The sequence below is a fragment of the Rhinolophus hipposideros genome, assembly GCF_964194185.1.
Source record: "Rhinolophus hipposideros genome assembly, chromosome: 6".
Taxonomy (NCBI): Eukaryota; Metazoa; Chordata; class Mammalia; order Chiroptera; family Rhinolophidae; genus Rhinolophus; species Rhinolophus hipposideros.
The window spans coordinates 2,572,507-2,644,595 of NC_138052.1; the positions used below are offsets into that span (position 1 = coordinate 2,572,507).

Consider the following 72,089-nt stretch of genomic DNA (forward strand, 5'->3'; position numbering starts at 1 on the left):
ACTTTTTTCCAAATCAAGTTGTTGTCCTTTCAATCTTAGTTGTGGAGGGCGCAGCTCAGTTCCAGGTCCAGTTGCCTTTGCTAGTTGCAGGGGGCACAGCCCACCATCCCTGTGGGAATCAAACCGGCAACTTTGTGGTTGAGAGGACGTGCTCCAACCGAGCCATCCGGGAGCTCAGCGGCAGCTGAACTCAAGGTGCCATGCCCAATCCCAGTTGCAGGGGGCAGAGGCCACCATCCCTTGTGGGACTTAAGGAATTGAACTGGCAACCTTGTGTTTGAGAGCCCACTGGCCCATGTGGGAATCGAACCGGCAGCCTTTGGAGTTAGGAACATGGAGCTCTAACTGCCTGAGCCACCGAGCTGGCCCAATGGTCCAGATTTTAAAAAGGAGAATTTTAGTTACTTCTTTCTCTGTGCTGACCAAACCATATAACCCGAAATGATGACGGACTGACAAAATATTTCCTTGGTTAAGACTATACTACATTGTTTTCCCAAAATTGAGTGTTTTTCAATACCAACGTGGTACTTCTGACATGAAAGTAGCTCTGATTTTATTCCAATTCTAAACCTCGCTATCCAAGAACGGTAGAAATTAACTGGTTTGCAATGTCGCAGTGTGAGCAAGCATCACGGGCTTGCAAAAATCCTAGACAGGATGCTCAGACTACATGCAAACAAGGGGGCTAAGACGACTTGCTTTTTTATTTATTTATTTAATTAATTTCAGGTACACAAAACAATGTAATAGACATTTACACCCCTCACAAAGTGATAAAGTCTGTCTCCCAAAGACTTCCTATTTAATTAGCACAAAATGAACCACTAGCAGGCGTAAAATGAAAATGAAAAGCCAAAAAGCATGTAAGAATCACCATCCACTACACACACACACACACACACACACACACACACACACACACAAAGAATCCTTTAGAAATCTCATAGATCGATAAAGTCCTAGAAACACGGGGCCAGACTGATATTCAGACATAGCAGGCAGGCGAAAGTCTAACAGCATCAAGCTGAGGGAAGCCAACAGAAGCAGCACACAGACTATCACTCAAAAAAGGAAAGTGAATAGGTCCAGAGTAGGTTTGGTTACTGCCTCCTACTAGAAGCAGTAATGAAATCTGTTACATCCTCATACAGATGTATCACATAGCTCAGAGACTAGTCACAAACATTTATTGGTGTTGTCCACAGAGTTCATGTTATTCTTCCATCTTTAAAACTTCACATTCCACAGTGTTTGCACATAGGTCAATATTTTCTTCTGTATTTACTATAAAACATAGTATTACATATAAATCACAAGTTTTGGTACATCAGTTCTAGGTGAAGAATTTATCTTTAATTCTGAAATTGATACATTTCCTCAAAAAATTATCTGATGCAAACTCAGTATATGTTCAAAAATTACATTTATCAAAATACAAGGTTTTAGGATAATCTTAATTATTTCATGTTTAGTGAAGTTTACTTGGTGGTAAAGGCTTTTGTTTTTCCTTCAGATTTCTCTGATTTTTAACGAAGTCTTCTAATTATTCAGAACATTGACAGTTTTCTTTCTCATGTGAAGTCTCTGAAGTACAATGATAAGCTGAATCCTGATAGGTCTTCTGACATTTACTATATTTATAGCATTTCATACCCCTTTAACATAGTTGCCTAAACTACATGCATTTAAACAATGGACACAAATCTTTAAGAGCTCAACAGAGTAGAAACTTAAATCTTGCCTAACAAACAAACAAACAAACAAACAAACAAACAAAATAAACTGGTGAAGATCTGTCAGTGGGGGATTCTGTTTCACCCAATTATTCAGACTCTAGCTTTTTAAACCTGCTGTTCTATGTTCAGTACACAGCACCAAAGTCTGCCATGGAAATTTCTACATTCCAGTATAATACAGATAGGAACAATATAAGGGACATTTTAAGGTCCGATTTAGCTTAAATGTAATAACATCATATTCCATGACCAGCCCCACCTGGACTGGGAAATTTAGACAGGCTATGTGCCTAGCACAAAAACAAATATTTAAACAATTTGCCAGTCCATATGCCACGAGCTTCTCCACTGTGTTGTATGAGTTCCTTTAGGATATCCCAGATTTATTATTTTTTCTCTTTGGTGTGGATTCTGTTGTGATGTACTCTAAGAGCTGTCTTACGGACAAACGTTTTCCCGCATTCATTACATTCATAGGGTTTCTCCCCTGTATGAATTCTCTGGTGTACTCTGAGAGTTGAATTTTGGGCAAAAGCTTTCCCACATTCATTACATCGATAGGGTTTCTCCCCTGTGTGAATTCTCTGATGTGCACACAGGTGTGTCCTTTGGGAGAAAGTTTTCCCACATTCAGTGCATTCATAGGGTTTTGTTCCTGTGTGAATTCTCTGATGTACTCTAAGGTTTGAATTACGGGCAAAAAGTTTGCCACATATACTACATTCATAGGGTTTCTCCCCTGTGCGAGTCCTCAGATGTGCTCTAAGGTGTGATGTCTTGTAGAAAGTTTTCCCATATTCACTACATCCATAAGGTTTCTCCCCTCGGTGAATTCTCTGATGTGCACATAGGTGTGACTTTTGGGAGAAAGTTTTACCACATTCATTACATTGATAGGATTTTACACCTGTGTGAATTCTCTGGTGTACTCTCAGAGTTGAATTATGGGCAAAAGCTTTCCCACACATACTACATTCATAGGGTTTTTCCCCGGTATGAATTCTCTGATGTGCACTGACATACGACTTCTGGGAGAAAGATTTCCCACATTCATTACATCCATAGGGTTTCTCTCCTGTGTGAGTTCTTTGATGGACTATGAGGGCTGCTTTATAGACAAACGTTTTCCCACATTCATGACATTCATAAGGTTTTTCCCCTTTGTGAATTCTCTCATGTCCACTAAGGTATGATTTCTGGGAGAACGTTTTCCCACATTCACTACATGCATAGGGTATTTCACCTGTATGAATTCTCTGGTGTGTACTGAGGTGTGTCTTCTGGGAAAAAGTTTTCCCACATTCATTACATCCATAGGGCTTCTCCCCTGTGTGAATTCTCTGATGTGTACACAGGTGTGTCCTTTGGGAGAAAGTTTTCCCACATTGAGTACATTCATAGGGTTTCTCCCCTGTATGAATTCTCTGATGTGCACTGAGGTGTGTCTTGTGAGAAAAAGTTTTCCCACATTCATTACATGGATAGGGTTTCTCCGCTCTATGAATTCTCCGATGTGCTCCTAGATGTGATGTCTTGGAGAAAGTTTTCCCACATTCAGTACATTCATAGAGTTTCTCTCCTGTGTGAATTCTCGGAGGTTCTTTGAGCTGTGCCATCTTGGAGAATGATTTCCTATATTTATTACTTTGATAGGGTTTCATCTCTGTGTGTATTCTCTCGTGTACTAAGAGGGCAGATTTCTTGTAAGATTTCCCACATTCATTGTTATCATAAGGTTTCTTCTTTGTGTGAACAGTCAGATGTTCACTGAGGTTTGACGTCTGACAGACAGTTTTCCTACATTCATTACATTCACAGAGATTGACCCCTATATGAGCAGCAGGATAATGAATAGTGTATGAATTTGAACAAAAGGATTTCATGCTTGCCTCACATTCAGACGTTTTCTCCTCTGAGTGGGTCCTCTCATGCTGAATGAGGTGTGCTTTCTCATAAAAGGATTTGCTGCATTCATTACTTTCAAATGACTTCTCTCCTATGTCACTTTCCTGATGTACACTGAGAAGTGAGTTTTGATACGAGTATTCCCCATATTTACCATATTCCCCATATTTACCACACTTGTAGAATTTCTCTTCTGTTTGAGTTCTCTGATGCACTGTAAAGTCTAATTCCTGGCAGAAGACATCTGTACATTCATTAAAAACATAGAACTTACCTCCAGTTTGTATCTTCTGATGTACTGAGCAGACTGAGCTCTGGCTCAAGTTTTCTTCACATACACTGCTTTCAAAAGCACTCTGTCTTGTGACAGTTCGCTGAGGTTGAGTGCAGGGTGAATTCCTGTTCAAGTTATTTTCACTTTCATTACATTCATAGTTTGTCATAGCCCTGTGAACTTCACTGTATTCCACAATGGTGGTTTTGTCACAGGATCTTTCATAGTCATTAATATCAAAGCGTTTCTCTCTTGTGCCAGCTCCCATTTGGTTAAATACAATTGCTTTATCACATTTTTCCCTAAATTCATCATCCTGACAGGGTTCCTCCCCTGTTAGACAACTCTGAGGTGTAACACATAGAACAGTGTCATCATGTAAAAATTTTCCAAGTTCATTGCATTCAAAAGACTGCTCCAGTGTTTGAAATTTCTGATGATTATTCGTACGACTGAGAGCTTTCCCATTTTTATTATATTTGCAAGACAGATCTCCAGTATGAATTTTCTCTTGTTTAATATCAAGCTGCAACTTTTCATATAAATTCATGTAATCAGCCTTCTCTCTTGAACAGTTTCTATCACTAACAATTAATTCAGAAACAAGTGACAAATTCATTCTACAAGAGTTACATTTACAGGGTATTTTTCCTGAAAAATGTGGAGTTAAATCCAAATTAATTGGTTTTCCTAAAACTTTCTGCCCTTTCTTACTCAGTGTGTTGTTATCACTGAGTATTACTTGCCACAGAGGTTTCTTTTGATTTTCCTGGTTCCCCTCAATGTGGACATCAACTTGGTAATATCCTAAAATGACAAAAATGGAAAACATCATGTGAATCTTACATTTCTTATTGAGAGGAGCTTATAGCCACATATTTTGTCATGTATTGTAAAGTTTCAGTTAATGTTTCCAAAATTAAGAATTCATGCACACAGACAGAAAGACAGACACAGTGTCTCTCTGTTTATCTCTCTCTACCCCATCCATGTTGTTATTTATTTATTTATGTTTTAAAAGAGGAAACAGGAGTTATTTCCAGTGCTGTCCAAGATGGAGCAGCCCCATTCTTCTCAAGTCTTCCCTCTTACAACTGGAAATTCATGGGGGAACAAAAAATTTATGAAACAAATGAAGATGCTACACAGTGGAAAGAAGGTGGACTCCTGGACTTAAGAAATGACATGGAAGAGAATTCCAGTTTTCTTTCTGCTTCCCATATATCTTATATGGGGTGCTCAAGTGCTAGAGAAACTTGCAATCGAAAGCCAACAAGAGGCAGAGACAAAAGACCTCCAAGAAAAGCCTATTTCTTCCAGCTAAAGATCTGAGAAAAAGGTGCTCTAATAGAACAGAAAATCCTTTTGACAATATTCATCATACTCAAGCCAACCCCCTCACCAAAAAAAAAAAAAGAAAAAGAAAAACAAAATCTTTTCTCTATGGTTGCAATACAGATATAAAAGGATTTGCACACACTTTCAAAACTATCCTTGAGCCAAACCAAGACTTCATCGGAAAGATCATGAAGAATCCTGAGAAATTTCCATTCAGAAGACATTCTAGAAGATGTCACCGCCAAAATTCCACCTGGAAACATATTCCTATCTACTCTATGAAATCTGCATGGGCAGGAGCAACACATCTGTTCATTTAGGGCACTCCTGGCCAACTCATAACATGTAGGAAAATAAAAACAAAAAAGCACAGTTAAAAAAAAAAGAGATAGGAAGATACAGTAGGCCAAATATGCAGCTAGAAGAGATGAAGCAGCACTTGTAAAAGCCATGCATTCAAAACCTAAAGGCACAATACATTAAAAAGAAGCTGAATCCACATTATTCTCAAATGCACATGAAGTGTTCAAGACAGACCATATTTTGGGCAGTAAAACAAATCTTTACAATTATAAAGAAGAGCAATCACATAAAATATGATCTCAAGCCATAGAGAAATTATACTAGAAACCAGTAACACTAAGTTACCTGGAAAAATACAAAATAATTGTAAGTTAATACAGTTCCATTAAACCCCGGGTCAAAGACGATGGATGTCTCACAGAACATTAAGATTTTGATGTAAATGAAAACAAAAACCGTTCAAAATACAGAAATTTGTCACATGCAGCTAAGATAGTACTCAGAGATAAATTTATAGCTTAAATTTATCACATTAGAAAAAAAAAAAAACCACCTCTCACTAGTTAGCTAAACTTCCACTTTAAGAAACTATACCAAGAGAGGGCAAACCTAATGAATAGAAAAGGAATTAAACAATAAATATTAGAGAATAAAATGAAACTGAAAATGAAAAAAATCAATGAAGTCAAAGCTTACTTCTATGGAAAGATTAAAAAAAACCTGACAATGATAAAAACCAACACAGAAAAAAATGGGAAAACACACGATCAATATCAGAAATAAAAGCAAGAGAGGATATAAGTACTGAAACAACAGATATTACAGAGATAATAAAAAATATTAAGAGAAACACTATGCTATAAATTTGAAAATTTACACAAAATGGACAAATTTCCTAAACAACAAAAAAGTACCAAAGTCACTCATGTAGATCTATTTAAGAAATTGAACATGCGGTTAAAAATATGTAGTTGAAAAAGCAGGTCCCAGACTACATGGTATTAACTAGTGAATTCTACCAAACATTTATAGAGGAAATAATATCAATTTTACATAATCTGTTCGAGAACATTCAAGATGTGGGCATATTTCTTAAATTATTTTATAAGGCCTGTATTATCCTCACAGCAAAACAAAAGAAAGACAATTAAAAAAAAAACCCCAGAAACCTATAGACCAATACAATATTCCCCATGACATAAAAGCAAAAATACTAAAAAACAGAAGCTAAAAGAACTCAGCAATGGGGGGGGTGATGTCATAGGAATGGTGGCAATGAGGTGGTTTTCTTGAGTTCTCTGGAACTTACCACAAATTGAACATCTATAACCCATCAAAGGACTCTGCTCATCACACAGAACAGCTATTAAGAGACTCAAACGAGGATTACTTGAAGGTGGGCAAATTGGGCAAGCAGGGGAAGAGGGAAGGGAGCGGAGTGGTGACTGTGGTCCGCATCTATAGCTGTGGAGACACAGGGGGACCCAGTACAGAAGAGACCACAACAGACAGGAGGTGGGCTCTTTCCCTATGCCCCACAGCTGATCTCTCCTGCCAAGAGAGCAGCATATCCAGCACTTGAGGCAGTAACTTCAGCTGAGACCTCCAGCTGGGTGCTAGGTCTGATAAAGGATGTAAACACCATACCTGGACCCCTCCCCCCACTCTCCTAATCCTACCCCAGCCCTTCCAGAGACTCAAGCTGGTCCATGAACTGAGTAGTGTCAGATTACAGAGGAGCTGTAGCACTCAGGATATAGGAAGACCCAGCTTGCAGCTCTGACCCAGGGAAGAGGCTGGGGAGAGTGTAACACTGATGGGCTGGGAGAAAGAAGACTCCTCCATCCCCAGCCCCCACCTTTTCTGGCCTGTGGAAAGAGTGTCACACTGCTGAGCTGGGAGAGAGGTCTCCTCCATCCCCAGCCCCCACTTTTTCTGGCCTGCCTAAGGCAGGGAAATTACAACTGCGGAGATACTCCAAGGGGTCAGCAGTAGATGGCAGACACAGCTCTGGGCTTTCAGCAGCTCAGAAATCTCCTGCTCTACACACACACACACACACACACACACACACACACACACACACAGAAGAAGTGCCCTAAGACTCAGGAGACCTGGGCACAGGGCTGGCTGTGTTACTCACAGTGTGCGTATGTGCAGGCAAGGGCAGACACTGCACTGACTTTGTAAAAATTACCATCAAGATCCCATAGCCCCACTCATCTAAAACTACAGTCCCAGGGACACTCTGGGCACCAGGTGGCCGGCTCTGCCTGCACAAGACGCAGAGGACTCTTTGGTACCGCAGAGGACAACCTGGAGAGTACTTGGTGGGCTTAAGTGAAGACTGGCACTGCTTTTTTTGTTTTGTTTTGTTTTTGTATATTTGATATTTTTGCCTGTGTTGAGTGTCGGTTATCGGTTGTTTTTACATGTGAGTGTATTTTTTTTTCTTTGTTGTTGTTGTTCTTGTTGTTGCTGTGCTTGATGATTTGCTTTGTTCTGAAATTGCCCTACTCCAGGGCCCAGCTCAAGAGGCACAAGATTCAACACACCCAGAGGCCAACTCCAGACTAAACCAGAGTATTACTGGGTTTGACCTACAAGTGACACATCCAGAGGGAATTTGCTAGAGGGACAAGAGCCCATAGGGGCCAAGCCTCATTAAGTGGTCTACCTTCGCGCAGCAGAACATCCACTGTGGGTAAAGCCAAGTCTCAGAAATAGTCAGCCTAGGAGTCAATCCAAAAGCAATTAAAGATCAACTGACAAGGCAAAAGCAATTAAAGACAACATAAGAGTCACCTTTGGAGCACACACACAGGAGAAGAAGGAAGTGGTGCAAGTCAAATACAAAGAATACATACTACATAATAAACCCAGCAAAAACCAAGAACCCTATGGGATCTACGTAATCCATCGAAGCAAACACAGAGGGTCAGCCAGAATAGTGAAACAAAGAAACATGTCCCAAATAAAAGAACAGAAGAAACCTCCAGAATTGGAAACAAATGAAATAGAGGTAAACAACCTATCAGAGACACAGTTCAGAACACTGATAATAAGATCGTTTAAGGAGCTTAGTGATGACATAAACAAGGATAGAAAAATCATAATGAACAACCAGTGAGAACTAAAGAATACAATAACTGAAATAAAGAATACACTCGAAGGAATAACCAGCAGGTTAGATGAGGCAGAGGATATCGAATCAGCAACTTAGAAGACAAGATACAGAGATCACCCAAAAGGAACAAAAAGAAAAAAGAATTAAAAACAATGAAAATGGTTTAAGATACCAGAAGGTGAGGAGAGGGAGCAAGGGATCAAGAACATATTATAAGTAATAATGTCCGAAAACTTCCCAAACTTATGAAGGAAACTGACATACAAGCCCAGGAACTGCAGAGAGTTCCAATCAGGATAAACCCAAACAGCTCCACACCAAGACACATTATAGTTAAAGTGTCTTTAACACATAAAGATTAAAGACAAAGAGAGAATCCTAAAAGCGGCAAGAGAAAGACAACGGGTTACATACAGGGAACTCCTATAAGACTATCAAATGACATTTCTACAGAAACATTGGAGGCCAGAAGGCAGGAGGTACTCAAAGTGATGGAAAACAAGGGCCTACAACCTAGATCACTTTATCCAGCAAGGCTGTCATTTAAAATTGAAGGAGAGATAAAGAGCTTCCCAGAAAATAAGATAAAATAATTTATTACCACCACGCCAGCATTGCAGCAAATATTAAAAGAAATAATTAAATTTCTTCTGAAAACAGAAGATGAAAACAATCTAACTACAAAAAAAAAGGCAATAACTATGTACCTATCAATCACTTTAAATGTAAATGGATTAAATGCTCCAATCAAAAGACATAGGGTGGCTGAGTGGATAAGAAAGCAAGACCCTTGTATATGCTGTATACACCAGACTCACCTCAGATCAAAAGATACACACAGGTTGAAAGTGAAGTGTTGGAGTAAGATATTTCATGCAAATGGAAATGAGAAAAAAACTGGAGTTGCAATACTTATATATGACAAAACAGACTTTAGGAAGAATATATTAAAAGACAATGATGGGCACTAAAGGGATAACAATAAAGGGATTGATCTAACAACAGAACGTAACCCTAGTAAACATCTATGCACTGAACATAGGAGCACCTAAATATATAAAACAATACTAACATAAAGACAGAGATCAACAGTAACACTGTCATAGTAGGGGACTTCAACACATCTCTAACAACAAGGGACAGGTCTTCCAGACAGAAAATCAATATGGAAACGACGGCCTTAAATGATACATTGGACCACTTGGATTTAATCGATATTTTCAGAGCATTTCACCCCAAAACTGCAGAATACACATTCTTCTCAAGGCACCTGGAAAATTTTCCAAGATAGAGCACATGTTTTGTAGGCCACAAAAAAAGTCTTGATAAATTTAAGAAAACTGAAATCATACCAATTGTCTTCTCTGACCACAGTGCTATGAAATTAGAAATCAACTACAGGAAATAAAATGGAAGACACATTAATTCATGGAGGCTGAATAACATGTTACTGAATAACAAGTGGGTCAACCATGAGATCAAGGAAGAAATCAAAAGATATCTTGAGACAAACAAAAATGGAAACACAATGACCCAAAATCTATGGGATGCAGTGAAAGCAGTACTAAGAAGGAAATTCATAGCAAAGCAGACCTACCTAAAGAAAAAAGAAAAATCACTAATCAATAGTTTATCTTCACACTAAATGGATCTGGAAAAAGAACAGCAAAACATATCCAAAGGGAGTATAAGGAAGGAGATTTTCTAAAGATCAGAGTGGAAATAAATGAAATAGAAACAAGAAAAACAATACAAAAGATCAATGAACCCAAGAGTTTTTTTGTAGAGAAGATAAACAAAATCGATAAAGCTTAAGCCAGATTCATCAGAAAAGAGACATAGAGGACCCAAATTAATAAAATGAGAAATGAAAGAGGAGAAATGACAACAGACACCACTGAAATACAAATAATTTTAAGAAATTACTATTAGCAACTACATGCCAACAAATTTGACAATCTGGAAGAAATGGACTATTTTCTAGAAGGATACAACCTTCCAAGGCTAACTAAAGAAAACGTAAAATCTGAATAGAGTGATTACCACCAGGGAAATTGAATCAATAATCAACAGTCTCCCAACAAACAAAAGCCCTGGACCAGATGGCTTTACAGGTGAATTTTACAAAAGATTCAAAAAAGAATTATCACCTATTCTCCTCAACCTCTTCCAAAAAATCTAGAAGGCTCTCAAACACTTTTTATGAGGCCACTATCACCCTGATCCCAAAATCAGACAAAGACACTACAAAAAACGAAAACTGCAGGCCAATATCTCTAATAAACATAGATGCAAAAAATCCGCAACAAAATATTACCAAACAGAATTCAGCAATACATTAAAAGGATCAACACCATGATCAAATGGGATTCGTTCCTGGTATGCAAGGGTGGTTCAACATCTGCAAATATATTAATGTGATACACTACATTAACAAAATGAAAAATAAAAAATCATATCAACAGATGCAGAAAAAGCATTTGACAAAATCCAGCAGCCATTTATGATAAAAACACTTAAGAAAGTGGGAATAGAGGGACCATAAATCAACATAATGAAGGCCACATATGATAAACCCACAGCTAACACCATTCTCAATGGGGAAAAGCTAAAACCATTCCCCTTAAGATCAGGAACAAGACAAGGTTGTCCATTTTCTCCACTTCTATTCAACATAGCGCTGGAAGTTCTAGCCATAGCAATGAGACAAGAAAAAGAAATAAAAGGCATCCAAATTGGTAAGGAGGAAGTAAAACTGTCATTATATGCAGATGACATTATACTCTACAGAGAGAACCCTAAAGACTCCACCAAAAAACTATTAGAACTGATAAATGAATTTAGTAAAGTAGCAGGATACAAAATTAATAATCAGAAATCAGTTGTATTTGTATATACCAATAATAAAATATCAGGAGAAATTAAGAAAACAGTCCCATTTACAATTGCTTCAAAGACTATAAAATACCTGGGAATAAATTTAACCAAAGAAGTAAAGTTCTGTATTCAGAAAATTATAAGACACTGAAGAGAGAAATTAAAGAAGATACAAATAGATGGAAACACGTATCATGCTATAGATGGGAAGAATTAACATTGTTAAAATGTCCATACTGCCTAAGGCAATATTCAGGTTCAACACAATTCCTATCAAACTACCAAGGTCATTTTTCACAAAAATAGAACCTATAATCCTAAAATTTACATGGAACCATAAAAGACCCCAGATAGGCTCAGCAATCTTGAGAAATAAGAACAAAGTGGGAGGTATAACGATACCTGACATCAAATTATACTACAAGGCTACAGTAATCAAAAGAGCATAGTACTGGCATAAAAACAGACACATAGATCAATGGAACAGAATAGAGAGCCCAGAAATAAATCCATGCCTATATGGTTGTTTAATCTACGACAGTGGAAACAAGAATTTATGGTGGAGTAAAGACAGTCTATTCAATAAGTGTTATTGAGAAACCTGGACAGACACATGCAAAACAATGAAGCTGGACCATCTTCTTACACCATATACAAGAATAAATTCAAAATGGATTAAAGACTTAAATGTGAGATCTGAAACCATAAAATTCCTAGAAGAAAACATAGGAAGAAACTTTACGGATATTACCCGGAGTAAGATTTTAACTGATATATCCCGAGGCAAGGGAAGTAAGAGAAAAAATAAACGTGGGATTACATCAAACTAAAAAGTTTTTTCACAGCAAAGGAAAACATCAGCAAAACTAAAAGGGATGCTACTGAATGGGAGAAGATATTTGCCAAAGACATATTCGATAAAGGGTTAATATTCCAAATTCATAAAAAACTGGCTCAACTCAACTCCAAAAAAACAAACAACCCAATTAAAAAATGGGCAGAGGACATGAAGAGACATTTTTCTAAAAAGGACGTACAGATGGCAAACAGACATATGAAGAAATGCTCAATCTCACTAATCATTAGAGAAATGCAAATAAAAACCGAAGATACCACCTCACTCCAGTCAAAATGGCTGTCATCAATAAATCAACAAACAAGTGCTGGTGAAGAGGAGGAAAGGGAACCTTTGTGCACTGTTGGTGGGATTGCAGATTGGGCAGCCACTATGGAAAACAATATGGAGGTATTTCGAAAATCTGAAAATGGAACTACCTTATGACCCAGCAATTCCACTCCTAGGTATCTATCTGGAGAAATCCCAAACTCTAATTCAAAAAAATTTATGCACCCCTGTGTTTATTGCAGCATTGTACACAATAGCCAAGACATGAAAACAACCGAAATACACATCAGTAGACGATTGGATTAAGAAACTGTGGTACATTTATACAATGGAGTATTACGCAGCCATAAAGAAGAATGAAATCTTGCCATTTGCAACGACATGGATGAACCTAGAGAACATTATGTTAAGTGAAATAAGTCAGACAGAGAAAGAGAAATACCATATGATCTCACTTACATGTGGAATCAAAGAAAAGAATAAATGAATGAAATAATCAAAAACAGTCTCAGAGACATAGAGGAAAAACTGAGGGTTGCTAGATTGGAGGTGGGGTGGGGATAAGGGGGATGGTGAGGGGATTAGAAAGCAAAATCAGTAACTATAAGATTGTTACACGGGGATACAAAAGTCAATTTGGGGAATCTAATCAATAATGTTGTAAAGATCTGGCAGGGTATCAGATGGATACTTGTCTCATTAGTGAGACCACCTCAGGGATGATGTAGATGCCTGATCACTGCACTGTACACCTGAAGCTGAACGATAATTAATGTTAATTACAATTTCATATATATATATGGTTACAAGAAGCAGAGTACAGCATTAGGAATAGAGACAGTGGAAATGTAATGGCTGTATGCAATATCAGAGGAGTAGTGGATGGGGGTAAGGGAGGTTATCACTGTGTGAGGGATATAAATGATAAATGTCTAACTATTACAGTGTTTGTTTACCTGAAACTAAAAAAAAATTAAAATAAAAAAAATAGCACTGGCAGTAAATAAATTCTGTCACTTACTAAAAAAAAAAAAAAAGAACACAGCAATATATAAACAATAAATCAGGAATAAGTGGGATTCATCCCAAGAATGCAAACTGTTCCCATATTTAAAAGTTAATCGATGCAATCCATATAAACAGTCTAAAGAATTAAAACCACACAATCATATAAAGTAAAAAATTATTTTACTAAAGTCAAAATTCGTTCATTAACCTAATACAATGAATCTACAAAAAGCTGAGACTGAATGCTTTAACCCTAAGATTGAGAAAAAAGACAGAAATGTTTACTCTTAGCACTTCTCCTTAAGCGTGTAATGGAAGTTCCAACCAATGAAATATGACAAGAATAAAAATGAAAGATACAGGGGAAGTCTACACAGAAAAATCACAAAAAGATCTTTTAAAAAGCTCCTTCAGTAGTAAATGTTTTCAGCAAAGGCAAAATACAAAGCCAATATACAGAGGCCAATAATATAACAAATATGATCAACTGGAATTTGAAATCAGATAATCATAATTTACCATAGCGCACAACTGCCCATACACACACGCATGAGCACGACACACACACACACACACACCACTAGGTATATCTATGCTGAAACCTACTGTTGAAACAAATAGTAATGAAAGAAATCCTAAATAAATGGGGCGGTATATGTTATTTATGGACTGGAAGGCCAAACATTATTAAGATGTCAGTTATCATCAATTTGATCTATAGATTTCAATGCTTAAAAGCCAGCATGCTTTTTCGGACAAATGAAGAAGCTCATTCTAAAACTGATACAGATGGAAGTTGGTGGACTCACGCTACGTGATTTCAAGAATTAATGAATAAGCTAATGTTATATAGTTAATGTGCTATTGGCATAAGGATATGTAGGTGAATAAAAAAAGACTAGAGATGCCACAGAAATATATAATCTTAGACTTACAGAATTATGTAAAATACATACATATGTAGAAATATGCAAATATTCCCATCTGTTTTCTCAGGTTTTGGAAATGCTGTTCAATGGAAAAATGATGTTTCCAATATATGGTTGTAAATGACTGGACTCCCTCTTCAAAAATTTAAACTTGACACATATCTAACACTTTCTAAAAAATTAACACCAAATAGATCACAAAGTATAAGATGTGAAATTTAAAAAATTCCAGGATAAAACACAGGAATAATCTGCATTCCTTTGCATTCTGATGTTTCTAGACCAGACAACAAAACCATGGTCCTTAGAGAAAATTAAAGAATTGGGCTGTATCAAAGTTGATGTTCAGTTTTAGCCAGGCTCCTCTGAAACCACGCCAACAGAAGTGGGGTGCAGGCTCACTACTGCCAAGTGAGGAGAGAAGTCCAGGTTCCCCACTAAACGTCTGTTGACACCCGGGAGTTGGAGAAGATGCAATTTTAACACTGGGCAGGGGTGAGATCAGGCCCCCACAGGCCTCTTACTGGCACCCAACGTTTCATCAGGTGCCAATGTCCCTAACTCATCTTCACTTTTCTTTCCATCTTTCAGAATCTTACCATATATATATAAACACACACACACACCTATACGTATAGATGTACTACGTGTACAAGTACACATTTAACTGAACTTAGTGGGTGAAGTAGTAAGGAATATATTTACCCCATCTTTCCCCTGGTTAAACCTTTTTGTATCTTATTAATTCCTTCCCTAAGCCCAGTCATGAAAACGTTTTCCTTATCATCATATAGAATATCTCTAGTTTTGCCTTGAAAACCAGGTCATTAGGTACCTGAATCCAGTTCTTTGGTTTTGATCTATAAGGCTCCTCAGAATTTTTTCCCCACTGTTCTGAGGGGATAGTGCTATGTCTCAAAGACCAATTGTCTATAAAGCATGTTTTTCTTAAGCTTTCTCTTGTGTTTCACTAATTTATTAAACTATCCCACCCCCAGCTGCACACTACTTAACTACTCAGAGCTTTACATAAATCCTTGATATGTGGCAGAGTAAGTTCGTTGTATTTTATGAATTGGATTTAGTTTGCTAATGCATTAAATGTTTACAAATGTATCCCCACTTGAATTTTTTTTATATAAAAAGTGCTTTTCTTTTCTTTGTTAGCATCAGCTAAAGTTTTACCCATTTTATTGTTCATACTAAGAACATTCTACAATTTGTTTCCCAGTTTATTATTTTCACTATTAAATTCTTCTGCTTTCATTAGTATTCTTTTGTTATTGTTCTTACTTAATTTATTAATATAAATACAATGCTAAAATTTACCTTTATTCACTAATTTAGGTATATCCTAAGGTTTCTAATATGCACGTTTATTCTTATTTTATAAATGTCATGCAATTTTGGGATTTCCTTTGTTATACTTTGTTTAAAAGAGATAATTTTTTACACTTCCGTATTGAAAGTTTTTTGTTTACTCATTTTATCATTAATTACTACATTTATCAAACTATGCTGAGAGAATATTATTTGCAGTGATTCTAATTAGTTGCACTTACTGTATTCTTTTTAGACTAAAACTGTATTTTTACAATCATATTATTCCATGGGAATTTGAAAGGCTTGTCCTTTGATTTCAGCATACACATAAATAAATATATGTCTCACTTGAATACAAATATCATTTATATTCTCTATAGAAATACTTATTTAATATCCATAGTATTTCTTACTTCGTCAGAAGAGGTATAGCAGGTCCTCAAATAACTTCTTTTCATTAAATTTTGTTTTGTGGCAACGTTGATGAGAACAAAAAAAATCGATTCCTAGTGGCCAGGGCCACTTTCCATGATGAGTTGGCATGTTCTCTGCATGTCTGCGTGGGGTTTTTCCGGGTACTTTGGCTTCGTCTCACACCCCAAGATGTGCATGTTATGTGAAGTGGAGTATCTACATTGCTCCGTCTGACTGTGGTGTGTGTGATGCACCCTACGATGGAATAGTGTCCTGTCCACGGTGGGTTCCCACCTTTAGCCCTGAGCTGCCGGGATGGGCTCCGGCCACCTACCATACTGAACAGGCATAAGTGGATTGTAAAATAATGATTAGTCTTTCTCAAATGTATGAATAGCTCTCATTTAACATAAATGTTTAATGATAGAAGTGTTTCAGATCTTTATGCAGAAGTTTGGTGATGTTTTTGCTGTAGGAACTTAACTATTGTTTATATCCATTACCCTATGATACAGGTGGTTTCATTATAGGTCATTTTGCTGAAAGTCAGTTTTCAAGAACCTATCGACAACATTAATGGATGACTTACTGTCTAATAGGATTTCCTAATTCAAGTGAACTTTAAGTTCTTAGAAATCCATTACTCTATGTTTTATGATCGTTGAAATCATATAGTTTGGTGCAGTCTTTCGAATGCTTATGGTACACGTTAACCTGTACTATTGCGTTAGAGGGTCTTCTTTTAAGTTAATGTTATATATTGCCAAAATTCAAACGTGAACTATAAGAGAACAGTAAATCCTAAAGAATTTTATTTTTATTGATTAACTCTACCATTCCATTATTACAATCTTTCTAAGATACTTATTTGGGAATATCCTTTTTAGCCAGTAAGTATGAACCAATCATTTAGATTCAGTGACTGGGAAATACGCTTGAACTAAATTATGTCAATCTTTGTTACCCTGTTTAAATGGCTTCACAACAAAAAGTTTCAGTGAGAACACTTATTTGAGATGATTTTACATTTTGCTCGAGGAATTATATTGAAAATATAACTTTTGAAATTCCTTGAATTGTTTTATTTGTTTAGACAAAGGTCAGTAAGCACAAGAAAAGATGCTTCACATCATCAGTGATCAGGAAAATCATTATGGACTAAACTGTGTCTTCTGCAAACTCTTTATTTTGAAGCCCTAACCCTCAATGTATCTGTATTTGGAAATGAGACCTTTAGGGGGTAATGAAGGCTAAATGAGGTAATAAAGGTGGGGCCCTCATTCTATAGAATCGAAGTCCATACAAAAATAGGAAGAGACATCAGAGCTCTTTCTCTCTCCATGCGTGCAGAGAGGAAAGGCCATCAGAGGACATGGTGAGCCAGGAAGAGATGCCTCACCAGAGATCAACCATGCTGGTCTCTTGATCTTAGACTTTCAGCCTCCAGAACTGTAAGAAATAAATTTCTGTTATTTAAGCCACCCAGGGTATGGTATTCTGTTATGCCAGCCCAGCCGACTAATACAGCAATGATATAGCACTTCACATCCACTAGCATGGCTACAATCAAAACGTCAGATAGTAAGTGCTGGTGAAGATGTGGAGGAATCGGAACCCTCACACTCTGTCATTAGGAATATAAAATGGTACAACTCAAGAAAACAGCCTGGCAGTTCCTCAGAGTTACCAGAGAACCCAGCAATTCCACTCCTAGCTACGAACTACAAGGAAACATGAAAAAATTTGCATGTTTTTCCATGCAAAAAATTGTAAATAATGATTATATCAGCATTACTCAACAATAGCCAAAAGGTAGAATCCCAAATGTCCAACCACAAATCAATGGACAAACAAATGTGGTATATCTAGACAATGAAATATTACTTTACAATTAAAAGGATGAAGTACTAATACATCCAATAATATAAACCTTGTAATGCAAAGTGAAAGAAACCAATCACCAAAGACATATAAAGTATAATAGCATTTATATGCAACGCCGAGAATAGCCAAATCTACAGAGATAGAAAGATCAATGGTTGCTAGGGCTGGAGGGGACAGGACATAGGAAGCTGACAGCTAAACAGTATGGGGTTTCTCTCTGAGGTGAAGAAAACTGACTGTAGTGATGTTTATATATACCTATGAATACATTAAAAGCCAGTGAACTGTACACCTTAAATGGGTGAATTGTGTGATATGTGACTTACATCTTAATAAAGCTGTTTAAAAAGAAAAACAACTGTCAGAAGTGTTTTCCTCTAAGGTCTAACTACCCTGGAGTTGCCCATCGTCCGTGCTCACTCACCTGGGTACCTCTGGTTTAGGAATTCTTCCTCTAAGGACCAGGGCTCTTCCTCTTGCTCCAACTTGAAGATCACCTGGGGTTTGGTAATGCAATACCCTGTGAAAGTAACAATTGAAGGTATATGTAGACCCGATCCGTGGGCTTTCTAGTTTCTGACTTTGGAGAAAGATGCAGCAGCAACAGCAAAATGAAAGCACCATTTACTATTTTTAATGGGAAAGTAATGACAGAAACGTTGTTTCTGTTTTTCTAAGGGTTTCAGTTACCTCGGTCATGTAATCAAAAGCCTGAATAATGTTAATCTCTATAGAAGGTGCATGTGATGTGATAATTTGCAAAAAGGAATTGTATGCCACAGGGAGTTAGGCGGTAAGGTCAGCTCACCCACGGAGACCAGGTGGCTGTAGTTCTCCAGCATCACATCTCTGTAGAGGGCCCTCTGCGCGGGGCCCAGGTACGGCCACTCCTCCTGGCTGAACTCCACAGTCACATCTTCGAATGACAGGGATCCCTGTGGTAACACATTTCCTTCAAAAGTTCAGAATTAGGTGACAGAGCAAATACCTTTGAACTACTATTTTCCTGCTTACGCTTAAGGCTCTAAAAGAAATAGCTATAAAGGATGTCTATTTTTTACTTAAATTGTCTTAAACTTTGGAGTTTCTCAATTAGTTAAAAAGCTTTTTAATGCACCAAAATTAATTTCTATATATTTATGAATTGTGGTTCTTTTTTAAGGCAAAACAATTTTAGTATAAACAGATTTCCTACAACTCTTCTTCAAGGGACCGTCCTAGAGAATTCTAGAGCATTCAGTCTACCTACATAGACACCACTATCATAAATGATGGGAGCCAAGGAAGACGTACATGGAAGCTATGGAAATAACACACATAACTGAACTTCTGTCTAAATGAATGTATGATATATAAATCTAGAGCTTATGAAGAGCAAAACAGCTTACCAAGGAGTTGGAATTCCAGAGACCTGTATAAGATAACTGTATACACTGAAGTAATTGCAATGGATATAAGAGTAGGGATGGAACCACAGAGCAGAAGCAGCACCCAATGTGATAACTACTTTTTATACAGCTACCCAATCAAGCAAGATGAGTAGCTTCTTCAATGTTGGGGTCAAATACTGACATGGGGACATAAAATAAAAAAACAGTGGTAGAATTTTTAGTGAGACAGATCTGGTCATGTTGACCCGAATGTCTGTGGAACATGAAGCTGGAACTGTCTCTTAAACTAGCACACACACAGTTGTAGAACACAGAGTGGGGGTCCAGGATGAAGACAAGCATTAAGGAATTAGGAGCAATATGGGTGGTAACTGAAGGTTTCAGAGGCCATCAGACAGTACCTTGAGCACACTGGGAATGAGGAAAGCAAAGTACCAAAATTAGCCTTGGAAGGACCGTGGATATTAAAGAGCCAGGAAGAAAATGTATAGGTCACAAAGCCAGAGACGAACTTTTCTAAAAGGTCATAACAACCGTGAGAGGATAGAGTCTTGGAAACCGAGAAAGGGAAAGTTTCCATAACAACTGACTTCAAAGGGGCTGGGAGAAGGGAGAAGTGGGTTGCTGCCATTCAACGGGTATAAAGTTTCACTTGAGAAAAATATTAATTTCTAGAGAAGTGCTGTACAACCTTGTGGCGCTAGTTAGAAATACTGAATCGGACACGTAAAAATTTGTAAGAGAACAGATCTCATGTCAAGTGTTCTTATCACAAAGAAAAAATAGAATAAAAAGCAGATTAAGAGATAGGGGACAGACACAGTTTTTTTCCCCAGTGTTATGTATCCACTTATATGTTCATTTAAGTCTTCAGTGTTACTGAGTGAAAACTTTCTCTCTGTGCACCTCAGTGCTAGTAGCAGGGAACTAAAACAAATGAATAATATAACAGGAACACATTTCATTAAATTCATTTTCATTCATCTAAAAAATAAAGAAAATTTATCTATATATTCTGAAGCAAAAAAATTAGTAAGAAAATAAATGTTATTCTTTTCTATTTTTGTTTTATGTTTAATATCTGGTTTAATAAAAATAAGCTGGATTAAAATAAACTAAGCTAATAAGTGACAGAGGTGAAAATGTTGAAGTAGGGATCCCAAAAAATTCTCTTTGCTACAGAAACAATGAAAAAAAAACTGGAAAAAAAAGCATAGAACAAAGGCAATCTGTAGAAATATGCAAGAATGACTGAATTACAGTAAAAACAGTGACATTGTATCCTTTTAATTTACTCTATTCCAATCAAACTCTGCGGTAGTTTGAGAACCTACCTGGCAACTACAGGTGGGGCAGAACTGGGTTCAAGTTCCATGAAAGCGTCTTTGCCATCAAACTGGCGTCACTTCACCTGTTGGTGATTCTCTGAAATTTCCTACTTAGAAGGATGTCTCTATTTGAACTAGGTTAGTGTCTGTATCTTGAGTTTCACACAGTATGTGTGAAAGCCTCATCCTCAGAGTCCAAAACATTTTAAAGGCATGTGTTTAACTTAGTGGCTATCTGAGGTGCTGGTAACAGCAGGGCCAAAAAATGGCAGAATCAAGAAGCTTAAAAGGAAATGCTGGGGAATGGGATGTTAATTAAGATTTTGAAACGCTCTGATATATTTCTTAGAATCTACAAGGCTACATAGAAGAATAGAGCTGTACATATACCCAGGGATGAGACCATGTTCAGGAAACACGTGAGATGATCCTAAGCTGTCACCTCTAGGTGACCAGAGCTTTGGAATAAGAAGGAAGTGAAGGCTACTGCAGACTTGTGAACTGCCTGACTGACCGCTGAAGGAATGCCCTGACACGCACAGAGCAAAGACTGCGAGACTTACTGATTCCAGGCACTGAAGGACATTTCTGACGAGACTTCAACTGCGACAGAGCACAGGAAATAGAGGCTCTACGCAATTAGTTCAGAAATGTCACTAAACAAATATATTTCAGAAATGACCCCTAAGGAGGGGAGAAATCCTCATTTTTAAAGTTGCCACATTATTTTATTTAAAACATCCAATTATCAACAACAACAACAACAAAAACTGCCAAGCAAGGAGAAAAAAGAAGAAAGTAAGACCACGTGCAGGAAAAAGTGTTATCAATAGAAACTGCTCTTGAGGAAGCAAATGTTGGACTTACTAGGCAACGACTTTAAATCAGCTGTTTTAAATACAGTCAAAAAAGTCGACTTTGAGGAAAGAACATCTAATGAGTAAGGGCAAGTATAAGAACAATATTTCACTAAATAGAAAATATCAATAAAGAGATATGCATTATATAAAGGAACCCAGTAGAGACTCAAGAATTGCAAAGTACTATAACTGAAACAAAACTTTCACTAGAGGAGTTCCAGCGCAGATTTGAGCATGTGAAAGAATGAACCAACTGTACAATATGTCAACTGAAATTATGCAGTGTAGGAAACAGAAAGGAAAACCAATGATAAAAGATACCTACGGGATAGCATGAAGTTTACAAATAAATGCGTAACGAGAGTCCCAGATAGAAAAAAGAAATAGATTAAAGGAATATTTTAAAAAATAATGGTCAAGAAGTCTTCAAATTTGATGCAAAGCGTTAATCTACATATCCAAGACATTCAACAAACTTCTAGTAGGATAAACTTGAAGAGAGCCATACCTTGAAACAGATAATCAATCTGTCAAAAAGACAATCTTAAAAGCAGCAAGAAAACGTGACTCATCATGTGCAACAGCAGTAACAGCTGATGTCTAATCAGAACAGTGGAGGACAGGAGGCAGTGAGGTGACCTATTCAAAGTGGTGAAAGAGATTACAACAGCTACAGAGAAAGAATTCTTGTCAACCAAGAATTCTATACCCAGCAAAAATGTAAAAATGAAAACCTTGAAAAATAAACAAAAACACAATACGTCAAAGGCAAAACTGACCTACATGAAATAACATAGAAAGTAGTTCTGCAAATCTATGGAGACAGAAAGTAGATTAGTTGTTGCTTGGGGCTTAGGAAGGGGAAACAGGACGATGGGACAGTCAAGTTTACAGAATTGCTTTTTAAAGTGATGAAAATGCTCTACATTGACTGTGGTGATGTTTGCATATATTTGTGAGTACTTTTAAAAGTTACTGAATTTTATACTTTAAATGGGTGAACGGCATAGTACATGAATGAATCTCAATAAAGCGGTTTTTTAAAAAATGAGACAGGATGAAGTCCTTACAGGACAACAAAGAAGACTAAAGGGCCAAGGATGGAAACTGGGGGTGAGCCGTGTGAAAGGAGAGGGGAGAGAAGATGACTCCATGAAGACGGCAGCAGGGCGGCGAGGGCAGTGCCAGTGGAGGGTGCAACAGACACTAACAGACAAACTTTCCAGAAGGAAACAGGTGAGAAGAAGAGACAAGTGATACAGAAAAGTCAAGTAAGGAAAGGACTGGACAAGCCCCAATGGATTTGATTATAATCAACTCTCTGATCACAAGATCACAGGCAAGTGGGGAGGGAAACCAAGGCATCAAGCAGAGGTTTAAAGTATGAGTGGGAAGTGTTGAAATATGTGAAAGAGAATAGAATTTTAAACTGTCTGCTGAGCAACCTAAATATTGTTGGTACTTGAAATATTTATGCATGGTAATTTCAAGGATATTCAAGTTGATTCATCACAAAAATGTCTTAAATAAACCCGTGCTTGAGTTTATGAAAAATAGTATTGACCAAGTATATAGTTAGCATTAAGTTTCCTATTTTTATTGCAGAACAAGTAGAGGCAATTTTCTATATTATTTTAGGGTTATTACTGGAAAGCTGTTAACTAAATCATCTGCTTGAAATCAAGAAAGATATTTTTTATCTTCAATTGTCTTTACACTCTATAAGGAAACAGTTTGCTTTATCTTCTCACCAATGTCAGCCTTTAAAGTAGTATTTTCTGACACTGACACAGACATGAACAATCCCAAAAATAAATTTCGAGCTCCAATTTGGTAAATTTGTAGGATCACAGAATCTGCATATTTCCACATGCTACCTTTGCTCTGTTATTTCTACAAATTCTCTGAATGCATCTCATCCATCTCTATTTCTACTTTTCCATGTTAACATAGAGACACTTAAGCCTTTATAATTTCCACTGTAAAATAAACAGGGTATTGACAACCGAACTCACCTGAGCCATGTTCATTTTCTGCTGCTCCTGGAAGAAGGTAAAAAACTGAAGGTTCCACTGGGGAGGAGGAAAGTGAAATGGGGTCATGAGAAACCTGATCTTCCTTACAACTCCTATATTCACCTGCCTACAAATCTCCTAACAACATCTGGAAGAAAAGCCTTCTGTGGGAGCACGTCCCTCTGACATTCTGGAGAAGGAACAGGAAGAAGCGCACAGAGGCAGCACCACCTGGTCACGTGCATCTCTGATATGAGCACGTGGGCTTCACCTTGCATTTTCACCGAGGGAGGTCAACTGCCTTTTGTCAAGGAATTCACAACTGATGTTCCCTTCTGACTAACTGAAAAAAAAAAGTAAGTAAAACAGAGGATTGGTTAAATAAATTCAGATCTGCCAGATATCCCCCTACCTTCATTAAAACTAATGTCAAAACATGACTCTGGGTGGATTGTTTATCAAGTTCTTGTTGTCTTTACACCGTGAATTACAGTTTCCCCAGAAAACTGAAATAAAGATGGGATAACTTATACAAGAAGTATACTGTTTAACTTTTGTTCTAAATTGGTTGCGTTTTCTAAAAAACAACTGTTAAGATGTTTATGGAACTTACCGGTGACATAAACAGCCGTGTGCTTATTGTTCAGTTTTGCCCGGGGTGACTCTACAAAAATCATTCACTTCGGGCCCAATATTTTGGGGCTTCCCTAAGTGTCAAATATAGAAAACCCTTCTTGGACTCTCATTCTGTTAACTCCACATTCAGGAAAGAGGGAGCTGAGCGTAACTCTAGATACCACACCAGGTGATGGACATGGTGTGAGAGCAGCTCAGAATCTGGAGAGAGTGAGGGCAGAACAAAGGAAACAAAGTGCTGTTTAGGATTTCGTCAGTTCTGTCTGCTTACACCTTCCCTGGACATCAGTCCTCATCAGCCATCCAGTCAGGTGCCCTTTCCTGTGCAGCCTGACAGGCACCCATCCCTCTCAACCCCACGTATCACCTTCTGCAAGTTGGTCCACAGTATCCACCATCACACAGTCTGTGATAACTTCTGGGTGTGGTAACATCCCCGAGTCTGACTCAGGCTTCCCCCGGGGATCAAGAACTGCTTCTGGAGGAGCAAATCAGGACCTGCTCCTTCTAGACACTTCTGCCTCTACTCTAAAGTTCTGGTGAGGCATCTGTCAGTAGAGCTGTTCCCCTAAGGGGCAGTTGTTCCTGAGGCTCCTCCCTCTTTGCTGACTAAAGAAGTTACTTTGCTCCAGAGGGGCTGGCACCTGAGCCTGAGAAACAAATTCACTTCATTTGAAACCTTCATCTAACATTCTAAACTTGACCCTTTTGGAATTCACAAGAAATGGATTATCCAGTCATGGACCCATTACCTGCATGCTGCTGCTCCACTGGAAGTGTGGCTAGTGCCATGAGTCAATACAGTATTTTGAATATACTGAATTAAATGCACCAGTAAAATTAGTTTCATCTCTTCTTTGTACTGTTTGTTACTGAACATTTCTAAATTATATTTTTATATTATATTTGCATTACCTCGCTACCGGCCAGCACTGCATTAGTTTGTCAGACTGGGCCTCTGAGCATGGGGACAGCCTGGACAGTGCAGGAAGGTGCAAGAGCCTCACAGTCCCACCCAGGGGCTCTGGAGAAAACCCACACACCCAGGATATGTTTACCACGTGGTAAGATTCTGTCCGCATTTACTTCACAATCATGTCTCTGGGAATTTGAGGACCGGCTACTGTGCTAAGTGCTCCAAAGGTTGGCGCTCTGGGTTTGGGGCGGGGAGGACATTAGGAAGAGCAAGAGATGGGTAGTTAAAATCTGTATTTTAGTCCTCCCTCTCTCGCCTACCAGCCTGTGCCCCTGGGGTACATCATTCCACCCCACGAAAGCTCTTTCACTTTGGGAAATGACATGTTTCTATCGCTAAGCAGGCCTGTTGTGACGGTTAAATGAAATAAACGAAGGGAACAAAGTGTCTTTTGGTAGCAGCTCACACAGTGATTACAAGCATTTGAGAAAATGTTTTGCACATCACACCTCATCTAATTCTCAGAATAACTGTGCGAACCCCGATTAGTAGCCTCAAGTTTACCGTGAACGTCCTAAAGGTGCATTGCCCTCGGGCCGCCGTCAGCCCCCGCACCCCGGCCGCACCGAGCACCTCCTCCCGACCAGGACTCAGCCCCACCGCGCCGCAGGGTCCGCCCGGGCCGACCCCGCACGCACACGGGGCAGGGGGAGGGGAGGACACACTGGAGACGCCCGGGACTGCCCCTCCCGCGACGCCGACGGCAGCCGACCTGACCGCAGGGGCCCCGCGCACTCACCCCCGGGTTCGCAGCCTCTGCTGCTGCACAAATCCAGCGACGCTGAGAAGGCGTCTCTCTTAGGCCCGAGCGGTGGACAAGAGGAGGCGTTACTAGGTGCACATGCGCAGAGCGGCGGCCGAAGACCCGATGCCAGAGCGCTGCGCAGTAGTCTACACTTTGAAGACTACATTTCCCATGAAACCTTGAGACCGCAGGAAGTGACTTTTGCAGCGTTTCAGCTTTAGCCTGTTGGAGGACGCGACATTTGGACCTGATCCCTGGTAAAGTTTCCAGGTTCTACAGAGGATTGGGGCTAGACTTTAACTTTAGGCCCTAACGACACATTGCAAAACGTGATTCTCCATCGTATGCTGGTTGGAAAAACAACAGGTTCAAGATCCAGAAATTGGGGAAACATGAATATGAACTAGATATTAGAAATATTAAGGAAAATTAATTTGGGTTGTTCATTTTCTTGTTCATTGTTGAGTTTTATGTGTTATTTGTGTATTTTGGATAAAATTCCTTTATCGGATGTGCCTTCTACCAATATTTTCTCTCAGTCTGTTACTTCTATTTTCATTTTCCTGACACTCTTCCACAGAGGAAAGGTTTTTTTAATTTTAATGAAGTCAAGCTGATCAGCTTGTTCATTCATGGATTGAACTTTTGATATTATTTAAAAACTGATTGCCAAACTCAAGGTCACATGTTTTCTTCTAGAAGTTTTGTACTTTTGTGTTTCATTTCTAAGATGATTATGATCCATTTTTGAGTTAATATTTGTAAAAGTGTAAGGTCTGTATCTGTTTATTGTTTTTCCATTGATATTTTTAACTCAAGAAAATACCTTAAACTGCCATCAAGTAGTCCCATTCCTCAGCAACGTATAAATGCTATGTCTATTTTGGAATTATTCTACAACTATTTCATGATTTTTCCTTCCCACACATTTCTGTTCTCATTGGAATTGTAATAAAATATCCAAAATAGCCACAAACTCTTCACTTACCATCATATTAAAATACTTTGTATGTCCCCTTCTGACTGATAACATTTTAGAACTAATATTTTCTGATTTGTGTCAAAATAACATAGTTGCTTAAAATTCTTTTTTAAATAAATTTTTGACTTATTTTTATTTTATATATTTTTAAAACTTTTTTATTAGTTTCAATTGCACAAAACAATGTAATAGTTAGACATTTATCATTTATATCCCTCACACAGTGATACCCCCCGCCACCATCTACTACCCCTCTGACATGGCACACAGCCATTACATTTCCACTGTCTCTATTCCTACTGCTGTACTCTGCTTCTTGTAAGTATATACACAATATATATATGTATATATATACGTATATATATGTGTGTGTGTATATATATATACACACATATACATACATATATATACACATATATACATATATAAACGTGTAGATGACATTCATTATTGTTCAGCTTCAGCTTCAGGTGTACAGTGCAGTGATCAGGCATCTACATTTTCCCTGAGGTGGTTTCCCTAAGGAGACAAGTGTCCATCGGATACCCTACAAAATCCTTACAACACTATTGATTACATTCCTCAAATTGACTTTCATAACCCCGGGGCAATCCTGTGGTTACTGATGGTGCCTTCTAATCCCCTCACCTTCCCCCTTATCCCCACCCCCACTTCCCATCTAGCAACCCTCAGTTTTTCCTCTATGTCTCTGAGACTGTTTCTGATTAGTTCATTCATTTATTCTTTTCTTTAGATTCCACATATAAGTGAGATCATATGGTATTTGTCTTTCTCTGTCTGACTTATTTCACTTAACATGATGTTCTCTAGGTCCACCCATGTTGTCACAAATGGTAAGATTTCACTTTTCTTTATGGCTGCGTAATACTCCATTGTATAAATGTACCAAGGTTTCTTAATCCAGTCGTTTACAGATGGGCATTTCGGTTGTTTCCATGTCTTGGCTATTGTGTATGGTGCTGCAGTAAACATAGCGGTGCATAAATTTTTTTGAATTAGAGTTTTGGATTTCTCCAGATAGATACCTAGGAGTGGAATTGCTGGATTATAAGGTTGTTCCATTTTCAGATTTTTGAGATACCACCATACTGTTTTCCATAGTGGCTGCATCAATCTGCAATCCCACCAACAGTGCACAAGGGTTCTCTTTTCTCCACATCCTCGCAAGCACTTGTTGTTTGTTGATTTATTGATGACAGCCATTTTGACTGGGGTGAGGTGGTATCTCATTGTGGTTTTTATTTGCATTTCTCTGATGGTTAGTGAGGTTGAGTATTTTTTCATATGTCTGTTTGCCATCTGTATGTCCTTTTTAGAAAAATGTCTCTTTATGTCCTCTGCCCATGCTTTAATTGGGTTGTTTGTTTTTTTGGAGTTGAGTTGAGTAAGTTTTTTTTATGAATTTGGGATATTAAACAGTTATCGGATATATCATTGGCAAATATCTTTTCCCATTCTTTTGGATCCCTTTTTGTTTTATTGATGGTTTCCTTTGCTGTGAAAAAACTTTTTAGTTTGATGTAATCCTACATGTTTATTTTTTCTCTTACTGCCCTTGCCCGAGGGGATATATCAGTAAAAATCTTAGCAGGGTAATGTCTGTAAACTTTCTTCCTATCTTTTCTTCTAGGAATTTTATGGTTTCAGATCTAACATTTAAGTCTCTAAGCCATTTTGAATTTATTCTTGTATATGGTGTAAGGAGGTGGTCCAGCTTCATTTTTTTGCATGTGTCTGTCCAGGTTTCTCAGTAACACTTATTGAATAGACATTCTTTACTCTACCATATGTTCTTGTTTCCATTGTTGTAGATTAAATAATCATATAGGCATGGATTTATTTCTGGGATCTCTATTCTGTTCCATTGATCTATGTGTCTGTTTATATGCCAGTACTATGCTGTTTTGATTACTATAGCCTTGTAGTATAATTTGATGTCGGGTATTGTTATACCTCCCACTTTGTTCTTATTTCTCAAGATTGCTGAGCCTATCCGGGGTCTTTCATGGTTCCATATAAATTTTAGGATTATATATTCTATTTCTGTGAAAAATGTCCTTGGTAGTATGACAGGAATTGCGTTGAACCTGTATATTGCCTTAGGCAGTATGGACATTTTAACTATATTAATTCTTCCTATCCATGAACATGGTATTTGTTTCCATCTATTTGTATTTTCCTTAATTTCTTTCTTCAGTGTCTTATAATTTTCTGAGTACAGATTTTTTACTAATTTGGTTAAAATTATTCCCAGATATTTTATAGTCTTTGAAGCAATTGTAAATGGGATTGTTTTCTTAATTTCTCCTTCTGATATTATATTATTGTTATATACAAATGCAACTGATTTCTGATTATTAATTTTTGTATCCTGCTACTTTACTAAATTCATCTATCAGCTCTAATAGTTTCTTGGTGGAGTCTTTAGTGTTCTCTATATATGGTATCATGTCATCAGCACATAATGACAGTTTTACTTCCTCCTTACCAATTTGGATGCCTTTTATTTCTCTTTCTTGCCTGGTTGCTGTGGCTAGAGCTTCTAGCACTATGTTGAATAGAAGTGGAGAAAGTGGGCAACCTTGCCTTGTTCCTGATCTTAAGAGAAATGGTTTTAGCTTTTCCCCATTGAGTATGATGTTAGCTCTTGGTTTATCATATATGGCCTTTATTATGTTGAGATATAATCCCTCTACTCACAATTTCTTAAGGGTTTTTAATCATAAATGGCTGCTGGATTTTGTCAAATGCTTTTTCTGCATCTATTGATATGATTGTATGATTTCTGTTTTTCATTTTGTTAATGTGGTGTATCACATTAATTGATTTGAGGATGTTGAACCACCCTTGCATACCAGGAATGAATCCCACTTGATCATGGTGTATGATCTTTTAATGTATTGCTGAATTCTGTTCGCTAATATTTTGTTGAGGATTTTTGCATCTATAGTCATTAGAGATATCGGCCTGTAGTGTTCTTTTTTGTAATGTCTTTGTCTGATTTTGGGATGAGGGTGATAGTGGCCTTGTAAAAAGTGTTTGGGAGCCTTCCTCTTCCGGACTTTTTTTAATAGCTTGAGGAGAATAGGTGATAATTGTTTTTTGAATGTTTTGTAAAACTCACCTGTACAGCCATCTGGTTGGTCCAGGGCTTTTGTTTGTTGGGAGATTGTTGATTACTGATTCACTTTCAGTCTATTCAGGTTTTCTAATCAGTCGATTCAGGTTTTCTGTTTCTTTTTGAGTTAGCCTTGAAAGGTTGTATGCTTCTAGAAAATTGTCCATTTCTTCCTGATTGTCTAATTTGTTGGCATATAGTTGCTCATAGTAATTTCTTAAATTTTTTTGTATTTCTGTTGTGTCGTCAGTTCTCCTCTTTCATATCTGATTTTATTAATTTGGGTCGCTCTTTTTTTTTGATGAGACTGGCTAAAGGTTTGTCGATTTTGTTTACCTTCTCTAAGAACCAACTCTTGGATTCATCGATCTTTTGTAGGGTTCTTTTGGTCTCTATTTCATTTATTTCCACTCTGATCTTTATTATTTCCTTCCTCATACTTCTTTGGAGCTTATTTTGCTGTTCTTTCTCCAGATCCCTTAAGTGTGAAGATAAACTGTTGATTAGCGATGTTTCTTGTTTCTTTAGGTAGGCCTGCATTGCTATGAGTTTCCCACTTAAGACTGCTTTTGCTGCATCCCATAAATTTTGGGTCATCGTGTTTTCATTTTTGTTTGTCTTGAGATAAATTTTGATTTCTTCCTTGATCTCATTGTTGACCCATTCATTATTTAGTTACATGTTTTTCAGTCTCCATGTATTTCTGTGTCTTCCAGTGTTTTTCTTGTAGTTGATTTCTAATTTCATAGAAAATAATTGATATGATTTTATTTTTCTTATATTTATCAAGACCTGTTTTGTGGCCTAACATGTGGTCTATCTTGGAAAATGTTTCATGTGCGCTTGAGAAGAACCTGTATTCTGCAGCTTTGGAGTGAAATGCTCTGATAATATCGATTAAATTCAACTGGTCCAATGTGTCATTTAAGTCCACTGTTGCCTTATGTATTTTCCATCTGGAAGACCTGTCCCTTGTTGTCAGAGGTGTGTTGAAGTCACCTAATATGATAGTATTCCTGTTGATCTCTGTCTTTATGTCAGTCAGTATCTGTTTTATATATTTAGGTGCTTCTATGTTGGGTGCGTAGATGTTTACTAGGGTTATGTCCTCTTGTTGGATTGATCCCTTTATTATTATGGAGTGCCCATCTTTATCTTTTAATATATTCTTCATTTTAAAGACTATTTTGTCAGTGATAAGTATTGCAACTCCAGCTTTTTTCTCATTTCCATTTACATGAACTATCTTACTCCAATGCTTCACTTTCAGCCTGTGTGTGTCTTTTGATCTGAGATGAGTCTCTTGTGTAGAGCATATGCAAATGTCTTGTTTTTTTACCCCTTAGCCACCCTATGTCTTTTGAATGGAGCTTTTAATCCATTTTCATTTAAAGTTATTGATAGGTACATAGTTATTGCATTTTTTTTTTATGTGTAGTTAGATTGTTTTCATCTTTCTTCTGTTTACAGAAGCTCTTTTAATATTTCCTGCAGTGCTGGCTTGGTGGTAATAAATTCCTTTTGCTTATTCTTTTCTGGGAAGCTCTTTATCTCTCCTTCAATTTTAAATGGTAGCCTTGCTGGATAAAGCAATCTAGGTTGTAGGCCTTTGTTTTCTATCACTTTGAGTACCTCCTGCCACTTCCTTCTGGCCTTCAGAGTTTCTGTAGAAAAGTCATTTGATAGTCTTATAGGAGTTCCTTTGTATGTAACCCGCTGTCTTTCTCTTGCTGCTTTTAGGATTCTCACTTTGTCTTTAACCTTTGCCATTTTAACTATAATTTATCTCAGTGTGGACCTGTTTAGGTTCACCCTGGTTGGAACTCTCTGCACTTCTTGGGCTTCTTTGTTGGTTTGCCTCATAAGGTTAGGGAAGTTTTTGGTCATTATTACTTCAAATATGTTGTTGATCCCTTGCTCCCTCTCTTCACCTTCTGGTACTCCTATGATACGCATGTTGTTGCACTTGATGTTATCCCAGAGGTCTCTTAAACCATCCTCATTGTTTTTTATTCTTTTTTCTCTCTGTTGTTCAGTTTGGGTGATCTCTGTTAACTTGTCTTCTAAGTCATTGATTCGATCCTCTGCCTCATTTAATGTACTGGTAATTCCTTCAAGTATGTTCTTTATTGCAGTTATTGTATTCTTTAGTTCTAAGTGGTTGTTCATTATATGATTTCTCTATCCTTTCTTATGTCGTCACTAAGCTCCTTAAACATTCTTATCATCAGTATTCTGAATTCTGTCTCTGATAGGTTGGTTATCTCTATTTCATTTGGTTCCAGTCCTGGAGGTTTCTTCTGTTCTTTTACTTGGGACATGTTTCTTTGTTTTCCCATTCTGGCTGCCTATCTGTGTTTCCTTTGATGTAGATGCCCCAGGGTTCTTTGTTTTTCTGGGTGATCTTATCTGCTATGTTTCCTTTATATTTGAGTTGTACCACTTCTTTATACTCCTGTGTGTGTGCTCCAAAGGTGACCCTTGTTTTGTGCATATTGTCCTGTTAAAGTTAAGCTTTAATTGCTTTTGGCTTGTTAGTATTTCGGATTGATTCCTAGACTAACTAGTTGTGAGACTTGGTGTCATGGAGGGACTCATGCGAAGTCTCAGCTCCCGCTCCCCACATAAGAACTCAGGATATGGTGAGGCCAAAAAGGAACACCCACGGAGTCATAGATTGGGGAGTCATACCACTATATTCTCACTGGCAGCCGGGCGAGACACATGAAGTAGGATCCACATGATCTGCAATCTGCTGTTCACTTTTCTGCCTGCCAATCAACCAACCAACCAACGAGGTCATGACAGTTACATCAGCAGCCAACGGCCAACCACCACCCGAGCCAGCACCCCCGCCCATGCAAGGCATAGGGCTTGGAAACTGCTCTCTGCGACTGTCTACACACTCCACCCCTATAAGGTCTCGCCTCACAATCTATGCAACAAGCGTCTCCCGCAAGAGGCTTTGTGAAATGAACCTACCTCATGAAAAAACAAGGTCCCAGTCCAGTTCAAGTAATGTCCCAGGGGGTGTTCTTCGATGTCCACCTACTTTCTGGGCACAGCCAGAACTCTCAGCGTACCAGCAGTCTTTCTGGGTACAGTCTGACTTCCTGGGCACAGCCAGGGTTTCTCATAAACAAGACTGCAGTCTGCACCAGTATCAACTAGGACCAAATCCCTCTGCTCATTAGAAGGGGACCAATGTATGGACAGTTCCATGAAAGGCCTCCACTTGTCCCCTCTGATCAGGTACCTTGGCCCCATCCCTAATCAAGCTGAAAGGAGTCGGCTTCAAGCAGCCACATAAAGTCCTGGAGGGTCACAGGTTGCATTTTCACGGACTTCTTTAGGTTTTGCAGGAATTGTTCCGGATGCATCTGTTTCCAGAGTTCCAACAAAAGTGCATTGGGTAGTTGGTCCATTTTTTCCCGGTCAAGCCCTGCTGCCACGAGATCACGCCACATCTGTGCGTGTGTTACTCTCTGAGGCCTGCGATCTCGCCCCCTTATTTTTGGTTTGGACTTCCATGTCTTAACTTCTCAGACCTCCAGTCTTAACTTCCTTTACCTCCGACTTTTAACATTGCCCTGGGTGGCCATGGCCGTGGTAACTTCATAGATCTGCCACCCATCATACAGCGTAAGAATGGCAACCATGGATCCAAAAGCACTTGCAGGGCCAGTATCCAAAACCAGATCTCATGCTGGCTGTAAAAAGCTTGTCATCTGGCCCCTGCATATTAGGGTTGAACATAGCATGTTTCATACCCATTTTATGGATGATTTGAGTAAGTTCAGTATAGATTGCCATTTACTCACAGTGTCTGGCAGCTTGCCAGCCTGTCCCCATACTATGCGTACCGCAGCAGTGAGCCACTTCACTAGAGAATGGTTGCCCTGGTCGTAGGCCAACCTCTCGCAGTTCTGTAACCTTTGTTGCAGGGATGGATGCATTGTCATGAAGGCTAGCTTTTCCATCTCGCCTGGGGAGCAGAGATTGTTGTCTGCTTCCTCATCCCATAAACTTAGTAGCCAAGCCGAGACTGGCTCTCCAGGGCTCTGTCAGCAACCCCTCCCCAGCTCCTGCAACTCAGTGGGCGTGTAAGGGGTGTAGGTTGTGAACTCAGTCACAGCTGGGTGGCTGGCAGCAACGCCCCGGGGCCCAACGGTTACTCATGCTTTACCTTTTGCTTCAAGATGGGCTGGGCTTGGGGGTTGGGAGCTACACTGTCTCCACTTGCGTCATCCACCTCTGCCTCAGAGTCTCCACTGTGGGTCTCCTCCTCCAACCAGTGGTCCTGAGTTTCCAGCGCCTACCCCCAGGGCTGCTGGTCTGGCACCTGAGCTATTTCATTAATAGCAACGCCTCGCAATGCGGCGAGGATCATCCAGCTCACACGGCTGGCTGTACCCTTCACCTCCTCTGGCAACCGCTCAGCTAGAACCTGCAGGGCCCTCTCCATGCTGGCTAGAGAGCCGTCCATGACCTCTCACCCTTTCTTGGGGGTCCAACTCCTGAGATCAGTGGCTATCGGGCACCACACACTATGTGGGGGACACACATCCTTCTGCCCAGAGTCAGACTCTATTCCTCCCTGGCTGGAATTTTGCTCTCCATGCCAGGCATCCGATTGGGTGGAGGCCTCAGTGCAAGATGTCTGCAGCTCTCAGAGCCCACAGCAGCAGCAGATTACCAAAAGGAAGGCGACACCTTCTATGGCCAAGAGAGTGGTGTGCCACCTGGAGGCTCAAATCTCCCATGCAGACCACGCCTCCATTCTCGGTGAAGCTCCTCACGAGCCTTCTGAAACTGGGCTTTCATACGTATAAACTGCTCCATTACCTTATGGAGAGTTTTGGCCAACAACAAACACTGCTCGCTGTGCCATGTGTCATGCAGGGACTCGTGCGGGGTCTCAGCTCCTACTCCCCTCATAAGAATGCAGGATATGGTGAGGCCAAAAAGAAACACCCACAGAGCCATGGATAGGGGAGTCATACCACTATAATCACGCTGGCAGCCGGGCGAGACACACGAAGTAGGATCCACAATCCGCCGTTCACTATTCTGCCTGCCAACCAGCCAACCAACCAGTGCAGTCATGGCAGTTATATCAGCAGCCAATTGGCTAACCGGTTACAGCCGATGGCCAACCAATCACAGCCTATGGCCATCCACTATCCAAGCCAAAACCCCACCATGCGAGGCTGAGAGCCTGGAAACTGCTCTCTGGGACTCTGTCTCCATACTTGGCTCTGCCCACAGTGGATGATCTGTTGCATGAGGGTTGACCGCTCAAATGAAGCTTGGCCCCCATGGACTCTTGTCCCTGTAGAGAATTCCCTTTGAGTGCGTGTTCCTTGTAGGTCAAATCCGATAACACTCTGGTTTGGTCTGGAGTTGGCCTCTGGGTGTGTTGAATCTTGTGCCTCTTGAGCTGGGCCCTGGAGTAGGGCAATTTCAGAACAATGCAAATAACTAACCATAACAACAACAACAACAACACAGAAAAAAACCAAACACACTCACATGCAAAAGCAACCGATAACCCATAACCCACACTCAACACCAGCAAAAATATCAAAAATACAAAAAAAAAAAAAAAGGCAACCCCACTCTTGGCTGAAGTCCACTAAGTAATCTCCAGGTAGTCCTCTGCGTCTTGTGCTGGCAGAGCTGGCCACCTGGTGCCCAGAGTGACCCTGGGAGTGCAGGTCTTGATGAGTGGGGCTGTGAGATCTGGATGGTAGTTTTTACAAAGTCAGTGCAGTTTCTGCTCTTGCCTGTACATATGTGCACTGAGAGTAACACAGCCAGCCCTGTGCCCGGGTCTCCTGAGTCTTAGGGCACTTCTTCCGTGTGTGTGTGTGTGTGTGTGGGGAGAGGGGGGTGTTTGTGTAGGGTGTGAGATTTCTGAGCTGCTGAAAGCCCAGAGCTGCCTCTGCTGTCCCCTGGGTGTGATTTTGCAGTTGTAATTGCCCTGCCCTAGGTAGGCCAGAAAAAGTGGGGCTGGGGATGGAGGGGTCTTCTCTCTACCAACCCAGCAGTGTCACACTCTTCACAGCCTCTTCCCTGGGTCACAGCTGCAAGCTGGGTCTTCCCAGATCCTGAGCGCTTCTGCTCCTCATTAAGCTGCCGCTACTCCTCAGTTCAGGGGCCAGCTTGAGTCTCTGGAAGGGCGGGGGTAGGATTGGGAGAGTCAGGGGAGGGGTCCAGGTATGGTTTCTGTCCTTTGTCCAACTTAGCGCCCAGCTGGAGGTCTTAGCTGAGGTTACTGCCTCAAACACTGGATATGCGGCTCTCTGGGCCGGGGAGATCAGCTGTGGGGGAGCCCACCTCCTGGCTCTTGTGATCTCTTTTCTGTCCTGGGGCTCCCTGCGTCTCCGCAGCCACGTATGTGGTCCTTGTCTCCACTCCGCTCCTTTACCTCTTATCCTACTTGCTCAGTTTGCCCACCTTCAAGTAATCCTCTACGAGTCTCTAAGCTGTTCTATGTGATGAGCAGAGAGTCCTTTGATGGATTATAGATGTTCAATTTGTGGTAAGTTCTGGAGGAGAACTCAAGAAGACCACCTCGCTGCCGCCATTCCTATGACGTCACTCCATTGGGGTTTCTTTTCAGTGTGATGAATACAGGCGGATTTCTCATCAAATGCTTGGCAACATGTGTGGGAAGTTGATGAATCATCACATCTCTCCATCCAACAATTTTACCCGTTTTCTTTTTTCACCCCAATTATGCAAGCTTGTTAAAAAGGAGTGATCATTTGTGTATTGCTTATAGTCACATACAATTAGTAACATACCCAAAGTTCAATAATACATAAGCAGGGGTTGTTATATACATGTGAAATGACACTTGGAAGGCATGGAAATGGTAGCATAAATGTAACTTTCATTATATGTTGATGACCTATTGTTAGGTACAAGAGACCCAATTACAGAATACAGTTGACAATGTGTACCCACATTGTTACTTACACAAGTCTGGGAATAGAAAATTCCAGGGCTTGACAACTACATGATACCTGGGCCTCTTCTGTCCAGAATGGAATTGGCCAGAAACCTTTCTGGGTGAATGACAGATGGCAGAGTGCAAAATGTTGTCTCCAGACTTGTGATATGGGCTAAAATCTCTAACTCACTGACCTTGTGGACAAGACAGGTTCTTACTTTTCCCACAGAGTGCCTGAGATCAGAGGATTCTTCCTGCTTTGATATGCATCTCCTGACACCCTAACTATCATATGGTGACAATAATCAGTAGCTGCCACCAAGCCAGAGATTTTGTAAAAAATATGGTCATAAACCCCATTTCATAGTTTGGCTAATGTTAGAGGAAGAGACAAAGAGGGAAGGAAACTCAAAATGAAAGAGCTAGATGGGCCACATATTGCGCGCACACACACACACACACACACACACAGGTTCTCACACAGAGAAGAGTAGAAAAATGCTGCATTCTACTGCAAAGATAAGCAGCTCTTTTAACACCTCCCTGCAATGCAAGGGCACCTGCTGAAATGACAGGTGTTAACCCCAAAGGAACTGCTGAAGACAGAAAGGCCACATTGGAACAAATTGCCTAACCCTCCTCTGAGGACATAGGAACACTGATAAATTGAATATTTTAGAAGCATACTCCCCAGTGCAACCACAAAACATGCACAGAACACAGTCTGTATCAGGTAAAGCCCTCATTAAGCATCGATATGCTAATTTATTTTCAGACATATGCCACATCGTTAAAACCCTGTTAATAGACTTACTGCATTTTTCTGGTGAAATCCGTAACCAGGGTCAAAGAGAAAGGCATTAGCCCCTCCTGAAAGAGGATCTCCTTTTCTTCCTTTGACTCTCATGGATGCCTCAAGTCCAACAGAGTGAATTACTGATAATTTGTGAACATGCTGTCTTTAGGGTAGTGGAGCTCAGAAAACCCTGGCTTCTCAAGGCTCATGTTGACAATGGCCCTGTCAGCAGAGGATGTCAGACTGAGCCCTTCCTGACACAGACTCGAGGCCCAGGGGATCAATGTTTTGGGATGCTTCTCTGACCTGATCTCTGGGTCCCAGTAGTAAGAGGGGATAGGGTCCCAATAGCCTCTCTCATTCTAAGCCCTCCAGGGACAGGAGATGGGGATCAGGCCAATTGAATAGACAACAAGAGATGTTAATTGCTCTCTTCTCTCTTGAAAGTATTGAGAAAAAAAGGAAAAAAGGGACAGGAATTCACTATTTATTGATATGCATTTGTGGCATTTTTGTGCACTTTCCATAATCATCAGGCAGAATAAACAGAAACCCACACAAACGGTGAAAAATACAGCAAGACACACACACACACACACACACACATACACACACACACACACACACACACAAATTGACATATCCAGTGTCACGTCTTCTTTTGGCTTAAACACAAAGGACATCTAGAGGAGGTCTGATTCTTGGTTCAAGGGATAAAGGGGGAAAAACCCACCCAGTACCAAGTTCCCCTCTCTATAAACACTTGGCTTCAGGTATCCAAGACAGTTCCCAAAAATCATATTGCATATGGAGTCATATTGCATATTGCATATTACATATGGAGTATGTAAAGGTGGCAGGAGTAGGAAGAAACAAATCAGACAGATCCACATGGCAGGGTCTGCCCAACAAAGAGACAAAGCCCTTCTTCTAAGCTGAACTGAGGGACAGATGAAACTGGAGCAAGTCCATAGGCTATGGGCTCAGCTGTCTGCAGGGAAAAGTGATCACTGTGAAGGAAACAGTAGATTCTGACTGTCACTGCAAGTCCTCAGCCTGTGGAGTCACCACTGAGCCTGAGCCAAGCTGGTGTGCCAGACAAGGGCACAGCCAGAGCAGGAAGGAGGCATTCGTAAAGGAATCACAGTGATTAGGCCTCGTCCTTAGTGTCCCTGTGATGAGAGCAGCCTGGCCTTCCCTTGTCCTCACTGCTTTCCTTCATTTCCATTGAGGAGCTCTGGGCATCACACTGCCCTGGGGCCCAGATGTGTCTCCTCATATCCTGGTGAAAAACAATTCAGAAAAACAGGTTTGGCACTCTCCTTCTTCCCTGCAATCTATGATTTCATCATGACCCAGTCAGGTTTTGGGGACCACTGCAACTTGAGACAGAGGGTCCACCATGTTGTGCTCACAGGGGCTGGTGTCTCAGAAAACAGTTCTGAGGACTTTGGCAGAGTTCAGTTAGAAAGAGCTGCTGTTGGGGTCAACAAGAGGCTTAATATAATATTTCATGGGATGCTTTAGAGAAAAGGTAAAAGGCTGACGTCAGTCATTGATGACCACACATGCGACCCACAGTAGACACTTCATCACCCTGTCCTAACATGACACACAGGTCTGCAATATCCTGGAAGAAATCCTTTTTGAGGTTTTTAATAAATTGTGTGTTTTACTTTGTTTCAGAGTTTAAAAGTTCATTCCTCCCTTCCATAATAAAATCACTTAGCCCTCAGTCTGATATTCTGTAGTTTCAAGCTTGTCCCTCAGGTGGACTAGGCTTCCAATTCTCCCAAAGCATGGGCGGGGCTTCCTCCTCCTGAGGACAGGAAGGCATCCTCATCCTGTGGATGGATTCTGCCCTTAACCTGTGCAGGCCACCAAGCATGCTGTCAAAGCAGTCCAGCAATGACTGGCTGTGCGCCCCCTGAAGGCAGTAGGGATGCAGCACATGAAGCTCACAGGGTCTTTTTTGTAGAGGTTTCTGTTGTTGATTTCATTCGTTTGATTTCTTTTATGTTTTTTAAATCCGTGTACTTTATGTAAGTATAGCTGGTGTGCAACATTACATTAGTTTCAGGGCACAATATAGTGATCTGACGTTTACATACCTTACAATGTGATAACCACACTTAGTCTAGTAATCATCTGTCACCACGTGCTCTATCACAATCTTATTGACTGTATTCGCCTTGACATTTCCATCCAAACCCCAAACCCGTGCCCTAAAAAAGATTTACAGAACTCTGTGGGGAAAAATGAAATGTTCACACACTCATCTAGACATTGGTACGCACAGCAGACACGACCCACACATGCCAATTTACACTCACATTTCAGCAGACACACGACACCCCCATATGATCAAACACACCCAGGCACTCAGGGAAATTTTCAGACAGTCACACACAAGCAGACACACACACATTTACACATGCTTGTATGTCTACATGCATGCCTCTCACACACACATCCACATAACAGACCGTCCCTCTCACTCCCCCCCAACAGACAACAAACAAGCACAGCCAGGCACTCACATGAACTCAGTGCCCACACCCTTAGGGACATGGCTCAACACAACATCTGCAGCAGGACAATCCAAGTTAGGATGGCCTCGGCTGTCCCAGTTTGACACTGACACAGAAAGACCCTCAAAGTCAAACATCCCAGCCAACGTTTCCTTGCACGACCATGTCTTTCTCTTGAGTTCCCTGCATGCCTGGACCTTGGTCAGTCTCCTCAGCCTTCTGACTGGCTTTGGCTCAGGAGGTGAGGGAGTATGCTTGGCAGCATGGCTGGGGAGAAGTGTGCATGGCATATACACTTCCTGAGCCATTGGCCACTTTTACAAAGAACCACAAAACCACAAGCCCCAGGAACTCACTCCCTTGCTGTCCCTGCCTGGCTGGGTGGTGGGCTTGAGAGGAGCAAAGGACCCAGAGCTGGGGGCACAGCAGCCTACTGTGCAGGTGGGGGTTATTCAAGGTGAGAATAGGAGAGGTGAGAATGAGCTGGAAAAGGGTGAAATGGTTGGGTTCTGGATTCTGGGTAAGGCTGGGGTGGTGATGAAGAATGTGGGAAAATGGGAGAGGGGAGCGAAGAAGTGGGTGGGTTTAAGGGGACTGGAAACAACAAGGGAATTTGGTATTTTGGTAGGGAGAGTTTGCAGGGACAGAAAGTTGGTGGTCAGGGCTTACAGCAGAAGACAAATGGAATGTGTGTGTCAAGGGAAGGAGTGTGGCTCCAGGGTAATGAAAAAACACAAAGGGAGAATGGGGAAAAAAGAGGTCGCTGACAGGCTAGCATCAATAGCACCGACAACAACTATTTTTTATTGAGGACTTTTTGCCTTACAGCTGCCAAACCATTTGTTCCCCTGCACTCTTCCCAGGATTTCACAAGGGAGTGCCTCAGAAAACTGAGGCCCGATGGAGATATATCGGAAAAGCTCCTTTGAGATAAGCTCCTTTGAGGGGAAGTCTCAGCAAACTGAGACCTGATGGAATAATATCGGTCCCTCCCCTTCAATGGATTCCTTGGAGATGTGCGTGTGTGAAGGCAAAGTTCATTCTGGAACACAATGGGAACTTTCGGAAAGACAGCCAGCAGGCTACTAACACACAGATCTTGAGATTAACAATCATTACCTCTTTAGAAGTTTACCAATAAAAACTACACGTTGGCCTGATTCGGGGTTCAGTCCCTGAGACTGTTCCCCTTGACCCGTGCTTGCACTCTATTCCTGGCTACTGTCTTTTCTTAACCCTGCACCGTTCTTCTCCCTCCCCACAACCCATGTCGTGCTGGATGCTACAAGGGCCAGTCCTCCCTCAAAGAAGCATTGATTGGGCAACTCACCTGTGCCAGCCAGGCAGTCCTGGGGAACCAAGGGCATGTCAACTCGCTTCTGATATCACAGAACACTCTCGTTGCTTTGTGCCCGACCGGTTCCATTTTGCAAAAGAGGAAACTGATGACACAGGGTGAGTGAAAGCTCCAAGGGGGATGTGGGCAGGCAAAAACAGTAGGTTTTGGGGACTTACTTGCCAGTCAACAGACTTGGAGCTGCAACATGAATAGGGGTGACCTGGACACAGGGCAGGTGTGAGATTGGAACCCCAAGTGGCCAGCTGCCCCACAGAACCCCTGGTGTTTGTCACTGTGCTGACTCTCCAGGAAGGGCAAAATGGTGACTGCCTGACTTCCAAATTTTAGGCAACGTCCAGGCCTGTCCCCCAGGAACTCGGCAAGCCCTTTTCCAGGGCCTTCTCTGAATATTAATTTCTTTGTCTCAGGTGGCATGGATGGATGGAGGTTTGTAATAACAGACTTTACCAGGCCACTGGCAGAGAAATTCATTCAACAGCAAACCTTGGATTTGTTTGTCCTGAACTTGAACTGACTTGTCAGGACTCCAGCATAATACAGGTGCCCTGGAAATGCTAGACTCCTTCTGGAGCCCCCACCAGTTTATAGCACCACTTCCTCCCCACCCTTACCCCAGGCCAAACCTGTGGGGCAGGATATTCACTCTTCATAGCCCCCAGTACCTCTGGAGCCCCAGTTAGCCAGGCCCAGTAAGCCAGCTCTGGCTTCTGCCTGAGAGCTTGCTATTACCCACCGGCCTCCTGGGAACCCACCCTGGTCTGCCACGCACTGACCTCTTTCACCATCCAAGTGGTGGCCACACTGGTTGTCTCTCTTTGCCCTAGTGCTACAAGCTCCTACCTTCACCCTGGTGGCTCATCCAGCCATGAGTCCTTAGTCTGGGTGGGTGCTCACTGGACAGCACTGGGCATGTCAGGGTTACGTTCAGCCAGCAGCCTCAGGCTCTGCCACTCACTAGCTGTAATTTTCTGATACCTATTTGGTGAAACTGGCCTTTGTCACCAGTCTTTTCTCCACCAAGATAAGTGAAATATGTCAGTCTAAATAGCACAGAGGCCATGTGATTTCACTCCACATGAGATTACAAGAGAAAGCAAGAAACAAAGATGGAAAACAAAGAGAAATTCATAGATAAAGACAACAGAATGGTGGTGACCAGAGGGGAATGGGGGTGGGGGGAAAACAAAATGTGTGAATAGGTCAACTATAGGGTGAGGGATGGAAACTAGACATTGGGTGCAGAGCACACAAAGGAGTATACGGAAGCTGCGTTGTAAGATTGTACACCTGAAATTTATATCAGGTTATCAAACAATGATTCCCCCATATGATTCATCTTAAAACAATACAGCAGGATGTTTTGTACTTCTAAACATAGTTCACGAACTTTGCTTACTAGAATCCAGGGACAAATGGGAAATTTCCCATTATTTTTTATTTTAAAAATCAACAGAGATTTTCAGCAAAAGACATTTTAGTAATCTGAAAGAAACTTGAAAATAATGTGTGCATTACTGTTCTTTGAAAACATACCAAATACATAATATCCTGTCTTGAAAACACGAGAAACTAAGACATGTATGTTGAACTATTTCTAAGAAGTTAGCTTCTACATGACGGAAACGTTAAAGGGTAATCAATTCTGCTTTGGGTATAAAAAAATATTGAAAATTCAAAGTGGAGTCAACAGGGAAATTCTAATGTAGGAATTGGGAAAGAGGATTTAAGAACAAGAAAACAAAGTAGATATATATGCACATATATATGCACATTTTTTTATTTATAAAAGGAGTACGTATTCATTTTAGAAAATATAGAAATTAAAAAAGAGTAAAAGTCTTCCATAATCGTACTACTAGAGAGAGTCCTTGTTAATATTTTCAACTAATCTTTTTTCCCTGTGTTTATAAAACCTGAATAGTTTGTGTCTTCTTTTTTCAGTTAATAATGTATCATGATCACATCCTCGTATTATTAAATCTTGTTCAAAAAATGTTACTCTAGTTATATAAGATGTCATTCTACTTATATTTTATTCTCTTTATATCATATATATCTGAATGAAGTCTAAGAATGAATCTCACTAGTATTTAAAAAAATTTTAAAACTTCCTTGTTGATTATTTGGGTTCATATTTGGATAGAGCAAGAACCCCACAGGGGTGATGTCATAGAAATGGCAGCAGCAAAGTGGTCTTCTTGAATTCTCCTCCAGAACTTACCACAAATTGAACCTCTATAACCCATCAAAGGACTCTGCTCATCACACAGAACAGCTAAGAGACTCACACAAGGATTACTTGAAGGTGGGCAAACTGGGCGAGCAGGGGAAGAAGGAAGGGAGTGGAGTGGAGACACGGCCAGCATCCATGGCTGTGGAGACGCAGGAGGTCCCAGGACAGAACAGAGACCACAAGCCAGGAGGTGGGCTCTTTCCCTGTGTCCCACAGCTGATCTCTCCTGCCGAGAGAGCAGCATATCAAGCATTTGAAGTAGTAACCTCAGCTGAGACTTCCAGCTGGGCTCTAGGTTGGACAAAGGATGCAAACACCATGCCTGGGCCCCTACCCCCATACTCCCAATCCTACCTCTATCCTTCCAGAGACTCAAGCTGGCTACTGAACTGAGGAGTATTGTCAGATTACAGAGGAGCCCTAGCACTCAAGATTTGGGAAGGCCTGGCTTGCAGCTCTAACCCTGGGAAGAGGCTGGGAAAAGTGTGATACTGCTGGGCTGGGAGAGAGAAGACTCCTCCATCCCCAGCCCTGACCCTTTCTGGCCTGCCTAAGGCAGGGCAATTACAACTGTGGAGACACACCCAGGGGTCAGCAGCAGGAGGCAAACACAGCTCTGGACTTTCAGCAGCTCAGAAATCTTGCTCCCTACACACACACACACACACACACACACACACACACACACACAGAAGAAGTTCCCTAAGACTCAGGAGATCTGGGCACAGGGCTGGCTGTGTTACTCTCAGTGCACATACATACAGGCAAGAGCAGAAACTGCACTGAATTGTAAAAACTACCATTCAGACCACATAGCCTCACTCATCTAGAACTACAGTGACAGGGTCACCCTGGGCACCAGGTGGAGGCACTGCCTGCACAAGATGCAGAGGACTCTTTGGTACAGCAGAGGACAACCTGGAGATTAACTGGTGGGCTTCAGCAAAGACTGGCGCTGCTTTTTTTTGTTGTGTTTTGTTTTTGTATTTTTGATATTTTTGCCTGTGTTGAGTATGGGTTATCGGTTGTTTTTACATGTGAGTGTATTTGTGTTTCTTTTTTTTTTGTTATTATTGTTGTTGTTGTGCTCGATGATTTGCTTTGTTCTGAAATTGCCCAGCTCAAGAGGCACAAGATTCAACACACCCAGAGGCCAACTCCAGACCAAACAAGAGTACTACTGGGTTTGACCTACAAGTGACACACCCAGAGGGAATTCTCTACAGGGACAAGAGCCCATAGGGGCCAAGCCTCATTTGAGCGGTCAAACTTTGCACAGCAGAACATCCACTGTGGCCAGAGCAAGTCTCACAACTAGTCAGTCTAGGAGTAAATCTCCCCTACTGACAAGCCAAAAGCAATTAAAGATCAACTTTAACAGGGCAATATACACAAGAGTCACTTTTGGAGGACACACACAAGAGAACAGGGAAGTGGTGCAAGTCAAATGTAAGGGCCACATACTACATAATAAACCCAGCAAAAACCAAGAACCCTAAGGGATCTACCTAATCCATTGAAGCCAACACAGAGAGTTAGCCAGAACGGGGAAACAAAGAAACATGTCCCAAATAAAAGAACAGAAGAAACCTCCAGAATTGGAACCAACTGAAATAGAGGACACCAACCTACCAGAGACAGAGTTTAGAACACTGATGATAAGAATGTTTAAGGAGCTTAGTGATGACATAATAAAGGATAGAGAAATCATAATGAACAACCAACCAGTTAGAACTAAAGAATACAATAAATGCAATAAAGAACACACTTGAAGGAATTACCAGTACGTTAAATGAGGCAGAGGATCGAATCAATGACTTAGAAGACAAGTTAACAGAGATCACCCAAACAGAACAACAAAAAGAAAAAAAACAATAAATGAAAAAGGCAATGAAAACGGTTTAAGAGACCTCAGGGATAACATCAAGCATAAAAACATGCGCATCATAGGAATACCAGAAGGTGAAGAGAGGGAGCAAGGGATCGAGAATATATTTGTAGTAATAATGTCCGAAAACTTCCCTAACCTGGTGCAGGAAACTGACATACAAGCCCAGGATGTGCAGAGAGTTCCAACCAGGATAAAACCAAACAGGTCCACACCAAGACAAATTATAATTAAAACAGCAAAGGTTAAAGACAAAAAAGAATCCTAAAAGCAGCAAGAGAAAGACAATAGGTTACATACAAGGGAACTCCTAAAAGACTATCAAATGACTTGTCTACAGAAACATTGAAGGCCAGAAAAGAGTGGCAGGAGGTACTCAAAGTGATGGACAACAAAGGCCTACAACCTAGATTGCTTTATCCAGCAAGGCTATCATTTAAAATTAAAGGAGATATAAAGAAATTCCCAGAAAAGAATAAGCTAAAGGAATTTATTACCACTAAGCCAGCATCGCAGGAAATATTAAAGGGCTTCTGCAAACAGAAGAAAGATGAAAACAATCTAACTACAAATAAAAAAAATGGCAATAACTATGTCCCTATCAATAATCACTATAAATGTAAATGGGTTAAATGCTCCAATCAAAAGACATAGGGTGGCTGAGTGGATAAGAAAGCAATACCCTTGTATATGCTGTTTACAAGAGACTCACCTCAGATCAAAAAACACACACAGGCTGAAAGTGAAAGGTTGGAGTAAGATATTTCATTCAAATGGAAGCGAGAAAAAAGCTGCAGTTGCAACACTTATATCTGACAAAATAGACTTTAAAATGAAGAACATATTAAAAGACAAAGATGGGCACCATATAATGATAAAGGGATTAATCTGACAAGAGGACATAACCCTAATAAACATCTATGCACCTAACATAGGAGTGCCTAAATATATAAAACAGGTACTGACTGGCATAAAGACAGAGATCAACAGTAACACTATCATAGTAGGGGACTTCAACACACCTCTGACAACAAAGGACAGGTCCTCCAGACAGAAAATCAATATGGATACAATGGCCTTAAATGACACATTGGACAAGTTTGATTTAATCAATATTCTCAGAGCATTTCACGCCAAAGCTGCAAAATACACGTTTTTCTCAAGCTCACATGGAACATTTTCCAAGATAGACCGTATGTTAGGCCACAAAAAAACAAGTATTGACAAATTTAAGAAAATTGAAATGATACCAGTTTTCTTCTCTGACCACAGTGCTATGAAATTAGAAATCAACTACAGGAAAAAAACTGGAAGACACACAAATTCATGGAGGCTGAATAACATGTTACTAAATAATGAATGGATCAACCGTGAGATCAAGGAAGAAATCAAAAGATATCTCGAGACAAACAAAAATGAAAAAACAGCGACCTAAAATCTATGGGATGCAGCGAAAGCTGTCCTAAGAGGAAAATTCATAGCAATGAAGGCCTACCTAAAGAAACAAGAAAAGTCACAAATAAATAGTTTATCCTTACACTTAAGGAATCTGGAAAAAGAACAGAAAAATAAGCCTAAGGGAGTATGAGGAATGAGATAATAAAGATCAGAGTGGAAATAAATTAAATAGAGACCAAAAAAAATGCAAAATATCAATGAATTTATGTGATGGTTTTTCAAGAAGATAAATTGAGAAACCTTTAGCCCAACTCATCAGAAAAAAGAGAGGACTCAAATTAATAAAATCTGAAATGAGGGAGGAGAAGCGACAACAGACATCACAGAAATACAAAAAAATTTAAGAGATTACTATGAGCAACTATGTGCCAACAAATTAGACAATCTGGAGGAAATGGACAGTTTTTAGACAATTTTTTAGAATCATACAACCTTTCAAGGTTAACCCAAGACAAAACCGAAAACATGAATAGACTAATTACTACCAAGGAAATTGAATCAGTAATCCACAAGCTCCCAACAAACAAAAGCCCTGGACCAACCAGATGGCTGTACAGGTGAGTTTTACAAAACATTCAAAAAACAATTATCACCTATTCTCCTCGAGCTATTAAAAAAAGTCCAGAAGAGGAAGGCTCCCAAACACTTTTTACAAGGCCACTATCACCCTCATCCCAAAATCAGACAAAGACATTACAAAAAAGAACACTACAGGCTGATATCTCTAATGACTATAGATGCAAAAATCCTCAACAAAATATTAGCGAACAGAATTCAGCAATACATTAAAAAGATCATACACCATGATCAAGTGGGATTCATTCCTGGTATGCAAGGGTGGTTCCACATCTGCTTATCAATTAATGTGATACACCACATTACCAAAATGAAAAATAAAAATCATACGATCACATCAATAGATGCAGAAAAAGCATTTGACAAAATCCAGCAGCCATTTATGATAAAACTCTTAAGAAAGTGGGAATAGAGGGACCATATCTCAACATAATAAAGAGTATATATGATAAACCCACAGCTAACATCATACTCAATGGGGAAAAGCTAAACCATTTCTCTTAAGATCAGGAACAAGGCAAGGATGCCCACTCTCTCCACTTCTATTCAACATACTGCTGGAAGTTCTAGCCACAGCAATCAGACAAGAAAAAGAAATAAAATACATACAAATTGGTAAGGAGGAAGTAAAATTATCATATGCAGATGACATGATACTATATAGCGAGAACCCTAAAGACTCCACCAAAAAACTATTAGAACTGATAAATGAATTTAGTAAAGTAGCAGGATACAAAATTAATATTCAGAAATCAGTTGCATTTGTATATACCAATAATAAAATATCAGAAGGGGAAATTAAGAAAACAATCCCATTTACAATTGCTTCAATGACTATAAAATACCTGGAAATAAATTTAACCAAAGACGTAAAAGATCTATACTCAGAAAATTATAAGACATTGATGAGAAAAGTTAAAGAAGATACAAATAGATGGAATCACATACTTTGCTCATGGATAGGAAGAATTAATATCGTTAAAATTTTCATACTGCCTAAGGCAATATTCAGGTTCAACACAATTCCTATCAAACTACCAAGAACATTTTTCACAGAAACAGAACACGTAATCCTAAAATTTATATGGAACCATAAAAGACCCCAGATAGCCTGGGCAATCTTGAGAAATAAGAACAAAGTGGGAGGTATAACAATACCTGATATCAAATTATACTACAAGGATATAGTAATCAAAACAGCATGGTACTGGCTGACACATAGATACAGACACATAGATCAATGGAACAGAATAGAGAGTCCAGAAATAAATCCATGCCTACATTGTCGTTAAATCTACGACAATAGAAGCAGGAATTTACGGTGGGGTAAAGACAGTCTATTCAATAAATGGTACTGGAAACCTGGACAGATACATGCAAAAAAATGAAGCTGGACCACATCCTTATGCCATATACAAGAATAAATTCAAAATGTATTAAAGACTGAAATGTAAGATCTGAAACCATAAAATTCCTAGAAGAAAATATAGGAAGAAAATTTACAGACATTACCCAGAGTAAGATTTTTACTGATATATCCCCTCGGGCAAGTCAAGTAAGAGAAAAAATAAACATGTAGGATTACATCAAACTAAAAAGTTTTTTCACAGCGAAGGAAACCATCAATAAAACAAAAAGGGATCCTACTGAATGGGAGAAGGCATTTCCCATGATATATCCGATAAGGAATTAATATCCCAAATTTATAAAAAACTTACTCAACTGAACTCCAAAAAAACAACTCAATTAAGCAATGGGCAGAAGACATGAAGTGACATTTTAAAAAAAGGACATTAAGATGGCAAACAGACATATAAAAAAAAGTGCTCAACCACACTAACCATTAGAGAAATGCAAATAAAAACCACAATGAGATATCACCTCACCCCAGTCAAAATGGCTATCATCAGTAAATCAACAAACAACAAGTGCTGGTGAGGATGTGGAGAAAAGCTAACCCTCATGCACTGTTGGTGAGATTGCAGATTGGTGCAGCCTCTATGGAACACAGTATGGAGGTATCTCAAAAATCTGAAAATGGAACTACTTTATGACCCAGCAATTCCACTCCTAGGTATCTATCCGGAGAAATCCAAAACTCTAATTCAAAAATAAATTATGCACCCCTATGTTTATTGCAGCACCATACACAATAGCCAAGACATGGAAACAACCGGAATGCCCATTGGTAGACAACTGGATTAAGAAACTGTGGTACATGTATACAATGGAGTATTACGCAGCCATAAAGAAAAATGAAATCTTACCATTTGCAACAACATGGATGGTCTTAGAGAACATTATGTTAAGTGAATGAAATAAGTCAGACAGAGGAAGACAAATACCATATGATCTCACTTATATGTGGAATATAAAGAAAAGAATAAATGAATGAATGAATCAGAAACAGTCTCAGAGACATAGAGGAAAAACTGAGGGTTGCTAGATGGGAAGTGGGGGTGGGGGTAAGGGAGAAGGTAAGGGGATTAAAAAGCACCATCAGTAACCACAGGATTGCCACGGGGTTATGAAAGTCAATTTGGGGAATGTAATCAATAATGTTGTAAAGATTTTGTAGGGTATCCGATGGACACTTTTCTCATTAGGGAGACAACCTCAGGGATGGTGTAGATGCCTGATCACTGCACTGTACACCTGAAGCTGAAACTGAACAATAATAAATGTCAACTATAAGTTTATATTTGTATATATATGTATATACTTACAAGAAGTGAAGTACAGCATTAGGAATAGGGACAGTGGAAAGAAACGTAATGGCTGTGTGCGATGTCAGGGGTAGTGGATGGGGGGAGGGGTGTTGTCACTGTGTGAAGGATATAAATGATAAATGTCTAAGTATTACATTATTTTGTGCACCTAAAACTAATAAAAAATGTTAAAAGAGAGAAAAAAAAGAAAAAATCCAGCAGGGATGATGATCTTGTTTCACGGTGAACAGACAGGTTGAGAAAGCTACTGTGTGTGTGTGTGTGTGTGTGTGTGTGTGTGTTTGTCAGATGTCTTTCTAATACAGTAAAGGAGAAATAAGTTTTAAAATTGTATGATTTGTTTCTCATTTTTCTGGGCTTGCAGTTTGAAGTCCTGAATAACTCTCCGAAAGCTTTTTTCCGCTCAAAAGCATGAAAGGGCTCTGGTTTGGTATAAACTCTGGAAGAGACAGTCAGTCAGTCAGGTTCAAGTTCTGGGGTCCTATCGCACTCTGGACTTGTCTGTATCTTAGCTTGTGGTGTCCATTCTCCAAAGATGACCCCCTAAGGAACCGTGCCTTTCAGTATTCATGCCCCGTATTGTCCTCTTCCCTTGAATCTGGGCTGGCTCTGTGATTCACCTTTGACAAAGATAGCAGAAGAGACTGCATGACTTGAGGTTGTATCAGAAGTCTTACAGCTTTGGGGAGAAGCCATTTACCATTTATGATAGCCATACAGTGAGGAAACCAAATTAGCCATGTGGAGGGGCTACATGGAGAGAGGTGTTGGGCCAGCACCCAGCTGTAGAACTAGACGTGTGAGTAAAGAAGTCACTTTCAATGTCCAGCCCAGTCAAATGGTCAGGTGACTCCAACTCCAGCCACCTTTAGGAGAACTGACTCTGGGTGGTGAACACACAATGGGATTTATAAATGATGTAATACAGAATTGTACACCTGAAATGTATGTAAATTTACTAACAATTGTCACCCCAATAAATTTAATTAAAAAACAATTAAAAAAAAAGAAAAAAAAAAGAACGCAATCACATTAAACATCTTCAGATTGCTATCACCAGCTGATCCTAGTTAACCCAGTTAAGGAGATAAGGATAAATTATTGTTTTAAGCCACTAATTTTTGTGGTAGTTAATAGCATAGAAAAGATAACCCGAATTTATTAATTTCAAGGTATTGTAAGTATTTCTTGAAGGCAGACCGTATCTTAGCATTTTTGGTATTGCTAGCTACATCCTGCAGCATGGCTGATATAAGCTTAGAATATTCAAACAGTACTTTATTAAAAGCCCCGGAGGAAAAAAAAAAAAGAAGAAGCGAATACAGAGAAATGTGTGAAATTTGCTAATCTATCTGCAAAATGTATCATTCATTTTCTGTTTATGGTCTACTATGGAATGCTGCCCTTCCAGATTCTGGTCAGTCTCCATATGACAGAGGTAACATTTTTAAATTTTTATTTAAAGATTTTATTGGGGAAGGGGAACAGTGTGTATTCCTAGGACTTTATTGGGGAAAAATGCGTTTTTCTCAGGACCATCAGCTCCAAGTCAAGTTGTTGTCCTTCAGTCTTAGTTGTGGAGGGTGCAGCTCAGCTCCAGGTCCGGTCACTGTTTTTAATCTAGTTGTAGGTGGCTTAGCCCACCATCCTATGTGGGAGTTGAACTGGAAACCCTGTTGCTCAGAGCTCACGCTCTAACCAACTGAGCCATCCAATGGCCTCCAGAGGCCACTTTTTAAAACATACTTTTGAAAAAGTAAATATACTTATTTAAAATGCATTGGTTTGAAATTGAAAGACACAAAAGTCTCCTTCTCATTCCTGTCCACAGCCATTCCCCAAAGCCTCCAGTATTATAGGTTTCTTGTGTACTCTTCTAGAAATATTCAGTTGCATACATTATATATACACACACACTTGTGTATGCTAGCATACTATGTGCACTTTCCTGATATAGCAATATATCTTGGAGCTCTTTCCACATCATTCCTTTTTTATGACTACCTCGTATTCCATTGTACTTACATTGTACCACAATTCATTTTCTATTATCTTGTTGAGAGGCATTCAGATTACTGCCTATATTTTGCTATTAAAACATTACTATGAATAACTTTATTCAAATAGCATTGCACACTAGTGTATTTCTTGGGAGAATATATTCCTAGAAATGACATTGTTGGGTTTAGCCAGCTGAATTCATGATTAGCATGGGTGGTAGGTCTTTTGCAGGAGAAACCCCATGTGGGCACTGTATGCCAAGAGACAACACCAGCACCTACACATGCCTGCAGCCATGGTGGGATTAGACCCACAAAGAATGCACAGCCTTGAGAAGATGTTATTTTTCTCTGATAACCCAAGGCAGGAACTGCTGGATGGTGAGGGGCTGATGGCTACAAAGGGCCAGAAGAGTAAGGGGCCCTGGCTGGCCTGGAAAAATGGACATTGAACTCTTCTTAAGGGCAAAATCCAGAGTTATTTTTGCATGTAAAACAGATGTGATTCAGGTATTGAATAAAATGAGGAATGAGCTACCTGTTAAACCTTATCCACCAAGAACTCCCAGTTTCTTAGAAGACTACCTGCCTCCCTGACCCACTAACTGTTACTGTAAGCTCTTGGTAATTTCAAAACCATCTATTTACTCAGCAGTGATCTCCAGCTCAGACTTTTTGCTACGTTAGACTGCTGTTTTCCCTAAATTAGAAGTAAAGAAAAAGGCTTTTTCAGTGTCAAGGGCAAGTAGTCCCGTAACTATAGCTCCATCAGTTGCAGTTCTCAGAAATGGCCGAAAGATGGCACTAGAAACAAATGATTCTATCAGGTTTAAATGCTGTGGTGGTTTCAGGGCTGCCTCCAAACCCAGATCCTGCTTGAGCTTCCTGGCCTTTTCCTAAGCTTCTGAAGCACATAATTCTCAGTAGAACATGATGTTAATGAGGAAGCCAAAAATGGGAAAGGAAACAGAATGAAAGCAAGCCAACAAACAAAATAATTCTGAGCAAAGGAATAAAATGTCAGCGGGCTGGCTGGCTGCATGGTGCATCCGGCAGGCATTAGAGTAGCTGGCTTTCCCTGCCCCCAGCTCAGTCCATACCGTTCATATTCAGGCATCTTGGGCGTAGGGTAGGTTGAGGTGGCATACATTTCCATCTGGACCTCTTAACTAAATCTGCAAAGTCTCCAGCCCTGGAGACATCTTCATAAGGTCCTTCCCCACACCTTCTGTGGGGCTGCCCAGGAACATGGCCTTCACCTTCTGTTTCTGTATCCCCATTGGTCCAGGCTCAGGCTCAGGGCTCCTCTCCCATGTTCTCCAGGAGCCTCTGACCACCACGACTAAGTCTGTGCTCTGGATCTGTCTGGTCCCTCCAGGGTAATTGCTGGCAAGAGCCAGAGCTGGGAAGCTCTCTATTGCCCCAACTTCCAGCATTGGCCATGAAGGTCAGTGGTGGGACAGTGCCGCAGGGACTGTCACAGTGTTGGCATCTCATAAATGTCTGTTGAATAAACCAAACAGCAGGTGGGCTGTGGTTGGGGCAAAAGAGTTGCAGAGGGTTCAGTGGAGGGGGAGTATGTGAGTGGAGGCCAGGTCAGCCCCCTCTGTTCCTGCCTGACCACTGGGGCTTGTGGAGAATTGCACACAAATGTGTCTCCTGTAGATTTTTGACACTAGCTGCTAGGAGCCTCTCTTCATCTCTCTCCTTGTTTCCTTTATTCTTTTCCCTCCCTTCCTCTCTCCTAAGTGAGGTCACATGTCCTTGCAGAGGTTGGGAAGACCAGGGCTGCTGGGCATGGGGCAGATCTTCCTTCCTTCTCCTTTTAAACATGTGAATCAGGATGGGCTGTATCTGGGCAGGTGTCCTGTGACCTGTAGCCAGAGGGCTGCCTTTTACAGGGACCTAAGTGGTAGGCTGGGGAATGCCTCCTGGATTATGAAGAGATTTGGGTCTAGACACAGGATGGGTGGTGGAACTGGCTAGAGCCCAGAGTGGCTGTCACCTTGTCCATCACTGTAAGACTGAGTCCGTCACCTTGCACACCGGCTGCATGGAATTTCTGTCACCGATTATGGCTCAGGACTGGGCTGCTTCTAATTCTGCTTGGTGCTGTGTGAGTCAAGCCTGACACAAGGAGAAAGCTTGAGTGACGCCCAGGTTATGATGTTCTGACACCCAGCCACTCCGTGGAGAAGGTGAAGGGACAGTAATGTTGATAAGCCTCAAGTCTTCACTTTAGCTAGGCACGAAAATTGGAGAGGAATAGGAAAGACAGAGAAGGAAGAGGCAAAGCAATACAGAAAATGGAAATCTTGAGAGTTTTGGTGAGCCTATGTCATGTGGGGCGGCCTGCGGGGTTTCTGGTCCCGCTCCCCACACAAGAACACAGGATATGGTGAGGCCAAAAAGGAACACCCACGGAGCCATAGATAGGGGAGTCATACTACTATATTCTCGCTGGCGGCATCCGCCTCTCTGCAATCCACTCTTGCTAGCTCCCATTTACTGCTAGCGTAGCCACAACAGTTATATTAGTGGCCAATGGCTCTCTGGTTACAGCTGACGGCCAACTAGCCACAGCTGATGGCCATCCAATCACAGTTGATGGCCATTTACTACCTGTGCCAGCATCTTTCTATGTGAGGCCGAGAGCCTGGAAACTGCTTTTTGGGGCTTTGTCCCCACACTCCACCCCTACAGGGTCTCGCCTCACAATCTACGCGACAAGTGTCTTCCGTTGAGGGGCCCTGTGCGAGGAGCCTGGAGGTGAATGCAATATCCTGGGCACAGGCTCTCTGGGCACAGCTAGGGTTTCTCAGGGCACCACCAGTACTTTTGGGCACAGCCAGACTTCCTGGGCTTCTTAGGGTACCCCACTAGTCTCCCCAGGCACAGCCAGGGCTCTCAGGGCACTGCCACTCTCTCTGGACACAGCCAGACTTCCCGGACTGTCGTGCGGGGCGGCCTGCGGGGTCTCTGGTCCCGTTCCCCACATAAGAACGCAGGACACGGTGAGGCCAAAAAGGAACACCCACGGAGCCATAGATAGGGGAGTCAAACCAATATATTCTCGCTGGCGACTGGGCTGGAGGAACAGGAAGCAGGAGCCACACTGTTCGCAACCTGCTGTCCACTTCTCTGCAATCTGTAACCCGCACTCCTCCGTGCTAACTGCAATCTGTGCTTGCCAGCCCAGCCACCATCTTCTTGCTAGCCCCCATTCTTTTGCCAGCGTAGTCACAGCAGTTATATTAGTGGCCAATGGCATATGGGTGATGCCACAGCTGATGGCCATCCAATCACAGTTGATGGCTGTGGGGACAGAGCCCCAAAAAGCAGTTTCCAGGCTCTCGGCCTCATGTGGAGAGGTGCTGGCTCGGATGGTGGATGGCCGTCAGCTGTGGCTGGTTGGCCATCAGCTGTAGCCCTTAAGTCATTGGTCACTGATATAACTGCTGTGGCTACGGAGGGGAGCCGAGGAGAGTGAAGGAGGAGACTGAAGGAGAGTAAGGAGAGTCGAGGAGAGTTGGTCGGTTGGCAGCAAAGCGGATAGCAGGTCGCACGTCGTGTAAACCCAGCCTCCAGTGAGACCATAGTGGTATGACTTCCCTACCTATGGCTCCGTGGGTGTTCCTTTTTGCCTCACCATGTCATGGGTTCCTATGTGGGGAGCAGGAGCAGAGACCCCGCAGGCAGCCCCGCCGGACACCCCCCACAACACATGGCGTAGTCGGCAGGATATGGTGTCGGCTGAAACTCTAAGGAATGTACTGGAGGAGTTTACACGTATAAAAGCTCAGTTTCGTAAGCAGCGTACGGTGCTGGCCAAAACCTACCAAAGTATGGTGGAGCGGTTTGTGTGTGTGAGAGCCCAGCTTCGGGAGGCTGTCTTGCGGGGTGTCCGGCGGGGCGGCCTGCGGGGTCTCTGCTCCCGCTCCCCACATAAGAAAGCAGGACATGGTGAGGCCAGAAAGGAACACCCACGGAGCCATAGGTAGGGAAGTCATACCACTATGGTCTCACTGGAGGCTGGGTTTACACGACGTGTGATTTGCTGTCCGCTTTGCTGCCAACCGACCAACTCTCCTCGACTCTCCTTACTCTCCTTCAGTCTCCTCCTCCACTCTCCTCGGCTCCCCTCCGTAGCCGCGGCAGTTATATCAGTGACCAATGGCTTAATGGCTACAGCTGATGGCCAACCAGCCACAGCTGATGGCCATCCACTATCTGAGCCAGCACCTCTCCACATGAGGCCGAGAGCCTGGAAACTGCTTTCTGGGGCTCTGTCCCCACAGAGGCCCATGAGGAGTGACACGGGGAACGGTAGGCGCTGTCTGCCTCGGAGACTCAAGCCTCCAGCTGGCACATCACCTTCTTGGCCATGGACGGCGTTGCCTTCATTTTGGTGATCTGCTGCGGCCTTAAGCTCCGGGGCTGGTGGACATCTTCCGCGGAGGCCTCCACCCACTCAGACACCTGGCACGATGAGCAAGATTCCGACCAGGTAGGAATGGAGTCTGACTCTGGGCAGGAGGACGTGTGGCCCCCGCACAGTGTGTGGTGCTTGGTGGCCACTGTTCTCAGGAGTTGGACCCCCAAGGAGGGGTGGGAGGACATGAACGGCTCTCCAGCCAGCATGGAGAGGGCCCTGCAAGCTCTAACTGAGCAGTTGCTGGAGGAGGAGAAGGCTACAGCTGGCCGCGTGGGCTAGATGTTCCTCAGGGCCTTGAGTCTCAACACGGAAAATGCGCTTAATGAAATGGCCCAGGTGCCGGACCAGGTGTCCCGGTTGGAGGCGCAGGAAGCCTGGGTCCGCCTGTTAGAAGAGGGGCCCCACAGTGGAGACAATGTAGCTCCCAACCCCCAAGCCCGGCCAATCTTGAAGCAAAGGGTCGTGGTGAAAAATCTTTTTAATGCATTGTAGTATTCGATTTGCTAGAATTTTGTTTAGGATTTTTGCATCTGTATTCATCAGAGATATTGGTCTGTAGTTTTCTTTTTTGTGTGTTGTCCTTACCAGTTTTTGGTATCAGGGTATTGTTGGCCTCATAAAAGGAGTTGGGGAGTACTATCTCTACTTCAATTTTTTGGAAGAGTTTGAGCAGGGTTGGTATTAGATCTTCTTTGAAGGTTTGGTAGAATTCACTATTGAAGCCATCTGGTCCCGGACTTTTGCTTTTGGGAAGGTTTTAAATGATTGATTCAATTTCGTTACTGGTGATCGGTCTGTTTAGATTTTTCAATTCTTCATGGTTCAGCCTTGGAAGGCTATATGTATCTAAGAACTTGTCCATTTCTTCCAGGTTATTGAATTTGGTGGCATATAGTCCTTCATAGTATTCTTAGATGATCCTTTGTATTTCTGTGGCGTCCTTGTCAATTTTGTTAATCTTTTCAAAGAACCAGCTCTTTTTCACGTTAATTTTTTTCTGTTGTCTTTTTGTTCCCTATTTCATTTAGTTCTGCTCTGATTTTTGTTATTTCCTTTCTTCTGTTGACCTTGGGTTTCATTTGTTCTTCTTTTTCTAGTTCTTTAAGGTGTAACATGAGGTTATTTATTTGGGATTTTTCTTGTTTCTTGATATAGGCCTGTAATGATATAAATTTCTCTCTTAAATCTGCTTTCGTGGCATCCCCAAAATTTTGGTAGGATGTATTTTCATTGTCATTTGTTTCTATGTATCTTTTGAGCTCTCCTCTAATTTCTTTGACCTGGTCGTTCTTAAAAAGTATGTTGTTCAATCTTCGTGTGTTTGTGTTTTTTCCTGCTTTGTTTTTGCAGTTGATATCCAATTTCAAAGCCTTGTGATTAGAGAATATGCTTGCTTTGATTTCAATCTTCTCAAATTTGCTGAGGCTGATTTTATGTCCCAATATATGGTTTATTGTTGAGAATGTTCCATGTACACTAGAAAAAAATTGTATAGTCTGATGTTTTTTTTTTAATTAATTTTATTGGGGTGACAATTTTTAGTAAATTTACATAGATTTCAGGTGTACAATTCTGTATTACATCGTCTATAAATCCCATTGCATGTTCACCACCCAGAGTCAGTTCTCCTTCCATCACCATATATTTGATCCCCTTTACCCTCATCACCCACCCCCCACCCCCTTACCCTCTGGTAACCACTAAATTATTGTCTGTGTCTATGAGTTTTTCTTTCTCATTTGTTTGTCTTGTTCTTTTTGGTTTATATACCACATATCAGTGAAATCATAGGGTTCTCTGCTTTTTCTGTCTGACTTATTTCACTTAGCATTATTCTCTCGAGGTCCATCCATGTTGTCACAAATGCTCCTATATCATCTTTCCTTAACGCCAAATAGTATTCCATTGTGTATATGTACCATAACTTCTTTATCCATTCATCTATCGAAGCACATTTTGGTTGTTTCCATGTCTTGGCCACCGTAAACAAAGCTGCAATGAACATTGGAGTACACGTGTCTCTATAGAGAAATGCTTTTATATTTTTGGGGTAGATACCCAGGAGAGCGATTGCTGGGTCATATGGTAATTCTATTCGTAATTTCTTGAGGAACCTCCACACTGCCTTCCATAGCGGCTGCACCAGTCTGCATTCCCACCAACAGTGTATGAGAGTTCCTTTTTCTCCACAGCCTCTCCAACACTTGTTACTATTTGTTTTGTTGATGAAAGCCATTCTGACTGGGGTGAGGTGATATCTCATTGTGGTTTTCATTTGCATTTCTCTGATGATTAGCGATGTTGAGCATTTTTTCATATGTCTATTTTCCATTTGTATATCCTCTTTGGAGAAATGTCTCTTCAGGTCCTCTGTCCATTTTTCAATTGGGTTGTTTGTTTTTTTGTTGTTAAGTTTCATGAGTTCTTTGTATATTTTGGATATTAGCCCCTTATCAGAGGAACTATTTGCGAAAATCTTCTCCCATTCAGTTGGTTGCCTCATTAGTTTGTCAATAGTTTCTTTTGCTGTGCAGAAGCTTTTCAGTTTCATATAATCCCATTTGTTTATTTTAGTTTTTACTTCCATTGCCTTTGGAGTCAAATTCATGAAATGCTCTTTGAACCCAAGGTCCATAAGTTTAGTACCTATGTTTTCTTCAATGCAGTTTATTGTGTCAGGTCTTATGCTTAAGTCTTTGATCCATTTTGAATTAATTTTGGTACATGGTGACGGATAGCAGTCCAGTTTCATTCTTTTGCACGTAGCTATCCAATTCTGCCAGCACCATTTATTGAAGAGGCTGTCTTTCGTCCATTGTATGTTTTTAGCTTCTTTGTCAAAAATTATCTGTCCATATTTATGAGGTTTTATTTCTGGGTTCTCAATTCTATTCCATTGGTCTATGTGTCTGTTTTTCTGCCAATACCAAGCTGTTTTGATTATTGTAGTCCTGTAGTACAAGCAAAAATCAGGGAGTGTGATACCTCCAGTATTGTTCTTTTTTTTTAACATTGCTTTGGCTATTCGGGGTCTTTTGTGGTTCCAAACAAATCTGATGATTTTTTGTTCTATTTCTTTAAAAAATGCCATTGGGATTTTAATGGGGATTGCATTAAATCTGTATATGGCTTTGGGTAATATGGCCATTTTAACTATGTTGATTCTTCCAATCCATGAGCACGGAATGTCTTTCCATTTCTTTGTGTCTTCTTCAATTTTTTTCAAAAATGTCTTATAGTTTTCAGCATATAAATCCTTCACATCCTTGGTTAAGTTTATTCCTAGGTATTTTATTCTTTTTGCTGCAATTGCAAAAGGAATTGTTTTTTCTATCTCTTTTTCTGAGATTTCATTGTTGGTATATAAGAAAGCAATGGACTTTTGTACGTTGATTTTGTAGCCAGCAACTTTACTGTATTCATTGATTGTTTCTAATAGCTTTTTGGTGGAGTCTTTAGGGTTTTCTATATATAGCATCATGTCATCTGCAGAGAGTGACAATTTAACTTCTTCATTCCCAATTTAAATGCCTTTTATTTCTTTCTCTTGCCTGATAGCTCTGGCAAGGACTTCCAACACTACGTTGAAAAGCAGAGGTGATAGGGGACAACCTTGTCGTGTTCCTGAACGTAGAGCAAAGGGCTTCAGCTTTTCACCATTAATTATGAGATTAGCTGAGGGCTTGTCGTATATGGCCTTTATTATGTTGAGGTATTTTCCTTCTATACCAATTTTAGTAAGTGTTTTAATCATAAATGGATGTTGTATCTTATCAAATGCTTTTTCTGCATCAATTGATAGAATCATATGATTTTTGTCCTTTATTTTGTTTATGTGATGTATCACATTGATGGATTTGCGAATGTTGAACCATCCTTGTGCCCCGGGGATGAACCCCACTTGGTCGTGATGAATAATCTTTTTAATGCATTGTTGTATTCGATTTGCTAGAATTTTGTTTAGGATTTTAGCATCTGTATTCATCAGAGATATTGGTCTGTAGTTTTCTTTTTTTGTGTTGTCCTTACCAGGTTTTGGTATCAGGGTAATGTTGGCCTCATAAAATGAGTTAGGGAGTACTGACTATTCTTCAATTTTTTGGAAGAGTTTGAGCAGGATTGGTATTAGATCCTCTTTGAAGGTTTGGTAGAATTCACTGGTGAAGCCATCTGGTCCAGGACTTTTGATTTTGGGAAGGTTTTTGATGACTGATTCGATTTCGTTACTGGTGATCGGCCTGTTAAGTTTTTCCAGTTCTTCATGATTCAGCCTTGGAAGGCTATATGTTTCTAAGAACTTGTCCATTTCTTCTAAGTTATTAAATTTGGTGGCATATAGTCCTTCATAGTATTCTTGGATAATCCTTTGTATTTCTGTGGTGTCCGTGATAACTTCCCCTTTTTCATTTCTGATTTTGTTAATTAGTGTCTTCTCTCTTTTTATCTTAGTAGGTCTAGCCAAGGGTTTGTCGATTTTGTTAATCTTTTCAAAGAACCAGCTTTTTGTCACATTATTTTTTTCTATTGTCTTTTTGTTCTCTATTTCATTTAGTTCTGCTCTGATTTTTGTTATTTCCTTTCTTCTGCTGACCTTGGGTTTCGCTTGTTCTTCTTTTTCTAGTTTTTTAAGGTGTAACATGAGGTTATTTATTTGGGATTTTTCTTGTTTCTTGAGATAGGCCTGTAATGATATAAATTTCCCTCTTAAAACTGCTTTCGCGGCATCCCAAAAATTTTGGTAGGATGTATTTTCATTGTCATTTGTTTCTATGTATCTTTTGAGCTCTCCTCTAATTTCTTCTTTGACCCAGTCGTTCTTTAAAAGTATGTTGTTTAATCTCCATGTATTTGTGTTTTTTCCTGCTTTCTTTTTGCAGTTGATATCCAATTTCAAAGCTTTGTGATCAGAGAATATGCTTGGTATGATTTCAATCTTCTTAAATTTGCTGAGGCTGATTTTATGTCCCAATGTATCGTCTATCCTTGAGAATGTTCCATGTACACTCGAAAAGAATGTATAGTCTGATGTTTTAGGATGAAGTGCTCTATATATGTCAGTTATGTCCAATTCATCTAATGTGTCATTTAGGGCTGCGATTTTGTTATTTATCTTCTGTTTGGATGATCTATCCATAGCTGTCAATGATGTATTTAAGTCCCCTAGTATAATTGTGTTTTGGTCAATTTCTCCCTTTAGTTCTGTTAGTAGTTGCTTGGTATATTTCGGTGCTCCCTGATTGGGGGCATAAATATTGATGACTGTTATGTCTTCTTGTTGTATAGTCCCCTTTACCATTATGAAATGTCCATCTTTGTCTCTTGTTATCTTTTTCACCCTGAAGTCTGTTTCATCGGAAATCATTATGGCTACACCTGATTTTCTCTGGGTACCATTTGCTTGGAGTGTCAATTTCCACCCTTTCACTTTGAGTCTATGCTTGTCCTTGTAGCTGAGATGTGTCTCTTGTAGGCAGCATATGGTTGGGTTTAGTTTTTTGATCCAATCTGCTACTCTGTGTCTCTTTATTGGTGAGTTCAGTCCATTTACATTTAGGGTGATTATTGATATGTGAGGATTTCCTGTCATTCTGTCTTTAGTTTTCTGGTAAGGCTGTGTCTCCATTGTTTCTTTGTTTTTTTGTTGTTGTCTGTTATTTCTGTGTGGTGGTATTCTATGATGTTTCCCTCTGTTTCTTCTTTTATTACAGTATATATTTCAGATTTGGATGTTTTTTGATTGGTTACCCTTGAGTTTATGTAAAAGAAAGTTTGATATTTAGAGTATTCCAGTTTCTTCAGTATGCTTACTTTCTCTATTCCCATATTCCAGTTCAGGCCTATAAGCTCCCCCTTTTTATGTTTCGGTTGCCACAAGTTGTCCCTGTTTATGGTGGTCTAATAGCCTCCTTTAGTATTTCTTGTAGTGCAGGTTGTGTATTAGAAAATTCCCTCAGCTTCTGGATGTCTGGAAAGGTCTTTATTCCTCCTTCATATCTAAAAGAGATCTTTGCTGGATATATTATTCTTGGCTCGTGATTTCTCTCTTTCAATAGTTTGAATATTTGGTTCCATTCCCTCCTAGCTTGTAGAGTTTCTGCTGAAAAATCTGATGATAATCTAATGGGCTTTCCTTTGTAAGTTACCGTCTTCTTTTCCCTGGCTGCCTTGAGGATTCTTTCTTTGTCATTGATTTTAGACAGCTTCAATACAATGTGCCTTGGTGAAGGCCTGTTGGGATTGAGGTAATTAGGTGTTCTATTTGCTTCTTGGATTCGAGGATCCAGTTCTGTCCACAAGTTTGGGAAGTTCTCATCGACAATTTGTTTGAATATATTCTCTGTTCTCTTCCCTCTTTCTTCTCCTTCTGGTATGCCCATTATTCTTATATTGCTCTTTCTTATGGAGTCAGAAAGTTCTTGTAGAGTTCTTTCATTTCTTTTAAGTCTCAAGTCTCTTCTTCCCTCTGTGTAAATTGCAGGTTCCTATCTTCGATGTCACTGATTCTTTCCTCCATCTGGTCAACTCTACTACCTAAGCTGGATATTTTATTGTTAATTTCTTCTATTGAGTTCTTAATCTCCAGAAATTCTATTTGGTTCTTTTTCAAGATTTCAATCTCTTTTGTAAAATGCTCATGGTGTTCTTTGATTGTGTTTCGAGTTCATTAAACTGCCTTTCTGTGTTTTCTTGCATCTCATTCAGTTTTTTCAGAATTGCGATCTTGAATTCTCTGTCATTTAAATCACAAAGGTCCATATCTCTAAGTTCCTTTTCTGGAGACTTTTCACTTTCTTTCTGAGCTATCTTGTTGCCTTGGTTATTCATGGCAATCACTGATTTACTATTTCTCTTCCTAGACATCTACAGGAGTGTCTTTTGCAACAGGTTGATAGGTATGCGAAGAGCTTTTGGAGTTCCAAAGGTCTTTCTGCACCAGATTCAGAGCCCGTTTGTTTCAGCAGTTCTGTTTACTCCTGCAGGGATCCGCCCAGATAGGTGGGGCTAGGGGCGGGGTGAGTTGTGAGAGGTGGCCCAGAGCAATGGTGGCGACCACCACCACAGCCAGTCCTGCTTCCACAGCTCCCTCCCCTTTGCCGGAACTAGTTGAGCTGCGAATCTGTGTCTGCGGTCCACAGTTCTCAGAGCAGCAAATATTCTGTCCTTTGATCCGACACTGCTACTTTATCGCTTCTAGCACCGGGCAGGTGGGGGCGGGGCGAGCTCTGGGAGGGTAGGGAGGGGGCGGCTAGTCTCCGTGCCTAAGGCTTCCGTTCTCCGCTGGGCAGTGAGGGCTTAAACCACCGATTTCAGCCCTCTTCCCTTAGTCTTTGCTGCCAGGAGCGTTGGGTTCAGCGGTTTTGTATGCTGCCCCCTCAGCCCTGTGGGCCATAAGCAGAGCCCTAGCAGTCGAGTCCTTCCCTCTCCCGCATCTGCGGAAGATCCTGGAGCAGCAGGCTCTGAGCACTGAGCTAGGTCTGTGTCCTGCGCCCGCGCGGCTCCGTCTCCGCACTTCTCCTCTCCCTCCTCTCCCGCTCGCGCGATTCACCCACCTGGAGGTGAATTCAGTAGTGGGCCTCTTCGTCTTGCCTATCTGCTATGCAAGGAGTCCTTTGTGGAGTTATTGTTGTCCGATTCGTTGTAAATTCCAGGGGAGCGTTACAGAGGGTCACCTCACGCCGCCATTTTTTTTGATCTCAGTCTGATGTTTTAGGATGAAGTGCTCTATATATGTCAATAATGTCCATTTCATCTAATGTGTCATTTAGGGCTGCTATTTCGTTATTTATTTTCTGTTTGGATGATCTATGCATAGCTGTCAATGATGTATTTAAGTCCCCTAGTATAATTGTATTTTACTCAATTTCTCCCTTTGGTCTGTTAATAGTTGCTAGGTATATTTCGGTGCTCCCTGGTTGGGGCCATAAACATTGATGACTGTTATGTCTTCTTGTTGTATAGTCCCCTTTACATTATGAAATGTCCATCTTTGTCTCTTGTTACCTTTTTCACAGTGAAGTCTGTTTCATGTGATATCATTATGGCTACACCTGATTTTCTCTGGGTACCATTTGCTTGGAGTGTCAATTTCCACCCTTTCACTTTGAGTCTATGCTTGTCCTTGTAGCTGAGATGTGTCTCTTGGAGACAGCTTATGGTTGGGTTCAGTTTTTTGATCCAGTCTGCTACTCTGTGCCTTTTTATTGGTGAGTTCAGTCCATTTACATTTAGGGTGATTATTGATATGTGAGGATATCCTGTCATTCTATCTTTAGTTTTCTGTTAAGGCCGTGTCTCCATTGTTTCTTTGCCTTTTTGTTGTTGTCTATTATTTCTGTGTGGTGGTATTCTATGATGTTTCCCTCTGTTTCTTCTTTTATTACAGTATATATTTCAGTTCTGGATTTTTTTTTTGAGTGGTTACCCTTAAGTTTACGTAAAGGAAGTTTGATATGTAGAGTATTCCATTTCCTCAGCACGCTTACTTTCTCCATTCTCATATTCTGGTTCAGGCCTTTGCTCTCCCCCTTTTTAAGTTTTGGTTGCCACAAATTGTCCCCGTTGATGGTGGTCGAATAGCTTCCTTTAGTATTTCTTGTAGTGCAGGTCGTGTATTAGAAAATTCCCTCAGCTTCTGTATGTTTGGAAAGGTTTTTATTTCTCCTTCATATCTAAAGGAGATCTTTGCTGGATATATTATTCTTGGCTCATAATTTCTCTCTTTCAACAGCTTGAATATTTGGTTCTACTCCCTCCTGGCTTGTAGAGTTTCTGCTGAAAAATCTGATGATGATCTAATGGTCTTTCCTTTGTAGGTTACCATCTTCTTTTCCCTGGCTTCCTTTAAGATTCTTTCTTTGACTTTAATTTTTGACAACTTTAATACAATGTGCCTTGGAGAAGGCCTGTTGGGATTGAGGTAATTAAGTGTTCTATTTGCTTCTTGGATTCGAGGATCCAGTTCTGTCCACAAGTTTGGGAAGTTCTCATCGACGATTTGTTTGAATATATTCTCTGTTCCCTTCCCTCTTTCTTCTCCTTCTGGTATGCCCATTATTCTTATATTGCTCTTTCTGATAGAGTCAGAAAGTTCTTTAAGGTTCTTTCACTTCTTTTACGTCTCAAGTCTCTTCCTTCTTCCATCTGTGTAATTTCCAGGTTTCTGTCTTTGATGTCACTGATTCTTTCCTTCATCTGGTCAACTCTACTACCTAAGCTGGGTATTTCATTCTTAATTTCTTCTACTGAGACTTAATCTCCAGAAATTCTATTTGGTTCTTTTTTTTTTAAAAAAAAATTTCAATCTCTTTCATAAAATGCTCGTGCTGTTCTTTGTGTTTCTGAGTTTCTTAAACTGCCTTTCTGTGTTTTCTTGCATCTCTATGAGTTTTTTCAGAGCTGCAATCATGAATTTTCTGTCATTTAAGTCACATATTTCCATGTGTTTAAGTTCCTTTTCTGGAGACTTTTCACTTTCTTTCTGTGCTGTCTGCTTGCCTTGGTTATTCATTTTAATTACTGATTTATTATTTCTCTTCCTAGACATCTACAGGAGTGGCTTCTGCAACAGGTTATAGGAAGAGGTCTTTCTTTGTTTTCCAGCGCTTGTTGCTAGAATGTTTTATTTTCTCTTCGACTTAAGCCTTTTTTTCTCTCTCACATGGTAGTGATATGTTTTCTGTGTACTATTCAAGCTTCTCACACAATGGGGGGATTCTCTGGGAGATGGGCTTGTCCTCTGTTAATAATTCGCCTGGGTCACATTGTGCAGTGTCCGTGTGGGTATGCGGAGAGGTTTTGTAGTTCCAAAGCTCTTCCTGCACCAGATTCAGCAGTTATACCCCTATGTTTCAGCAGTTCTGTTTACTCCTACAGGGATCTGCCCTGATAGGTGGGGCCAGGAGCGGAGTGATTTGTGACAGGTGGCCCAGAGCAATGGTGGCAACCACCACTACATCCGCTCCTGCTTCCACAGCTCCCTCCCCTTTGCTGGAACTAGTTGGGCTGCGAATCTGTGTCTGTGTCTGTGAAATGTAACAGCAAATATTCTGTTCTTTTGATGTGACTCTGCTACTGTTTCGCTTCTAGCACCAGGCAGGTGAGGGTGGGGCTAGCCATGGGAGGGGCGGCTAGTCTCAGTGGCTAATACTTCTATTTTCTGCTCGGCAGGGAGGGCTTAAGCCACTGTTTTTAGCCTTCTTTCCTCAGTCCTTTCTGCAAGATCTACCGTGAGCGTTGGGTTTAGCCATGTTATATTCTGTCCCCTTAGCCCTGTGGGCCGTAAGCGGAGCCCTAGCAGTCCGATTTCTTCCCTCTCCTTCAGCTGCAGTAGTTCTGGGATGCAGCGATCTCGACGCACTGAGCTAGGTCTGCGTCCTGCGCCCACGCGGCTCTGTCTCCGCTCTTCTTCCTTCCCTCCTCCCTGGCTCACAGGATTCGCCCACCCCTAGGTGAATTCAGTAGTGGGCCTTGCGTCTTGCCTGTCTGCTGTGCAGGGAGTCCTTTGTGGAGTTATTTTTGTTCGATTAGTTGTCAATTCCAGGGGAGTTTTTTAGAGGTTCACTTCATGCTGCCATTTTGATGACGTCTTGTGTGTGAGTCTTTTGATCTGAGGTGAGTCTCTTGTATACAGCCTATACAAGGGTTTTGCTTTCTTATCCACTCAGTCACCCTATGTCTTTTTTTTCTTTTTGTAGGATTTTGATATTTACTACACCAATTTATGAACACCCTATGTCTTTTGATTGGAGCATTTAATCCATTTACAATTAAGGTGATCATTGATAGGTACATAGTTATAGCCATTTTGTTATTTGTATTTTGATCTTCACTAGTTAGATTGTTTTCATCTTTCTTCTGTTTATGGAAGCCCTCTTAACATTTCCTGCATTGCTGGGTTGGTGGTAATGAATTCTTTCAGTTTATTCTTTTCTGGGAAGCTCTTTATCTCTCCTTCAATTTTAAATGTTAGCCTTACTGGATAAAGCAATCTAGGTTGTAGGCCTTTGTTTTCCATTACTTTGAGTACTTCCTGCCACTCCTTTTTGGCCTGCATTGTTTCTGTAGAAAATTCATTTGATAGTCTTATGGGAGTTCCCTTGTATGTAATCCGCTGTCTTTCTCTTGCTGCTTTTAGGATTCTCTCTTTTTCTTTAAGCTTTGCCGTTTTAACTACAATGTGTCTTGGTGTGGGCCTGTTTGGGTTCATCTTGGTTGGAACTCTCTGCACTTCCTGGGCTTGTATGTCGGTTTCCTTCATGAGATTAGGGAAGTTTTTGGTCATTATTACTTCAAATATGTTCTCGATCCCTTTCTCCCTCTCTTCACCTTCTGGTATTCTTATGATGCACATGTTGTTGTGCTTGATGTTATCACAGAGGTCTCTTAAATCATTTTCATTGTTTTATATTCTTTTTTGTTTTTATTTTCCTCTTGGGTGATCCCTGCTTACTTGTCTTCTAAGTCACTGATTCGGTCCTTTGTCTCATGTATCCTGCTTGTAATTCCTTCAGGTGTGTTCTTTATTGCATTTATTGTATTCTTTAGTTCTAACTGGTTGTTCATTATGATTTCTTTATTCTTCCTTATGTCATCACTAAGCTCCTTAAACATTCTTATCATCAGTGTTCTAAAGTCTGTCTCTGGTAGGTTGGTGTCCTCTATTTCATTTTGTTCCACTTCTGGAGGTTTCTTCTGTTCTTTTATTTGGGACATGTTTCTTTGTTTCCCCATTCTGGCTGACTCTCTGTGTTTGCTTCGATGGATTAGGTAGAAACCCTAGGGTTCTCAGTTGCTACGTGATCTTATGTAGTATGTGTCCTTTATATTTGACTTGTACCACTTCCCTAATCTTCTGTGTTTGTGCTCCAAAGGTGACCCTTATGTTGTGTGTATTCTCCTGTTAAAGTTGATCTTTAATTGCTTTTGGCTTGTCAGTAGGTGGGATTGACTCCTAGGCTGACTAGTTGTGAGAAGTGGCTATGCCCACAGTGGATGAGCGGCTGCATGAGAGTTGACTACTAGATGAAGCTTTCTTGGCCCTTATGGGCTCTTGTGCCCAAGGTGTGTCACTTTTAGGTCAAACCTGGTAATTCTCTGGTTTGGTCTGGAGTTGGCCTTTGCGTGTATTGAACTTGTGCGTCTTGGGCTGGGCCCTGGTGTAGGGCAATTTCAGAACAAAACAAGTCAACAAGCACATCAACAGCAACAACAACAGCAACAAAGGAAAAACCAAATACATTCACATGTAAAAACAACTGATAACCAAAACTCAACACAGGCAAAAGTATCAAAACTACAAAAAAAAAATCAATATAGAAAAATGGAAAGAGGAATGAAAAGTCGTGCAGGGAAGAGAAAAAAGAAAGGAAGAGAGAGGGTAAAATGTATATATATATATATATATATATATATATATATATATATATATATATATATATATATGTTAAAAGTGATGGTAATACAAATAAAAAAGCAAGCATTGCCAGTCTTGGCTTAAGCCCACCAAGCAACCTCCAGGTTGTCCTCTGCTGTACAGTCTTCTGTGTCTTATGGAGGCAGAGTTAGCCACCTGGTGGCCCGAGTGACCCTGGCATTGCAATTCTAGATAAGTGGGGCTATGGGTTGTGGTTGGTAGTTTTTACAAAGTCAGTGCAGTTTCTGTTCTCGCCTGCATGTGTGTGCACTTACAGCAGCATAGCCAGCCACTGGGAGGTGGGCACATTCCCTCTGTCCGAGTCTCCTGTGTCTTAGAGCCCTTCTTCCATTGGGGAGTTTTGAGGGTGCGAGATTTCTGAGCTGCTGAAAGCCCAGAGCTGTGTCACCACCTGCTGTTGACCCCTGCGTGTGTCTCTGCAGCTATAATTGTCCTGCAAGCAGTCCAGAAAAGGTGGGGCCTGGGAAGGGAGGGAGGAGTCTTCTGTCTCCACACCAGCCTCTTCCCTAGGTCATAGCTGAAAACCGCATTTTCCAGGTCCCAAGTGCTACAGCTCCTCTGTAATCTGACAATACTCCTCAGTTCAGGGACCAGCTTGGGACTCTGGAAGTGTGGGGCTAGGATGGCTGTGGTAGTGTGGGGGGATGGGCCCTGGTATGGTGTTTGCCATTTGTCTTTTTGTTCGACCTGGTGCCCAGCTCAAGATCTCAGCTGAGGTTACTGTGGATGAGCTGTTCTCTCGGCAGGAGAGATCAGCTGTGGGATGCAGGGAAAGAGCCCACCTCCTGGCTCTTGTGATCTTTGTTCTGTGTCCTAGGGCCCCTGTGTCTCTGCAGCTGCGGAATCAGGCCACATCTCCACACTGCTCCCTCCGTCTTCCCCTGCTCACCTGGTTTGCCCACCTTCAAGTAATCCTCCAGCGAGTATCTTAGCTGTTCTGTGTGATGAGCAGAGAGTCATTTGATGGGTTGTATATGTTCAATTTATGGTAAGTTCCAGAGGAGAACTCAAGAAGACCACCTCGCTGCCACCATTCTTATGACATCACCCCCACAGTTTTTGTTAGTACCTTGTAAGTCCCTGATTCTACAGTAAAGAAAATAATACCTTTCTTTCATTGAAGCCCAGAGCCCTTAAAATACTTTTAACACAACCAGAAGTTCATCACCTTCTAATCAAGGAAAATTAAAATTTTTCTAGTGTCTTGTAACATTGAATTTCAAATAATTTTAAATGAAATGAAATATCTATAGGCTGTTCTCTGTTTCCCATTCATATCTCACCATTAATGGAAACACATTTATGTAAGAGAAAAAGAGTTGTTCTTAAATTGTGGAAAGTTCCACCAAAAAACAATGTGGCTCAATGCCACTGAGTTTGGTGTCTTTCAGGAAGGAGGTGTCTTGATGGAGGTGGGAACATCACCTCGACAGTGGATAGTATCACCACTTGATGATGTGTTGGGCTGTCCAGCCAGCAAGAGAAGAACAAAGCCAGTGACCTTGGCAGGCACCAAGGATGCTATTTTAGGTGCAACATTGACTGGCTATCCCTCACATTGAAAGAGATCTGGCGATCTGGGTTCTGGATGTCATTCTGCATCCACTGGTTGAATCATGTAGCACTGGGGGCTTCTGCTCTCTCATCTTTAAAATTAGAAGGTGAGTCTATATCTCTGTCCAGGAGACCCCCCCCGGCCTGGGACTTTATGGCTTTGTTAATGCTGACTCATCCCTTGCTGTCTAGAAACTTACAGGCTTATTTAGGAGATAAGACTCACTCATAAAGTAAGAAAACAGAATAAATAAGATCCTAGATACACATTGGGTGAGGCAGATGGAAGGTGTAACCACTTTTCAGAAACACACCTTCAAAAGTATTTCTGGTAATCCCTGAGTGGTAGGAAAATGAGTGATAATTATTTTTCTTATCACACATTTTTATATTTTCTAAAACCACTACTTCAATTCTTTGGTAATCAGAAAAAAAGTTTCAAAAAAGAAATCTAAGGAAAAAAACAATTGCACAAAAATCAATCTTTGTTGATTTAAAAGTAGTGGTTGTCAACATTAGTATGTGTTGGAGTCACCTGGAAGTCCTGTCATAGCACCCCCAGAATTTCTGATCCTGTACGTCTACGGTAGAGCCTAAGAATTTGCACCTCTTACAATGTCATGCTGATGTAAGCATGGAGCCCACACTTCCATGGAGCCCACACTTCATGGACCACTGACCTGGCATTTCATAATCTCTATCTGATAGTTCTGTTATCTCAGGTTCTTGGACATCTAATCCTGCTTTATTGGGTTTCCTTGGCTCTTGGAAGTGGTATATCATTTCCTTGTGTGTTTTGAAACTTTGGATTCTCAAAGG

The 72,089-nt window shown here is 40.7% G+C and overlaps 1 protein-coding gene across 1 annotated transcript; it reads right to left on the reverse strand.

The window, feature by feature from the left end:
• Positions 1–696: 696 nt before the first annotated feature.
• On the reverse strand, positions 697–30,337 carry LOC308499100 (uncharacterized protein; the record flags this gene model as incomplete). Its single annotated transcript, XM_081051939.1, has 6 exons — positions 697–4,725; positions 18,672–18,767; positions 19,056–19,182; positions 23,842–23,898; positions 26,193–26,471; positions 30,326–30,337. 6 exons carry the CDS (start codon positions 30,335–30,337, stop codon positions 2,126–2,128), a joined length of 3,171 nt encoding a protein of 1,056 aa, XP_080908065.1. The 3' UTR covers positions 697–2,125.
• Positions 30,338–72,089: the final 41,752 nt, after the last annotated feature.